Genomic DNA, 72,089 nt, shown 5'->3' with positions numbered 1-72,089 from the left:
CATTTCATTTGTTATTCCCCTTCTTGGTTTCACGGCCAACATCCCCCTAACCCCTCACCCTCTCATTCTGTATGGGTGTTCCCCTCCCCCATTACCATCTTCCCCCCAACAATTATGTTCACTGGGGGTTCAATCTTGGCAGGACCAAGGACTTCCCCTTCCACTGGTGCTCTTACTAGGCTATTCATGGCTACCTTTGAGGTTGGAGCCCAGGGTCAGTCCAAATATAGTCTTTGGATAGTGGCATAGTCCTGGACGCTGTGGTTGGTTGGCATTGTTGTTCATATGGGGTGTCAAGCCCCTTCAAGTTCTTCCAGTCCTTTCCAAGATTCCTTCAACAGGGGTCCCGTTCTTAGTTCAGTGGTTTGTTGCTGGCATGCCTATGTATTTGTTGTATTCTGGCTGTGTCTCTCAGGAGAGATCTACATCCAGTTCCTGTTGGCCTGCACTTCTTTGCTTCATCCATCTTGTCTAATTGGGTGGCTGTATATATACGGGCCACATATGAGTCAGGCTCTGAATGGGTGTTCCTTCTGTCTCTGTTCTAAACTTTGCCTCCCTATTTCCTCCCAAGGGTATTCTTGTTACCCTTTTAAATGAGTGAAGCTGAACCCCATTTTTAAAAATTGTTTTTATTAACTTGAGTATTTCTTATTTACATTTTGAGTGTTATTCCCTTTCCTCGTTTCCGGGCCAACATCCCCCTAACTCCTCACCCTTCCCTTCTTTATGTGAACCCCATTTTTAATAGGGTTATTTGTCTTCATGAAGTCTGACTTTGTGAGTTGTAGGATTAGTAAAGATCTTTTCCCAATCTGTTGGTTGCTGTTGTGCCCTAACAGCAGTGTCCTTTGCCTTATGAGAAGCTTTGCCATTTTATGAGATCCCATTTGTCGATTCTTGATCTTAGAGCATAAGACATTGGTGTTTTGTTCAGGAAATTTTCTCCAGTGCCCATGTGTTTGAGATTCATTCTTTTCCACTTTTTCTTCTATTTGTTTGAGTGTATCTGATTTGATGTGGAGGTCCTTGACCCACTTGGACTTAAACTTTGTACAGGGTGATAAGAATGGATTGATCTGCATTCTTCTACATGCTGATCTCCAGTTGAACTAGGACCATTTGCTGAAAATGCTATCTTTTTTCCATTGAATGGTTTTGGCTCCTTTGTAAAAAATCAAGTGACCATAGGTTGTGGGTTCATTTCTGGGTCTTCAATTCTATTCCATTGGTCTATTTGTCTGTCTCTGTACCAATACCATGCAGTTTTTATCACTATTGCTCTGTAATACTGCTTGAGTTCAGGGATAGTGATTCCCCCTGAAGTCTTTATTATTGAGGATAGTTTTAGCTATCCTGGGTTTTTTGTTATTCCAGATGAATTTGCAAATTGTTCTTTCTAACTCTTTGAAGAATTGGATTGGTATTTTGATGGAGATTGCATTGAATTCATAGATCACTTTTGGTAAAATGGCCATTTTTACTATATTAATCCTACCAATCCATGAACATGGGAGATCTTTCCATCTTCTGAGGTATTCTTCAATTTCTTTCTTCAGAGGCTTGAAGTTCTTATACTAAAGATTTTTTATTTGCTTGGTTAAAGTCACACCGAGGTATTTTATATTATTTGGGACTATTATGAAGGGTTTTGTTTACCTAATTTCTTTCTTGGCTTGTTTCTCTTTTGTGTAGAGGAAGGCTACTCATTTATTTGAGTTAATTTTATACCCAGCCACTTTGCTGAAGTTGTTTATCAGCTTTAGTAGTTCTCTGGTGGAACTTTTGGGATCACTTAAATATACTATCATATCATCTGCAAATAGTGATATTTTGACTTCTTCTTTTCCAATCTGTATCCCCTTGATCTCCTTTTGTTCTCTGATTGCTCTGGCTAGAACTTCAAGAACTATATTGAATAAGTAGGGAGAGAGTGGGCAGCCTTGTCTAGTCCCTGATTTTAGTGGTATTGCTTCAAGTTTCTCTCCATTTAGTTTAATGTTAGCTACTGGGTTTTTGTATATGGCTTTTACTATGTTTAGGTATGGCCTTGAATTCCTATTCTTTCCAGGACTTTTATCATGAAGGGGTGTTGAATTTTGTCAAATGCTTTCTCAGCATCTAATGAAATGATCATGTGGTTTTGATCTTTCTGTTTGTTTATATAATGGATCACGTTGATGGTTTTCCTTATATTAAACCATCCCTGCATGCCTGGGATGAAGCTTACTTGATCATGGTGGATAATTGTTTTGATGTGCTCTTGGATTCGGTTTGCCAGAATTCTATTGAGTATTTTTGCGTCGATATTCATAAGGGAATTGGTCTGAAGTTCTCTTTCTTTGTTGGGTCTTTGTGTGGTTTAGGTATAAGAGTAATTGTGGCTTCATAGAAGGAATTCGGTAGTGCTCCATCTGTTTCAATTTTGTGGAATAGTTTGGATAGTATTGGTATGAGGTCTTCTATGAAGGTCTGGTAGAATTCTGTGCTAAACCTGTCTGGATCTGGGCTCTTTTTGGTTGGGAGACCTTTAATGACTGCTTCTATTTCCTTAGGAGTTATGGGGTTGTTTAACTGATTTATCGGTTCCTGATTTAACTTCGGCCTGGTATCTGTCTAGGAAATTGTCCATTTCCTGCAGATTTTCAAGTTTTGTTGAATATAGGATTTTGTAGTAAGATCTGATGATTTTTTTAATTTCCTCTGAATCTGTAGTTATGTCTCCCTTTTCATTTCTGATTTTGTTAATTTGGACACACTCTCTGTGTCCTCTCGTTAGTCTGGCTAAGGGTTTATCTATCTTGTTGATTTTCTCAAAGAACCAACTTTTGGTTCTGTTGATTCTTTCTATGGTCCTTTTCGTTTCTACTTGGTTGTTTTCAGCCTTCTAGTCCTCCTGGGTGTATTTGCTTCTTTTTGTTCTAGAGCTTTTAGGTGTTCTCTCAAGCTGGTGACATATGCTCTCTCCTGTTTCTTTCTGCAGGCACTCAGAGCTATGAGTTTTCCTCTTAGCACAGCTTTCATTGTGTCCCATAAGTTTGGGTATGTTGTACCTTCATTTTCATTAAATTCTAAGAAGTCTTTAATTTCTTTCTTTATTTCTTCCTTGACCAGGTTATCGTTGAGTAGAGCATTGTTCAACTTCCATGTATATGTGGGCGTTCCTCCTTTATTGTTATTGAAGACCAGCTTTAGGCTGTGGTGGTCTGATAGAATGCATGGGATTATTTTTATCTTTCTCCATCTGTTGAGGCCCGTTTTTTGACGAATTATATGGTCACTTTTGGAGAAAGTACCATGAGGTGCTGAGAAGAATGTTTATCCTTTTGCTTTAGGATAGAATGTTCTATAAATATCTGTTAAGTCCATTTTCACCTCACAATTATAACCCACTCTCAATGATTCTAACTCCGGGTCCACAAACTGATGCCCTCTTCTGGTTTCCAATAGCATAAGCATACATATAGTACACAAATATACATGAAGCAAAAACACCCATGCACATAAAAATCTAAACCAATATTAATTTCATTACATTTTCATCTTCAAGTTTAATATGCCGGTCTCTGACACATTTGAGTTAAATTTTGTGTATATCTAAATAGTGAGACTATGACTTTTTACTTTTTAAAATTTTGTCAATGTACTGGAAAGTTATTTTTAGTCCATTGTGGGAGGAAAGTCATCAAGGGATTGCCCAACTGTTATATGTGTATTGAAAACACCAAACCTGCTGGGGAAAGTATACATATTGGTGAAAGAGGGGCACTACTTTCTTGTGTGTGGGGGGAATGAACTGCTTTCCGATTAGAATGGAAGCTTGTTCCCCAGAAAGGAATCTATGAGTTTGACTCTAATCTGGTCAAACCCACATGTCTTTGGAGATCATAGTCCTAAGGATGGGGGATATACTGTTGTTGTCTTCCTAAGTGTATATTTGATCTAATTGCCTTTCAAGTATTAGGGAATATAAACATAGATTAATTTTGCATTCTACACAGGACAAAAAGCCTCTTTCTGTAGTTAATATAATGACTAACAAGTGGGCAGATGACTGCTGAGTTCTCTCTGTTAACTGAGACTGCTTTGTCAACCTGCCCAAGGTCAGGGACACTGTGGAAGAAGAGAAGAATGTAAGAGCCAAGGAGGAGTGTGGAGGACTGGGAAGCACTGTCATCTGGCCCTGGCATGGCCATGGCTCTCATGAACTTATGGCATCTGTGATTACATATGTGGGAAGGAAGATCACTCAGGGACTCTCAGGAGAAGTGGAAGGGGCAGATGTGATTAACGGCCTCAAGACACATTGCATGTATGAAGGAAAATCAAAGAACAAATTAAACATATTTTAAAAATAAATAAAATTTACTGCTTTGCACACCTATTGCCATTTCTCATATAGAAAGATGGTTGGTTTTGGTTTGTTTGTTTGTTTTAAGTTTCCATTTTGTTCTCATTATTGTATCAATCAGTTCTATTCATTTTCAAATGATTTTTTGCCAGTACAGAATTCAGTGTGTGACATAAATTTCTCTGTCAATTTCTTTCTTTTAAATTAAATTAAATTTTGTTATGTATTCACTTTATATCCTGCTCACTATGCTCCTCCTGGTCATTCTCTCAAACATTCCTTCCCCCACCCACCCACTCACCCACCAACCCCTTCACTTCTGAGCAGTTGCAAGGCCCTTGGATATCCCCCCTACTCTGGCACTTCAATTCTCTTCAAGACATGGCACTTTTTGTCCGACTGAGGCCAGACAAGGCATCCGATAGAAGAACATATCCCATATATAGGCAAGTGCTTTTAGGATATTTCCAGCTCTAGTTGTTTAGGACCCACATGCGGTCAAGCTGCACATCTGCTACATATGAGCAGGGAGGTCTAAGTCCAGTCCGTGTATGTTCTTTGGTTAGTGGTTCAGACTCAGAGCCCGAAGGGTATAGGCTAGAGTTGCCAGTGTGCTAAATCCTTCATTACTCTAGGCTGATATTTGCTTGCTTCAGGACTCCAGGAACTAGGTAGTTATGAGGCTGAGCCCTGGGTGAGAAAATGGGGCAAGGCTGAAACCCCAAATTGTTTATTGGGTGTTGTTTTGTGTTCTAGGACAATGATAGGGCAAGTTGGAGAGGGGGTAAGTTATGATCTATAGGAGGAGAGGCCATGGATTTTTTTCTGACCAGAGGATTTTAAAACCACTGTTATGTGCAATTCAGCAGGCCAGCAGCCATCTTTGCCCAATCTGTATTCCAGACTCCTTCTGCAGAATTGTGTATTAAGAACTGCTACATTGAATTAAAAATATCACTATTTGCAGATGATATGATAGTATATTTAAGTGATCCCAAAAGTTCCACCAGAGAACTACTAAAGCTGATAAACAACTTCAGGAAAGTGACTGAGTATAAAATTAACTCAAATAAATCAGTAGCCTACCTCTACACAAAAGAGAAACAAGCCGAGAAAGAAATTAGGGAAACGACACCCTTCATAATAGTCCCAAATAATATAAAATACCTCGATGTGACTTTAACCAAGCAAGTAAGAGATCTGTACAATAAGAACTTCAAGCCCCTGAAGAAAGAAATTGAAGAAGACCTCAGAAGATGGAAAGATCTCCCATGTTCATGGATTGGCAGGATTAATATAGTAAAAATGGCCATTCTACCAAAAGCGATCTACAGATTCAATGCAATCCCCATCAAAATACCAATGCAATTCTTCAAAGAGTTAGAACAATTTGCAAATTCGTCTGGAATAACAAAAAACCCAGGATAGCTAAAACTATCCTCAACAATAAAAGGACTTCAGGGGGAATCACTATCCCTGAACTCAAGCAGTATTACAGAGCAATAGTGATAAAAACTACATGGTATTGGTACAGAGACAGACAGATAGACCAATGGAATAGAATTGAAGACACAGAAATGAACCCACACACCTAAGGGCACTTGATTTTTGACCAAGGAGCCAAAACCATTCAATGGAAAAAAGATAGCATTTTCAGCAAATGGTGCTGGTTCAACTAGAGGTCAGCATGTAGAAGAATGCAGATCGATCCATGCTTATCACCCTGTACAAAGCTTAAGTCCAAGTGGATCAAGGATCTCCACATCAAACCAGATACACTCAAACTAATAGAAGAAAAACTAGGGAAGCATCTGGAACACATGGGCACTGGAAAAAATTTCCTGAACAAAACACCAATGGCTTATGCTCTAAGATCAAGAATCGATAAATGGGATCTCATAAAACTGCAAAGCTTCTATAAGGCAAAGGACACTGTTGTTAGGACCAAATGGCAACCATCAGATTGGGAAAAGATTTTTACCAATCCTACAACAGATAGAGGGCTTATATCCAAAATATACCAAAAACTCAAGAATTTAGACCACAGGGAGACAAATAACTGTATTAAAAATGGGGTTCAGAACTAAACAAAGAATTCACAGCTCAGAAATGCCGAATGGCTGAGAAGCACCTAAAGAAATGTTCAACATCTTTAGTCATAAGGGAAATGCAAATCAAAACAACTCGGAGATTTCACCTCACACCAGTGAGAATGGCTAAGATCAAAAACTCAGGTGACAGCAAATGCTGGCGAGGATGTGGAGAAAGAGGAACTCCTCCATTGTTGGTGGGATTGCAGACTGGTACAACCATTCTGGAAATCAGTCTGGAGGTTCCTCAGAAAATTGGACATTGAACTACCTGAGGATCCAGCTATACCTCTCTTGGGCATATACCCAAAAGATGCCCCAACATATAAAAAAGACACATGCTCCACTATGTTCATAGCAGCCTTATTTATAATAGCAAGAAGCTGGAAAGACCCCAGATGCCCTTCAACAGAGGAATGGATACAGAAAATGTGGTGTATCTACACAATGGAATATTACTCAGCTATCAAAAACAATGACTTTATGAAATTCATAGGCAAATGGTTGGAACTGGAAAACATCATCCTGAGTGAGGTAACCCAATCACAGAAAAACACACATGGTGTGCACTCATTGATAAGTGACTATTAGCCCAAATGCTTGAATTACCCTAGATGCACAGAACACATGAAACTCAAGAAGGATGATCAAAATGTGAATGCTTCACTCCTTCTTTAAAAGGGGAACAAGAATACCCTTGGCAGGGAATAGCAAGGCAAAGATTAAAAGAGAGGCAGAAGGAACACCCATTCAGAGCCTGCCCCACATGTGGCCCAGGCATATACAGCCACCCAATTAGACAAGATGGATGAAGCAAAGAAGTGCAGGCCGACAGGAACCAGATGTAGATCTCTCCTGAGAGACACAGCCAGAATACAGCAAATACAGAGGCGAATGCCAGCAGCAAACCACTGAACTGAGAACGGGACCCCTGTTGAAGGAATCAGAGAAAGGACTGGAAGAGCTTGAAGGGGCTCGAGACCCCATATGAACAACAATGCCAAGCAACTAGAGCTTCCAGGGACTAAGCCACTACCCAAAGACTATACATGGACTGACCCTGGGTTCCAACTGCATACCTAGCAATGAATAGCCTAGTAAGAGCACCAGTTGAAGGGGAAGCCCTTGGTCCTGCCAAGACTGAACTCCCAGTGAATGTGATTGTTGGGGGGAGGACGGTAATGGGAGGAGGATGGGGAGGGGAACACCCATAGAGAAGGGGAGGGGAAGAGGTTAGGGGGATGTTAGCCTGGAACCCGGGAAAGGGAATAACATTCGAAATGTAAATAAGAACTACTCAAGTTAATAAAAAAATAAAAAAACAAAAAACTGCTTCATTTATTTTATTCTTTTGAATTTTTATTTGGGACTTCCAACAATTGTATATATCTTCAAAGCTTCCCTTACTAACACTCTACATGGAAAAGAGCTCATATATTTGACTCTACATACTCTAGAAACAAGGTGATCTAGTTTTGTGTGTTTATTTTTTATTTTATTTTTTTTTATTAACTTGAGTATTTCTTATATACATTTCAAGTGTTATTCCCTTTCCCGGTTTCCGGGCAAACATCCCCCTCCCCCCTCCCCTTCCTTATGGGTGTTCCCCTCCCAACCCTACCCCATTGCCGCCCTCCCCCCATAGTCTAGTTCACTGGGGGTTCAGTCTTAGCAGGACCCAGGGCTTCCCCTTCCACTGGTATTCTTACTAGGATATTCATTGCTACCTATGGGGTCAGAGTCCAGGGTCAGTCCATGTATAGTCTTTAGGTAGTGGCTTAGTCCCTGGAAGCTCTGGTTGCTTGGCATTGTTGTACTTTTGGGGTCTCGAGCCCCTTCAAGCTCTTCCAGTTCTTTCTCTGATTCCGTCAATGGGGGACCTATTCTCAGTTCAGTGGTTTGCTGCTGGCATTCGCCTCTGTATTTGCTGTATTCTGGCTGTGTCTCTCAGGAGCGATCTACATCCGGCTCCTGTCGGTCTGCACTTCTTTGCTTCATCCATCTTGTCTAATTGGGTGGCTGTATATGTATGGGCCACCTGTGGGGCAGGCTCTGAATGGGTGTTCCTTCAGTCTCTGTTTTAATCTTTGCCTCTCCCTTCCCTGCCAAGGGTACTCTTTTTTCTCATTTAAAGAAGGGGTGAAGCATTCACATTTTGATCATCCGTCTTGAGTATCGTTTGTTCTAGGGATCTAGGGTAATTCAAGCATTTGGGCTAATAGCCACTTATCAATGAGTGCATACCATGTATGTCTTTCTGTGAATGGGTTAGCTCACTCAGGATGATATTTTCCAGTTCCAACCATTTGCCTACGAATTTCATAAAGTCGTTGTTTTTGATAGCTGAGTAATATTCCATTGTGTAGATGTACCACATTTTCTGTATCCATTCCTCTGTTGAAGGGCATCTGGGTTCTTTCCAGCTTCTGGCTATTATAAATAAGGCTGCGATGAACATAGTGGAGCACGTGTCTCTTTCGTATGTTGAGGAATCTTTTGGGTATATGCCCAAGAGAGGTATGGCTGGATCCTCAGGCAGTTCAATGTCCAATTTTCTGAGGAACCTCCAGACTGATTTCCAGAATGGTTTAACCAGTCTGCAATCCCACCAACAATGGAGGAGTGTTCCTCTTTCTCCACATCCTCGCCAGCATCTGCTGTCACCTGAGTTTTTGATCTTAGCCATTCTCACTGGTGTGAGGTGAAATCTCTGGGTTGTTTTGATTTGCATTTCCCTTATGAATAAAGATGTTGAACATTTCTTTAGGTGTTTCTCAGCCATTCGGCATTCCTCAGCTGTGAATTCTTTGTTTAGCTCTGAACCCCATTTTTTTTTTTTCTTTCTTTTTTTTTTTCATTCTTTTTTTTTTTTTTTGGTTCTTTTTTTCGGAGCTGGGGACCGAACCCAGGGCCTTGCGCTTCCTAGGCAAGCGCTCTACCACTGAGCTAAATCCCCAACCCCGAAACATTTCATTCTTAAAAAATTTTCCCTCTTCTTCCTGTTATCAGTAGTTCTGAATGTTAGATATTTTTTCCATGGGGTCAAAGGCACCTAAGTATATGATTGCGAGTGGAAACCTAGGGGACAGAATCAGGCAGGTATTGGCAGTTTCTCCACGTTCATTTGTGTGTGCATTTTTAATATAAATGCAAGCAAAATGTTTCAGTGAACACATTTCAACAGTTCAAGTTCATAACAATTATAAATAAACCTGTCAAATTTTTCTGGACAATGCTAGCATTTGGATTTTTTAGAAATAAATTTCTTTTTTTTAATTTTATTTTATTTTATTTTTTTATTATCTTGAGTATTTCTTATATACATTTCAAGTGTTATTCCCTTTCCCGGTTTCCGGACAGACATCACCCTCCCCCCTCCCCTCCTTGTGGGTGTTCCCCTCCCAAACCTCCCCCCATTGCCACCCTCCCCGCATAGTCTAGTTCACTGGGGGTTCAGTCTTAGCAGGACCCAGGGCTTCCCCTTCCACTGGTGCTCTTACTAGGATATTCATTGCTACCTATGGGGACAGAGTCCAGGGTCAGTCCATGTATAGTCTTTAGGTAGTGGCTTAGTCCCTGGAAGCTCTGGTTGCTTTACATTGTTGTACTTTTGGGGTCTCGAGCACCTTCAAGCTCTTCCAGTTCTTTCTCTGATTCCTTCAACGGGGGACCTATTCTCAGTTCAGTGGTTTGCTGCTGGCATTCGCCTCTGTATTTGCTGTATTCTGGCTGTGTCTCTCAGGAGCGATCTACATCCGGCTCCTGTCAGTCTGCACTTCTTTGCTTCATCCATCTTGTCTAATTGGGTGGCTGTATATGTATGGGCCACATGTGGGGCAGGCTCTGAATGGGTGTTCCTTCAGTCTCTGTTTTAATCTTTGCCTCTCCCTTCCCTGCCAAGGGTATTCTTTTTCCTCATTTAAAGAAGGAGTGAAGCATTCACATTTTGATCATCCGTCTTGAGTTTCGTTTGTTCTAGGGATCTAGGGTAATTCAAGCATTTGGACTAATAGCCACTTATCAATGAGTGCATACCATGTATGTCTTTCTGTGAGTGGGTTAGCTCACTCAGGATGATATTTTCCAGTTCCAACCATTTGCCTACAAATTTCATAAACTCGTTGTTTTTGATAGCTGAGTAATATTCCATTGTGTAGATGTACCACATTTTCTGTATCCATTCCTCTGTTAAAGGGCATCTGGGTTCTTTCCAGTTTCTGGCTATTATAAATAAGGCTGCGATGAACATAGTGGAGCACGTGTCTCTTTTATATGTTGAGGCATCTTTTGGGTATATGCCCAAGAGAGGTATGGCTGGATCCTCAGGCAGTTCAATGTCCAATTTTCTGAGGAACCTCCAGACTGATTTCCAGAATGGTTTTACCAGTCTGCAATCCCACCAACAATGGAGGAGTGTTCCTCTTTCTCCACATCCTCGCCAGCATCTGCTGTCACCTGAGTTTTTGATCTTAGCCATTCTCACTGGTGTGAGGTGAAATCTCAGGGTTGTTTTGATTTGCATTTCCCTTATGACTAAAGATGTTGAACATTTCTTTAGGTGTTTCTCAGCCATTCGGCATTCCTCAGCTGTGAATTCTTTGTTCAGCTCTGAACCCCATTTTTTAATAGGGTTATTTGTTTCCCTGCGGTCTAACTTCTTGAGTTCTTTGTATATTTTGGATATAAGGCCTCTATCTGTTATAGGATTGGTAAAGATCTTTTCCCAATCTGTTGGTTGTCGTTTTGTTCTAACCACAGTGTCCTTTGCCTTACAGAAGCTTTGCAGTTTTATGAGATCCCATTTGTCGATTCTTGATCTTAGAGCATAAGCCATTGGTGTTTTGTTCAGGAAATTTTTTCCAGTGCCCATGTGTTCCAGATGCTTCCCTAGTTTTTCTTCTATTAGTTTGAGTGTGTCTGGTTTGATGTGGAGGTCCTTGATCCACTTGGACTTAAGCTTTGTACAGGGTGATAAGCATGGATCGATCTGCATTCTTCTGCATGTTGCCCTCCAGTTGAACCAGCACCATTTGCTGAAAATACTATCTTTTTTCCATTGGATGGTTTTGGCTCCTTTGTCAAAAATCAAGTGACCATAGGTGTGTGGGTTCATGTCTGGGTCTTCAATTCTATTCCATTGGTCTATCTGTCTGTCTCTGTACCAATACCATGTAGTTTTTATCACTATTGCTCTGTAATACTGCTTGAGTTCAGGGATAGTGATTCCCCCTGAAGTCCTCTTATTGTTGAGGATAGCTTTAGCTATCCTGGGTTTTTTGTTATTCCAGATGAATTTGCAAATTGTTCTGTCTAACTCTTTGAAGAATTGGATTGGTATTTTGATGGGGATTGCATTGAATCTGTAGATTGCTTTTGGTAAAATGGCCATTTTTACTATATTAATCCTGCCAATCCATGAGCATGGGAGATCTTTCCATCTTCTGAGGTCTTCTTCAATTTCTTTCCTCAGTGTCTTGAAGTTCTTATTGTACAGATCTTTTACTTGCTTGGTTAAAGTCACACCGAGGTACTTTATATTATTTGGGTCTATTATGAAGGGTGTCGTTTCCCTAATTTCTTTCTCGGCTTGTTTCTCTTTTGTATAGAGGAAGGCAACTGATTTATTTGAGTTAATTTTATACCCAGCCACTTTGCTGAAGTTGTTTATCAGCTTTAGTAGTTCTCTGGTGGAACTTTTGGGATCACTTAAATATACTATCATGTCGTCTGCAAATAGTGATATTTTGACCTCTTCTTTTCCGATCTGTATCCCCTTGATCTCCTTTTGTTGTCTGATTGCTCTGGCTAGAACTTCAAGAACTATATTGAATAAGTAGGGAGAGAGTGGGCAGCCTTGTCTAGTCCCTGATTTTAGTGGGATTGCTTCAAGTTTCTCTCCATTTAGTTTAATGTTAGCAACTGGTTTGCTGTATATGGCTTTTACTATGTTTAGGTATGGGCCTTGAATACCTATTCTTTCCAGGACTTTTATCATGAAGGGGTGTTGAATTTTGTCAAATGCTTTCTCAGCATCTAATGAAATGATCATGTGGTTCTGTTCTTTCAGTTTGTTTATATGATGGATCACGTAGATGGTTTTCCTTATATTAAACCATCCCTGCATGCCTGGGATGAAGCCTACTTGATCATGGTGGATGACTGTTTTGATGTGCTCTTGAATTCGGTTTGCCAGAATTTTATTGAGTATTTTTGCGTCGATATTCATAAGGGAAATTGGTCTGAAGTCCTCTTTCTTTGTTGGGTCTTTGTGTGGTTTAGGTATAAGAGTAATTGTGGCTTCATAGAAGGAATTCGGTAGGGCTCCATCTGTTTCAATTTTGTGGAATAGTTTGGATAATATTGGTATAAGGTCTTCTATGAAGGTTTGATAGAATTCTGCACTAAACCTGTCTGGACCTGGGCTCTTTTTGGTTGCGAGACCTTTAATGACTGCTTCTATTTCCTTAGGAGTTATGGGGTTGTTTAACTGGTTTATCTGTTCCTGATTTAACTTCGATACCTGGTATCTGTCTAGGAAATTGTCCATTTCCTGAAGATTTTCAAGTTTTGTTGAATATAGGTTTTTATAGTAAGATCTGATGATTTTTTGAATTTCCTCTGAATCTGTAGTTATGTCTCCCTTTTCATTTCTGATTTTGTTCATTTGGACGCACTCTCTGTGTCCTCTCGTTAGTCTGGCTAAGGGTTTATCTATCTTGTTGATTTTCTCAAAGAACCAACTTTTGGTTCTGTTGATTCTTTCTATGGTCCTTTTTGTTTCTACTGGGTTGATTTCAGCTCTGAGTTTGATTATTTCCTGCCTTCTCCTCCTCCTGGGTGTATTTGCTTCTTTTTGTTCTAGAGCTTTTAGGTGTGCTGTCAAGCTGCTGACATATGCTCTTTCCTGTTTCTTTCTGCAGGCACTCAGCGCTATGAGTTTTCCTCTTAGCACAGCTTTCATTGTGTCCCATAAGTTTGGGTATGTTGTACCTTCATTTTCATTAAATTCTAAAAAGTTTTTAATTTCTTTCTTTATTTCTTCCTTGACCAGGTTATCATTGAGTAGAGCATTGTTCAATTTCCACGTATATGTGGGCATTCTTCCCTTATTGTTATTGAAGACCAGTTTTAGGCCGTGGTGGTCCGATAGCACGCATGGGATTATTTCTATCTTTCTGTACCTGTTGAGGCCCGTTTTTTGACCAATTATATGGTCAATTTTGGAGAAAGTACCATGAGGAGCTGAGAAGAAGGTATATCCTTTTGCTTTAGGATAGAATGTTCTATAAATATCCGTCAGGTCCATTTGGCTCATGACTTCTCTTAGTCTGTCTACATCTCTGTTTAATTTCTGTTTCCATGATCTGTCCATTGATGAGAGTGGGGTGTTGAAATCTCCCACTATTATTGTGTGAGGTGCAATGTGTGTTTTGAGCTTTAGTAATGTTTCTTTTACATATGTAGGTGCCCTTGTATTTGGGGCATAGATATTTAGGATTGAGAGTTCATCTTGGTGGATTTTTCCTTTGATGAATATGAAGTGTCCTTCCTTATCTTTTTTGATGACTTTTAGTTGAAAATTGATTTTATTTGATATTAGAATGGCTACTCCAGCTTGCTTCTTCTGACCATTTGCTTGGAAAATTGTTTTCCAGCCTTTCACTCTGAGGTAATGTCTGTCTTTGTCTCTGAGGTGTGTTTCCTGTAGGCAGCAGAATGCAGGGTCCTCGTTGCGTATCCAGTTTGTTTATCTATGTCTTTTTATTGGGGAGTTGAGGCCATTGATATTGAGAGATATTAAGGAATAGTGATTATTGCTTCCCGTTATATTCATATTTGGAAGTGAGGTTATGTTTGTGTGCTTTCATTCTCTTTTTTGTTGCCAAGATGATTAGTTTCTTGCTTCTAGGGTATAGCTTGCCTTCTTATGTTGGGCTTTACCCTTTATTATCCTTTGTAGTGCTGGACTTGTAGAAAGATATTGTGTAAATTTGGTTTTGTCATGGAATATCTTGGTTTCTCCATCTATGTTAATTGAGAGTTTTGCAGGATACAGTAACCTGGGCTGGCATTTGTGTTCTCTTAGGGTCTGTTTGACATCTGTCCAGGATCTTCTGGCCTTCATAGTTTCTGGTGAAAAGTCTGGTGTGATTCTGATAAGTCTGCCTTTATATGTTACTTGACCTTTTTCCCTTACTGCTTTTAATATTCTTTCTTTATTTTGTGCGTTTGGTGTTTTGACAATTATGTGACGGGAGGTGTTTCTTTTCTGGTCCAATCTATTTGGAGTTCTGTAGGCTTCTTGTATGCCTATGGGTATCTCTTTTTTTAGGTTAGGGAAGTTTTCTTCTATGATTTTGTTGAAGATATTTACTGGTCCTTTGAGCTGGGAGTCTTCACTCTCTTCTATACCTATTATCCTTAGGTTTGATCTTCTCATTGAGTCCTGGATTTCCTGTATGTTTTGGACCAGTAGCTTTTTCCGCTTTACATTATCTTTGACAGTTGAGTCAATGATTTCTATGGAATCTTCTGCTCCCGAGATTCTCTCTTCCATCTCTTGAATTCTGTTGGTGAAGCTTGTATCTACAGCTCCTTGTCTTTTCTTTTGATTTTCTATGTCCATGGTTGTTTCCATGTGTTCTTTCTTCATTGCTTCTATTTCCAACTTTAATTCCTTCAACTGTTTGATTGTGTTTTCCTGGAATTCTTTCAGGGATTTTTGCGATTCCTCTCTGTAGGCTTCTACTTGTTCTCTAAGGGAGTTCTTTATGTCTTTCTTGAAGTCCTCCAGCATCATGATCAAATATGATTTTGAAACTAGGTCTTGCTTTTCTGGTGTGTTTGGATATTCCATGTTTGCTTTGGTGGGAGAATTCGGCTCCGATGATGCCATGTAGTCTTGGTTTCTGTTGCTTGGGTTCCTGTGCTTGCCTCTCGCCATCAGATTATCTCTAGTTACTTTGTTCTGCTATTTCTGACAGTGGCTAGACTGTCCTATAAGCCTGTGTGTCAGGAGTGCTGTAGACCTGTTTTCCTGTTTTCTTTCAGCCAGTTATGGGGACAGAGTGTTCTGCTTTCGGGCGTGTAGTTTTTCCTCTCTACAGGTCTTCAGCTCTTCCTGTGGGCCTGTGTCTTGAGTTCACCAGGCAGGTTTCTTGCAGGGGAAAAGTTGGTCCTACCTGTGGTTCCAAGGCTGAAGTTTGCTCGTGGGGTACTGCCTAAGTCCTCTCCGCTGTGGCAGCAACCGGGAAAATCTGTGCCGCTCCTTCCGGGAGCCTCCGTGCACCAGGGTTTCAGATGACGTTTGGTGTTTTCCTCTGGCGCCTGGATGTGCACAGAGTGCAGTCTCTTATGGTTTCCCAGGCGTGTCCGCCTGTCTGAAGGTTCAGCTCTCCCTCCCACGGGATTTGGTTGCAGAGAACTGTTTATCCGGTCTGTTTCCTTCAGGTTCCGGCAGTGTCTCAGGCGCAGGGGTCCTGCCGCTCCCGGGCCCTCCCCTATGGGAACCCAGAGGCCTTATACAGTTGCCTCTTGGGCATGGGATGTGGGCAGGGGTGGGCAGTGTTGGTGGTCTCCTCCGCTCTGCAGCCTCAGGAGTGCCCACCTGATCAGGCGGTGAGGTCTCTCTCCCACGGGGTTTGGGAGCAGAGAGCTGCTGCAGTCTGGGATCCGCCGGTGTGGGACTTCCGGTAAACACAGGAAGTGCCCGGCCTTAGAGGAATTTTGCCTCTGTGTGTCCTGAGTTCACCAGGCAGGTTTCTTGCAGGGGAAAAGTTGGTCCTACCTGCAGTTCCAAGGCTCAAGTTTGCTCGTGGGGTACTGCCTAAGTCCTCTCCGCTGTGGCAGCAACCGGGAAGATCTGCGCCGCTCTTTCCAGGAGCCTCCGTGCACCAGGGTTCCAGATGGCGTTTGGTGTTTTCCTCTGGCGCCTGGATGTGCACAGAGTGCAGTCTCTTATGGTTTCCCAGGTGTGTCTGCCTCTCTGAAGGTTCAGCTCTCCCTCCCACGGGATTTGGGTGCAGAGAACTGTTTATCCGGTCTGTTTCCTTCAGGTTCCGGCAGTGTCTCAGGCGCAGGGGTCCTGCCGCTCCCGGGCCCTCCCCTACGGGAACCCAGAGGCCTTATACAGTTGCCTCTTGGGCCAGGGATGTGGGCAGGGGTGGGCAGTGTTGGTGGTCTCCTCTGCTCTGCAGCCTCAGGAGTGCCCACTTGATCAGGCGGTGAGGTCTCTCTCCCACTGGGTTTGGGAGCAGAGAGCTGCTGCGGTCCGGGATCTGAACCCCATTTTTTACAACTTCTTTTTTTTTATTTTATTTTATTTTATTTTTTTTTATTATCTTGAGTATTTCTTATATATATTTCAAGTGTTATTCCCTTTCCCGGTTTCCGGACAGACATCACCCTCCCCCCTCCCCTTCCTTGTGGGTGTTCCCCTCCCAAACCTCCCCCCATTGCCACCCTCCCCCCAACAGTCTAGTTCACTGTGGGTTCAGTCTTAGCAGGACCCAGGGCTTCCCCTTCCACTGGTGCTCTTACTAGGATATTCATTGCTACCTATGGGGACAGAGTCCAGGGTCAGTCCATGTATAGTCTTTAGGTAGTGGCTTAGTCCCTGGAAGCTCTGGTTGCTTGACATTGTTGTACTTTTGGGGTCTCGAGCACCTTCAAGCTCTTCCAGTTCTTTCTCTGATTCCTTCAATGGGGGACCTATTCTCAGTTCAGTGGTTTGCTGCTGGCATTCGCCTCTGTATTTGCTGTATTCTGGCTGTGTCTCTCAGGAGCGATCTACATCCGGCTCCTGTCGGTCTGCACTTCTTTGCTTCATCCATCTTGTCTAATTGGGTGGCTGTATATGTATGGGCCACCTGTGGCTGAACCCCATTTTTTAATAGGGTTATTTGTTTCCCTGCGGTCTAACTTCTTGAGTTCTTTGTATATTTTGGATATAAGGCCTCTATCTGTTGTAGGATTGGTAAAGATCTTTTCCCAATCTGTTGGTTGCCGTTTTGTCCTAACCACAGTGTCCTTTGCCTTACAGAAGCTTTGCAGTTTTATGAGATCCCATTTGTCGATTCTTGATCTTAGAGCATAAGCCATTGGTGTTTTGTTCAGGAAATTTTTTCCAGTGCCCATGTGTTCCAGATGCTTCCCTAGTTTTTCTTCTATTAGTTTGAGTGTGTCTGGTTTGATGTGGAGGTCCTTGATCCACTTGGACTTAAGCTTTGTACAGGGTGATAAGCATGGATCGATCTGCATTCTTCTACATGTTGCCCTCCAGTTGAACCAGCACCATTTGCTGAAAATGCTATCTTTTTTTCCATTGAATGGTTTTGGCTCCTTGGTCAAAAATCAAGTGACCATAGGTGTGTGGGTTCATTTCTGGGTCTTCAATTCTATTCCATTGGTTTATCTGTCTGTCTCTGTACCAATACTATGCAGTTTTTATCACTATTGCTCTGTAATACTGCTTGAGTTCAGGGATAGTGATTCCCCCTGAAGTCCTTTTATTGTTGAGGATAGTTTTAGCTATCCTGGGTTTTTTGTTATTCCAGATGAATTTGCAAATTGTTCTGTCTAACTCTTTGAAGAATTGGATTGGTATTTTGATGGGGATTGCATTGAATCTGTAGATTGCTTTTGGTAAAATGGCCATTTTTACTATATTAATCCTGCCAATCCATGAGCATGGGAGATCTTTCCATCTTCTGAGGTCTTCTTCAATTTCTTTCCTCAGTGTCTTGAAGTTCTTATTGTACAGATCTTTTACTTGCTTGGTTAAAGTCACACCGAGGTACTTTATATTATTTGGGTCTATTATGAAGGGTGTCGTTTCCCTAATTTCTTTCTCGGCTTGTTTCTCTTTTGTATAGAGGAAGGCAACTGATTTATTTGAGTTAATTTTATACGCAGCCACTTTGCTGAAGTTGTTTATCAGCTTTAGTAGTTCTCTGGTGGAACTTTTGGGATCACTTAAATATACTATCATGTCGTCTGCAAATAGTGATATTTTTGACCTCTTCTTTTCCTATCTGTATCCCCTTGATCTCCTTTTGTTGTCTGATTGCTCTGGCTAGAATTTCAAGAACTATATTGAATAAGTAGGGAGAGAGTGGGCAGCCTGTCTAGTCCCTGATTTTAGTGGGATTGCTTCAAGTTTCTCTCCATTTAGTTTAATGTTAGCAACTGGTTTGCTGTATATGGCTTTTACTATGTTTACGTATGGGCCTTGAATTCCTATTCTTTCCAGGACTTTTATCATGAAGGGGTGTTGAATTTTGTCAAATGCTTTCTCAGCATCTAATGAAATGATCATGTGGTTCTGTTCTTTCACTTAGTTTATATAATGGATCACATTGATGGTTTTCCGTACATTAAACCGTCCCTGCATGCCTGGGATGAAGCCTACTTGATCATGGTGGATGATTGTTTTGATGTGCTCTTGAATTCGTTTTTCCAGAATTTTATTGAGTATTTTTGCGTCGATATTCATACGGGAAATTGGTCTGAAATTCTCTTTCTTTGTTGTGTCTTTGTGTGGTTTAGGTATAAGAGTAATTGTGGCTTCGTAGAAGGATTTTGGTAGTGCTCCATCTGTTTCAATTTTGTGGAATAGTTTGGATAATATTGGTATGAGGTCTTCTATGAATGTTTGATAGAATTCTGCACCAAACCCGTCTGGACCTGGGCTCTTTTTGGTTGGGAGACCTTTAATGACTGCTTCTATTTCCTTAGGAGTTATGGGGTTGTTAAACTGGTTTATCTGTTCCTGATTTAACTTCGATACCTGGTATCTGTCTAGGAAATTGTCCATTTCCTGAAGATTTTCAAGTTTTGTTGAATATACGTTTTATAGTAAGATCTGATGATTTTTTGAATTTCCTCTGAATCTGTAGTTATGTCTCCCTTTTCATTTCTGATTTTGTTAACCTGGACGCACTCTCTGTGTCCTCTCGTTAGTCTGGCTAAAGGTTTATCTATCTTTTTGATTTTCTCAAAGAACCAACTTTTGGTTCTGTTGATTCTTTCTATGGTCCTTTTTGTTTCTACTTGGTTGATTTCAGCTCTGAGTTTGATTATTTCCTGCCTTCTACTCCTCCTGGGTGTATTTGCTTCTTTTTGTTCTAGAGCTTTTAGGTGTGCTGTCAAGCTGCTGACATATGCTCTTTCCTGTTTCTTTCTGCAGGCACTCAGCGCTATGAGTTTTGCTCTTAGCACAGCTTTCATTGTGTCCCATAAGTTTGGGTATGTTTTACCTTCATTTTCATTAAATTCTAAAAAGTTTTTAATTTCTTTCTTTATTTCTTCCTTGACCAGGTTATCATTGAGTAGAGCATTGTTCAATTTCCACGTATATGTGGGCATTCTTCCCTTATTGTTATTGAAGACCAGTTTTAGGCCGTTGTGGTCCGATAGCACGCATGGGATTATTTCTATCTTTCTGTACCTGTTGAGGCCCGTTTTTTGACCAATTATATGGTCAATTTTGGAGAAAGTACCATGAGGAGCTGAGAAGAAGGTATATCCTTTTGCTTTAGGATAGAATGTTCTATAAATATCCGTTAAGTCCATTTGGCTCATGACTTCTCTTAGTCTGTCGACATCACTGTTTAATTTCTATTTCCATGATCTGTCCATTGATGAGAGTGGGGTGTTGAAATCTCCCACTATTATTGTGTGAGGTGCAATGTGTGTTTTGAGCTTTAGTAAGGTTTCTTTTACGTATGTAGGTGCCCTTGTATTTGGGGCATAGATATTTAGGATTGAGAGTTCATCTTGGTGGATTTTTCCTTTGATGAATATGAAGTGTCCTTCCTTATCTTTTTTGATGACTTTTAGTTGGAAATTGATTTTATTTGATATTAGAATGGCTACTCCAGCTTGCTTCTTCTGACCATTTGCTTGGAAAATTGTTTTCCAGCCTTTCACTCTGAGGTAGTGTCTGTCTTTGTCTCTGAGGTGTGTTTCCTGTAGGCAGCAGAATGCAGGGTCCTCATTGCGTATCCAGTTTGTTAATCTATGTCTTTTCATTGGGGAGTTGAGGCCATTGATATTGAGAGATATTAAGGAATAGTGATTATTGCTTCCCGTTATATTCATATTTGGATGTGAGGTTATGTTTGTGTGCTTTCATTCTCTTTGTTTTGTTGCCAAGACGATTAGTTTCTTGCTTCTTCTAGGGTATAGCTTGCCTCCTTATGTTGGGCTTTACCATTTATTATCCTTTGTAGTGCTGGATTTGTAGAAAGATATTGTGTAAATTTGGTTTTGTCATGGAATATCTTGGTTTCTCCATCAATGTTAATTGAGAGTATTGCTGGATACAGTAACCTGGGCTGGCATTTGTGTTCTCTTAGGGTCTGTATGACATCAGTCCAGGATCTTCTGGCCTTCATAGTTTCTGGCGAGAAGTCTGGTGTGATTCTGATAGGTCTGCCTTTATATGTTACTTGACCTTTTTCCCTTACTGCTTTTAATATTCTTTCTTTATTTTGTGCGTTTGGTGTTTTGACAATTATGTGACGGGAGGTGTTTCTTTTCTGGTCCAATCTATTTGGAGTTCTGTAGGCTTCCTGTATGTCTATGGGCATCTCTTTTTTTAGGTTAGGGAAGTTTTCTTCTATGAGTTTGTTGAAGATATTTACTGGTCCTTTGAGCTTGGAGTCTTCACTCTCTTGTATACCTATTTTCCTTAGGTTTGATCTTTTCATTGAGTCCTGGATTTCCTGTATGTTTTGGACCAGTAGCTTTTTCCACTTTACATTATCTTTGACAGTTGAGTCAATGATTTCTATGGAATCTTCTGCTCCTGAGATTCTCTCTTCCATCTCTTGTATTCTGTTGGTGAAGCTCGTATCTAGAGCTCCTTGTCTCTTCTTTTGGTTTTCTATATCCAGGGTTGTTTCCATGTGTTCTTTCTTGATTGCTTCTATTTCCATTTTTAATTCTTTCAACTGTTTGATTGTGTTTTCCTGGAATTCTTTCAGGGATTTTTGTGTCCCCTCTTTATGGGCTTCTACTTGTTTATTTATGTTTTCCTGGAATTCTTTCAGGCATTTTTTTCGATTCCTCTCTGTAGGCTTCTACTTGTTCTCTAAGGGAGTTCTTCACGTCTTTCTTGAAGTCCTCCAGCATCATGATCAAATATGATTTTGAAACTAGATCTTGCTTTTCTGGTGTGTTTGGATATTCCATGTTTGTTTTGATGGGAGAATTGGGCTCCGATGATGGCATGTAGTCTTGGTTTCTGTTGCTTGGGTTCCTGTGCTTGCCTCTCGCCATCAGATTATCTCTAGTGTTACTTTGTTCTGCTATTTCTGACAGTGGCTAGACTGTCCTATAAGCCTGTGTGTCAGGAGTGCTGTAGACCTGTTTTCCTCTCTTTCAGTCAGTTATGGGGACAGAGTGTTCTGCTTTCGGGTGTGTAGTTTTTCCTCTCTACAGGTCTTCAGCTGTTCCTGTGGGCCTGTGTTTTGAGTTCACCAGGCAGCTTTCTTGCAGCAGAAAATTTGGTCTTACCTGTGGTCCCGAGGCTTAAGTTCGCTCGTGGGGTGCTGCCCACGGGCTCTCTGCAGCAGCAGCAACCAGGAAGACCTGTGCCGCCCCTTCCGGGAGCTTCAGTGTACCAGGGTTCCAGATGGTCTTTGGCTTTTTCCTTGGCGTCCGAGATGTGTGTGCAGGGAGCAGTCTCTTCTGGTTTCCCAGGCTTGTCTGCCTCTCTGAAGGTTTAGCTCTCCCTCCCACGGGATTTGGGTGCAGAGAACTGTTTATCCGGTCTGTTTCCTTCAGGTTCCGGCAGTGTCTCAGGCAGGGGTCCTGCCGCTCCTGGGCCCTCCCCCACGGGAGCCCAGAGGCCTTATACAGTTTCCTCTTGGGCCAGGGATGTGGGCAGGGGTGAGCAGTGTTGGTGGTCTCTTCCGCTCTGCAGCCTCAGGAGTGCCCACCTGACCAGGCGGTTGGGTCTCTCTCTCACGGGGTCTGGGAGCAGAGAGCTGCTGCGGGCCGGGATCCATGGGTGTGGGACTTCAGGTAAACACAGAACGTGCCGGGTCCTAGAGGAATTCTGCTTCCGTGTGTCTCAAGCTCACCAGGCAGCTTTCTTGCAGCAGAAAAGTTGGTCTTACCTGTGGTCCCGAGGCTCAAGTTCGCTCGTGGGGTGCTGCCCTCGGGCTCTCTGCAGCGGCAGCAACCAGGAAGACCTGTGCCACCGTTTCCGGGAGCTTCAGTGCACCAGGGTTCCAGATGGTCTTTGGCTTTTTCCTCTGGCGTCTGAGATGTGTGTGCAGAGAGCAGTCTCTTCTGGTTTCCCAGGCTTGTCTGCCTCTCTGAAGGTTTATCTCTCCCTCCCACGGGATTTGGGTGCAGAGAACTGTTTATCCGGTCTGTTTCCTTCAGGTTCCGGTGGTGTCTCAGGCAGGGGTCCTGCCGCTCCTGGGCCTTGTGTGTTTATTTTACCAACCTTTGTGAACGCAATAAATCTTTAAATAGAAATGATGATTTTTAAAGTGTTAAGACATTCTTAGAATCTTTTTAGGTTTATATTCTATGAACAAATTGTCTATGAAAATCCCTAGTTCCTTCAGTTCTATATGGTGTCAGAAGGGTATGGCAGACTGAACTATTGGGGAGAGATATTTTGGTAGAGTGATTCATGCAATAAAGAGACAGATAGATACCAATATTGCAAGGACTGTGGTGAATATCAAGGCATACATGACAGAAAGCAAGGAGTTGTTCTATGTTTCTAAGACTCAGGGAAGTTCAGAGACATGTGAGTGATGAGTAGGGGAGAGTGCTGGCTGTAGTCAAACTGTCCGTAATGCCTGTAGGGAAACGATTAAGTTTGTCAGCCTGGATTCTGTGTGCAGAGTCATCTATGAGGGTCAGAGAGACAGAGCTGTAGACACACATGACTTGAGCAGCAGCTGATCTAAATCATGTGGGATCTAACCAACAGATGTCTCTAGATATCTTGGTAGGAAATCAGGTAACAGTATGCAGTGAGCCCAGTGCTTTGATCGTCTCAGGGAGTCTGTGACCCTCTATCTGACCAGAGCTTTGCACAAGGGAACATATCCAGAGAGTATTATTGGTTCCCAGTCTGGGAAGGTGTACCCATAGAATTTAGGAAATTCATTCTGGGTCTCAAAGACTGTTATGAGAGCTGATTCTTTTGAAAAAGTACATTAAGGCTAGCTGCATTCAGAATACACACTTCATAAGTGGGTAGGGAATGGTACCTCTGTATGGAGCTCTAGGGACAAAGGAATACCACAAACACTTAGAGGACAAATTTTCCATGGAAGAAAAAAATAGAAACTAAAGTTTCTTGGGGAGATGGTTAGCCATCGCCTTCACAGAAGATGGAGTACATTTGAAGTATCTCTGAGTAGCAGAACTTGGAAGGATCTGTCCTTAGGTCTGTATGATGTCTGCTATTGTAGTAGAAACAGTGGGACACGTTTCAGTGGTAAAAGTCTTTATCAGACACAAATTTATAGATACTTTAAGATAAAAGATAAGTACTGTAGGAAGACCAGATCAACACAACACACCACACATACACACATACACACGCACGCACACACACATACACACACACACACACACACACACACACAAACACGCACACACACACACCACAGAGAGGGGCAGAGAAACAGAGACAAAGACGGAGATAGAGAGAGACAGAGGGTCAGAGAGACAGAGAGTCAGAGACAGAGACAGAGAGAATTGGTCACTTAGTCTCATCTCAATTGCTTATTCTGTGGTATTGTATTTGAACATATAAGGAGTTAGAATCTCACTGGTTTCTTCTGTCATACATGTTGTAGCATTACATGCAACTCTCTGAGTCTTCTCATTTGGAGAACAGCATTTATGAGCATTAGGAATTAGGTTCCAATTATTCAGAGGATGAATCACAAGTAACAATGTCAGGCTCCCAGCTGTCTGAGTCAGAGTTTGATTGTTAGACAATGGTCATATAGTCTTTTATTTTTAGTCTTTATTGTCTCTGCCTTTCCTCTTATGAGGTCGATGGGATAAAGGTCTCATTTATTCTGGTATTGTGTTCCAGCTGAGAAGGGATATTTGAGGGCTTTGGTTGGCATTGACCTGCCATAGGGTCACAAGCCAAAAAGCCTTGAGGTATATTTTTTAAAGGAAGGGAGTATGTGTCAGTGGTTGTGGAAAGTGAGCAGGTTAAACAAGCATGAGCTGAAGACACAAAGCAGAATGAAAAACACGAACAAAAGGACTATGGGGACTAAAAGAGCTCAAACTAATCTGAAAAAGCTTCCTACGGATGGTGCCGGCCATGAGGTTTATAATTGTCAGGGTTCTCTGGAGATATTGACCTTGTGGAACTTATAGAATGGAAACTTAGTACAGTGGATTACTGGATGGTGTACTTCTAGTTAAACGATGGCTATCTGTCTCATCCTGCAGGACAGTCAACGAGGGTGCAGAGGGTACCTGGAAGAGAATGGGGGACAAGAGACATGAAGAAGGACACCAAGACAAGAGTCTGATCAAGGAGACAATTTTATTTTTTCCCAAGGCTGAATTTATACCATAACAGGGGGAAGGGGGAAGTGTGAAACATTTATGCAGGCCAAGGACACAGTTCTTGTGGTCGGGCAATTAGCTGATGTTAACAGGATGTGAGGAAGGTCACATTTATCATATCTATTAGTCAGCAGGATGTTGGTTTTTCAGAAAGGTTACAGGTCATCACATTGGGCGTCTGGACATCAGATGTATTTCTCAGCAAGGTCACAACTTTATCATATTATTATTCATTCTGACCACCAGATTTGTATTAGTCTTCTGCAGCTGGCTGGGGATTTTCCATGAACCCAGTCATACTTAACTCTAACTATACTATTAACATCAATAATGGAGGGTTTTAAGGGCATCGCTCCCAACAGCTATCTACCAATGAAAGGCCTGACAGTCCAGTAGCTGTTCAGTTCACAAGTCTAGATGTCTCAGCTGGTTTTCAATGTACACCAGAATCCCAAAGAAGTAGGCCGTAATGCCAGTGAAAAAATGGACTTGCCGGTGAGAGTGAGGGCAAGTAGGAAAAGAGCAAAATCTTCATTCTTTTATGTCTTTTATGTAGGCTGCCCCAGAAGTTGGGGCCTATATTAAAGATCTTCCCACCTCCAAAGATTCAGATTAAAAGTAGATCTTCCTACTCCAAATATTTGAATTATGAAAAACCCTTCACAGGCTTACCCAGCCACTTGGGATTTAGTTAATTTCATATGAAGTTAAGTTGGTAACCAAGAATAGCTATCAAAAGTTCTATATGAAAATTTGATTTAACCCCTTGAATATTTTGATATTCTCTGAGTTTTTGGAAAATTTTCCTCAACTTCTCTTGAGGTTGTGGCCTTGAAATACGAGGTCTAACGTAGGAAGGCATGTGAAAGAATGTATAGGTTTGAAGGACCATTTCTGTCAGGGAGTTGAGGCATTGCTGACAGTTAACTTTAGTAGATTCTGTAGCCTTCCTAACAGATGCATGCTGAGACAGTTCTAATATCTATATAAGTGTAATTACACTTGTCCAAATGAGTCCTCTAAGAATAAGTATCACCAAATATGTCAACTGTTTTTTATTGTCTGTTTGTGAATTTTACATCATGCACTCCAATCCCACTCAGCTCCGTGTTTCTTCATATCTGCCCTTTGCCCTCGCAACCTCCTCCACAAAAGAGAATAAAATATGATATAATTAATTTAAAAATCTTGTTTTAGAAGCTGCAGTATGTCACACATCTTTTTTGTTCACACACACCTTTTTTTCTACACATCTTTACTTGCAAATGTTCATTGCAATGAGACCAGAGGTCTGATTCAACACCTGTGGCTTCTGCTATATTATCTATACTGGATTCTTACAGGGAATCATCTTGTATATTCTAATGTTACCCTGGGTCATACAGATACTGCAGTTTTGGATCTGTCAAACAGGCCACCATATTTTTGGCAGATCATAGATTGGGTAGATGTTGGGGTGGGCCAACTAAAAGCACTGGATCTTGGTTTGAGGTCATCTATTTCTTATCAGGTTGGGATGACTGCTGCAAAATCCCTGAGATTTTGTGTTTGTTATATTTTCAGCTAGGATGTGAAGGATAAAATTATTTTTTATGAAAAGACCCTATTTTGGGAAAAACAGAAAAAGATGAGAAATCTAACATGCCCACAATCTGTTTGTCAGAAATGGCAGTCATCAGTATGTTAGCAGTGGTAACTAAAACATGGTCTCAGAATCCAAACATGTAAGAGGTTGATCCTACATTTAAGATGTTGTAGTTGGGTATGGAGATGAACCACTCTCACAGCTCTCTGTACCCAAATCCTATGGGAGAGATAGCTGGTCTCTCAGAAGTGCAGACAATCCTGAGAGCTCAGAAGAGACCATCACTCTGCTCATATTCCTGGCCAAAGAGGAACATGCCTAGAGCCCTCTGGATACAGGAACCTAGGAGCAGTGAGGGATAGGACTCTTCTGGTTTCTGCCTGCACCCAGAGCTGTAAGCTAGTCGCCAGGAGCACTGACACACCTAAGAGCAGAGGTAAGACCAACTATTCTGCTCTAAGTGACCTGACTGGAGACTGCAGGATACACAAACCCAAGAGCAGCCCTCTGTTCCCAGATCTGGCTGAAAAAAACAGCAGGTCTACAGGAGTGCTGACACAGAGGCTTACAGGAAGGTCAAACCACTTCCAGAAACAGCAAGACAAGCTAACAACAGAGACAACCTGATGGTGAGAGGCAAGATCAGGAACCTAAGCAACAGAAACAAAGACTACATGGCATCATCAGAACCAAGTTCTCCCAGAAAAGCAAATACTGGGTACCCAAATACACCAGAAAAGCAAGATTTAGATTGAAAATCACATTTTTTTTAGATAATGATGGAGGACTTCAAGAAAGACATAAAGAACTCCCCTAAAGAAATGCAAGAAAACACAAGTATACAAGTAGAGAGGAGTATACAAGTGTACAAGTATACAAGCCCTTAGAGAGGAAATACAAAAATCCCTGAAAGAATTACAGGAAAACAAAACCAAACAGGTGAAGAAATTGAAAAAAACCATACAGAACTTAAAAATAAAAATAGAAACAGGCAGATATCCTGAGACCACAGGACAGACTGCCACCTCTGCACACCTCTGTCCACATCCCTTGTCCAAGGGGAAACTGCACAGTGCCCCTGGACACAGGGATATAGGAATAGACAGCTGCTGGTATCCACAGTTCTGGTCTGCGCCCAGGACCAAACTGAACCAGCCAAACAGCTCCCTGCACCCAAACCCTGTGGGGGAAAGAGCTGGATCCTCAGAAGTATGTATACTCCTGAGAAATCAGAGGAGACTACCCTCTGCCCACAGTCCAGACCCAAGAGAAAATCGCATAGTGCCAACTGTGCCTGCTGGGTGCAAGGACCTAAGAGCAATCAGGGGCAGGACCCTTTGATTCCTACCCATGCCTAGAGCTGGAAGACAGTCTCCAGAAATGCTAACATACCTGAGAGCAGAGGTAAGACCCACTTTTCTGCTACAAAGTGCCCTGTCTAGTGGATTCAGGATACACAGAAGCAGAAGTCCTCTGGGTCAGGGCACTTCCTGTTTCTGGCTCTGGCCAGAAGTAAATGGACACCGTCTCATAGTTTCATGCACCCAAATCCCGTGGGGAAGAGAGCTGAACACCCAGGAATGCAGTCATCCTGAGACCGCAGGACAGACTGCCACCTCTGCACACCTCTGCCCACATCCCTGGTACAAGGGTAAACTGCACAGTGCCTCTAGACACAGGGATATAGGAACAGACAGCCACCAGTACTCATGTGTTTTGCTCTGTGCCCAGGACCGAACTGAACTGGCCAAACAGTTCCCTGCATCCAAATCCCATGGGGAGAGAAGCCAGAGAAGAATACCCTCTGCCTATAGTCCAAACCCAAAAGGGAATCACATAGTGCCAACTGTTCCCACTGGGTGCAAGGTCCTAGGAGCAATCAGGGACAGGACCATTTGATACCTGCCTGTGCCTAAAGGGGGAAGACAGTTTCTGGGGGTGCTAACACACCTAAAAGCAGAGCACCTGTTCTCAGAAAAGGCTGACAGAAAACAGGAAAACAGTTCTACAGGAGTGCTGACACAGAGGCCTACAGCAGGGTAAAGTCACTCTCAGAAACAACAAGACAAGCAAACACCAGAAAAACCCAAAGGCTAGAGGCAAGCACAGGAACCTAAGCAACAGAAACCAAGACTACTTGGCATCATCAGAGCCCAGTTCTCCCACCAAAGAAAATCCTGGATACCCAAACACATCAGAAAAGCAAGATTTAGATTTAAAATTACATTTTTTGATAATGATGGAGGACTTCAAGAAAGACATAAAGAACTCTCTTAAAGAAATGCAGGAAAACACAAGTAAACAAGTAGAAACCTTAGAGAGGAGACACAAAAATCCCTGAAAGAATTATAGGAAAACACAACCAAACAGGTGAACAAATTGAAAATGGAAATAGAAACAATAAGGAAAGCACAAAGGGAGACAACCCTGGATATAGAAAACCTAAGGAAGAAATAAAAAGCCATAGATACAAGCATCACCGACAGAATACAAGAGATAGAGAAGAGAATCTCAGGGGCAGAAGATACCATAGAAAACATTGACACAACTGTCAAAGATAATGTAAAACGCAAAAATCTCCTAGCCCAAAACATACAGGAAATCCAGGACACAATGAGAAGATCAAACCTAAGGATAATAGGTATAGAAGAAAATGAAGACTCCCAACTTAAAGGGCCAGTAATTATATTCAAAAAAATTATAGAAGAAAACTTCCTAACCTAAAGAAAGAGATGCCCATAAACATACAAGAAGCCGACAGAACTCCAAATAGATTGGACCAGAAGAGAAATTCCTCCTGTCACATAATAGATAAAACACCAAGTACATGAAAAAACGACAGAATATTAAAAGTAGTAAAGGAAAAAGATCAAGTAACATATAAAGGCAGACCTATAAGAATTACACCAGACTTCTCACCAGAGACTATTAAAGCCAGATGATCCTGAACAGATGTCATACAGACTCTAAGGGAACACAAGTGCCAGCCCAAGTTACTATATCCAGCAAAACTCTCAATTAACATAGATGGAGAAACCAAGATATTCCATGAAAAAACTGAATTTACACAATATCTTTCTACAAATCCATCCCTAAATAAGATAATAGATGGAAAACTCCAACACAAGGAGAGAAACTACACCATACAGAAAGCAATAAAGTCCTTGCAAGGAAACCAAAAGAGAGACAAACATAATTCCACCTCTAATAATGAAAATAACAGGTAGCGACCATCACTATTCCTTAATATCTTTCAACATCAACAGACCCAATTCCCCAATAAAAAGACATAGACTAACAGACTGAATACATAAAGAGGACCCAGCATTTTGCTGCATGCAGGAAACACACCTCAGAGACAAAGACAGACACTACCTCAGAGTAAAAGGCTGGAAAACAACTTTTCAAGCAAATGGCCCAAAGAAACAAGCTGGAGTTGTCATTCTAATATCAAATAAAATTGACTTTCAACCAAAAGTCATTATAAAAGATAAGAAAGGACACTTCATATTAATCAAAGGAAAAATCCACCAAGATGAACTCTCAATTCTGAATATCTATACACCTATGTTCATAAAAGAAACCTTACTAAAGTTCAAATCACACATTGCACCTCACAAAATAATAGTAGGAGATTTCAATACCCCACTCTCATCAATGCACAGATATTGGAAACAGAAATTAAACAGAGTCATAGAGAAACTAACAGAAGTTATGAAACAAATGGATTTAACAGATATTTATAGAACATTCCATCCTAAAAAAAAAGGACATACCTTCTTCTCAGCATCTCATGGTACCTTCTCTAACACTGACAGTCACAACAGGCCTCAACAGATACAGGAAGGTAGAAATGATCCCATGTATCAGATCAGATCAGATCACCACTGACTAAGGCTGGCCTTCAATAACAACAATAACGACAGAAAGCACACATATACATGGAAGTTGAACAATGGCCTACTAAATGACAACTTTATGAAGGAAGAAATAAAAAGGAAATTAAAGACTTCTTAATGAAAATGAAGATACAACATACCCAAACTCATGGGACACAATGAAAGCAGTGCTAAGAGGAAAACACATAAGGAAGAGGAGGGAGGAGGGGGATGTTTGCCTGGATACCGGGAAAGGGAATAACACTCGAAATATATATAAGAAATACTCACGTTAATAAAAAAAATTTAAAAAAAGAGGAAAACACATAGATCTGCGTGTCTGCAAAAAGAAACAAGAGAGCATATGTCAGCAGCTTGACAGCACTCCTAAAAGCTCTAGAACAAAAAGAAACAAATACATCCAATAGGAGTAGAAGGCAGGAAATAACCAAACTAAACGCTGAAATCAACCAAGTAGAAATGAAAAGGACCTCTGTTGAAGGAATCAGAGAAAGGACTGAAAGAGCTTGAAGGGGCTTGAGACCCCATATGAACAACAATGCCAACCAACCAGAGCTTCCAGGGACTAAGCCACTACCCAAAGACTATACATGGACTGACCCTGGACTCCAACCTCATAGGTAGCAATGAATAGCCTAGTAAGAGCACCAGTGGAAGGGGAAGCCCGTGGTCCTGTCAAGATTGAACCCCCATTGAACGTGATTGTTGGGCGGAGGGCGGTAATGGGGGGAGGATAGAGAGGGGAACACCCATAGAGAAGGGGAGGGGAGGGGTTAGGGGGATGTTGGCCTGGAAACCCGCAAGGGGAATAACAATCGAAATGCAAATAAGAAATACTCAAGTAAATAAAGATGAAAAGAAAAAAAGAAAAAGAAATCCATCAACATAATCCACTATGTAAGCCAACTCAATGAAATAAAAACAAAATATCATCTCATTAGTTGCTGAGAAAGCATTTGACAAAATTCCACAATCCTTCATATTAAAAGTCTTGGAAAGGTCAGGAATTCAAGACCTATACCTAAACATAGCAAAAGCAATATACAGCAAACCAGTATCCAACATCAAAATAAACAGAGAAAAAAATTGCAGCAATCCCACTAAAATCAGGGACTAGACAAGGCTGCTGGCTCTCTTCCTACTTATTCAATACAGTACTCAAAGTCCTAGACAGAGCAATCAAACAGTGAAAAGAGGTCAAAGGGATACAAATTGGAAAGGAAGAAGTCAAAATATCACTACTTGCAGATGATATGATAGTATACTTAAGTGACCCCAAAATTCCACCAGAGAGCTACTCAGCCTGAGTAAAATTAACTCAAACAAATCAGTAACCTTCATCTACTCAAAGGATAAACAGTCTGAGAAAGAAATTAGGGAAATCACATCCTTCACAATAGCCACAAGTAACATAAAATATCTTGGTGTGACTCTAACCAAGCAAGTGAAGGATCTATATGACAAGAAATTCAAGTCTCTGAAGAAAGAAATTGAAGAAGAATGCAGAAGATGGAAAGACCTCCTATGCTCATGAATTGGCAAGATTAATATGGTAAAAGTGGCCAAAAGCAATCTACAGATTCAATGCAATCACCATCAAAATTCCAACCCAATTCTTCATAGAGTTAGAAAGAGCAGTTTGCAAATCCATTTGGAATAGCAAAAAACCCAGGATAGTGAAAACTATACTCAACAATAAAAGAACTTCTGGGGGAATCACCATTCCTGACCCCAAGCAGTATTGCAGAGCAATAGTGATAAATACTGTATGTTATTAGTACAGAGACAGGCAGGAATATCAAAGTAATAGAATTGAAGACCCAGAAATGAACCCACACACCTGTGGTCACTTGATCTTTGACAAAGGAGCTAAAACCATCCAATGGAAGAAAGATAGCATTTTCAACAAATGGTGCTGGTTCAACTGGAGACCAACATTTAGAAGAATGCCACTTGATCCATGCTTATTGCCCTGTACAAAGCTTAAGTCCAAGGTGATGAAAGACCTCCACATAAAATCAGATATACTCAAACTTATAGAAAAAAGTGGGGATGAGTCTGAAACACAAAGACACTGGGGAAAATTTTTTTGAACAAAACACCAATGGCTTATTCTCTAAGATCAAGAATCAACAAATGGAGACACCGCCCGGATCTGAAGGGACCTGGTCAACAGCTCCCTGCACCCAAATCCTGTGGGAGGGAGAGCTAAACCTTCAGAGGGGCAGATACACCTGGAAAGCCAGAAGAGACTACACTCTGCCCACATTTCTGACTCCAGAGGAAAAAACCTAACACCATTTGGGACCCTAGTGTACCAGGGCTCCAGGAAAAGGCAGGGCGGGGCCTTCTGGTTGCCGCCCTCATGGAGAGCTCAAAAACAGGCCTTAGGAGCAACTTCAGCGCCGGGACCTGATGTAAGACCAACTTTTCTGCTCCAAGTGACCTCCCTGGTGGACTCAGGACACACGCCCACAGGAACAGCTAAAGACCAGTAGACAGGAACAACTACACACCTGAAAGCAGAACACTCTGTTCCCATAACTGGCTGAAAGAAAACAGGAAAACAGGTCTACATAACTCCTGACACACAGGACTATAGGACAGTCTAGCCACTGTCAGAAATAGCAGAACAAGGTAAGACCAGAGACAACATGACAGTGAGAGGCAAGCGCAGGAACCTAAGCAACAGATACCAAGACTACATGGCATCATCGGAGCCCAATTCTCCCACCAAAGCACACACTGAAAGTGGTGAAGCATCTCAAACACATGGGCACTGGAGAAAATTTCCTGAACTAAACACGAATGGCTTATGCTCTAAGATCAAGAATCAACAAATGGGATCTCATAAAACTGCAAAGCTTCTGTAAGACAAAGGACACTGTGGTTAGGACAAAATGACAACCAACAGATTGGGAAAAGATCTTTACCAATCCTACAACTGATAGAGGACTTATATCCAAAATATACCAAAAAACTCAAGAAGTTAGACTGCAGGGAGACAAATAACCCTATTAAAAAAGGGGGGTTCAGAGCTAAAGAAAGAATTCACAGCTGAGAAATGCTGAATGGCTGAGAAGCACCTAAAGAAATGTTCAACATCTTTAGTCATAAGGGAAATGCAAATCAAAGCAACCCTGAGATTTCACCTCAAACCAGTGAGAATGGCTGAGATCAAAAACTCAGGTGACAGCAAATGCTGGCGAGGATGTGGAGAAAGAGGAACACTCCTCCATTGTTGGTGGGATTGCAGACTGGTACAACCATTCTGGAAATCAGTCTGGAGGTTCCTCAGAAAATTGGACATTGAACTACCTGAGGACCCAGCTATACCTCTCTTAGGCATATACCCAAAAGATGCCCCAACATATAACAAAGACACATGCTCCACTATTTTGATAGCAGCCTTATTTATAATAGCCAGAAACTGGAAAGAAACCAGATGCCCTTCAAGAGAGGAATAGATACAGAAAATGTGGTACATGTACACAATGGAATATTACTCAGCTATTAAAAACAATGACTTTATGAAATTCATAGATAAATGGATGGAACTGGAAAATATCATCCTGAGTGAGGTAACCCAATCATAAAAAAACACACATGGTGTGCACTCATTGATAAGTGGCTATTAGCCCAAATTCTTGAATTACCATAGATGCACCGAACACATGAAACTCAAGAAGGATGACCAAAATGAGAATGCTTCACTCCTTCTTTAAAAGAGGAACAAGAATACCCTTGGGATGGAATAGGGAGGCAAAGTTTAGAACAGAGGCAGAAGCCTGCCCCTCATGTGGCCCATACATATACAGGCACCAGACTAGATAAGATGGATGAAGCAAAGAAGTGCAGGCCGACAGGAACCAGATGTAGATCTCTCCTAAGAGACACACCCAGAATACAGCAAATACATAGGTGAATGCCAGCAATAAACCACTGAACTGAGAACGGGACCCCCGTTGAAGAAATAAGAGAAAGGACTGGAAGAGCTTGAAGGGGCCCGAGACCCCATATGAAAAACAATGGCAACCAACCAGAGCTTCCAGGGACTAAGCCATTACCCAAAGACTATACATGGACTGACCCTGGGCTCCAACCTCATAGGTAGCAATGAATAGCCTAGTAAGAGTACCAGTGGAAGGGGAAGCCCTTGGTCCTGACAAGACTGAACCCCCAGTGAATGTGATTGTTATGAGGGAGAGTGGTAATAGGGGGAGAATGGGGAGGGGAACACCCATACAGAAGGGGAGGGGAAGTCGTTAGGGGGATGTTGGCCTGGAAACTGGGAAAGGTACTAACAATTGAAATGTAAATAAGAAATACCCAATTTAATAAAGATGAAGAAAAAAAAAGAATTGACAAATGGGATCTCATAAAGCTGAAAAGCTTCTGTAAGGCAAAGGACACCGTCATTAGGACAAAATGGCAACCAACAGATTGGGAAAAGATCTTTACCAATCCTACAACTGATAGAGTGCAAATATCCAAATAATACAAAGAACTCACAAAGTTAGACTCCAGAGAGCCAAATAACCCTATTAGAAATGGGGTACAGAACTAAACAAAGAATTCACAGCTGAGGAATATAGAATGACTGAGAAGAACCTAAAGAATAGTTCAAGTCCTTAGTCATAAGGGAAATGCAAATCAAAACAATCCTGAGATTGCACCTCACACAAGTCAGAATGGCTAAGACCAAAAACTCACGTGACAGCAGATGCTGACAAGGATGTGGAGAAAGAGGAACACTCCTCCATTGTTGGTGGGATTGCAAACTGGTACAACCTCTCTGGAAATCAGTCTGGAGGTTCCTCAGAAAATTGGACATTGTACTACCTGAGGACCCAGCTATTCCTCTCCTGGGCATAGACCCAAAAGATACTCCAACATACAACAAAGACACACTTGGTATGCACTCATTGATAAGTGAATATTAGCCCAAATGCTTGAACTACCCAAGATGCACAGACCACATGAAACTCAAGAAGGAAGGCCAAAATGTATATGCTTAAAAGGGGAACAAAAATGACCATAGAGGAGATAGAGAGGCAAAGTTTAGGCCAGAGACTGAAGGAATGGCCATTCAGAGCCTGCCCCACATGTGGCCCATATATATACAGCCACCAAAACTAGATAAGATGGATGAAGCTAAGAAGTGCATGCTGACAGGAACTGGAGATAGATCTCCCCTGAGAGACACAGCCAGAATATGTCAAATACAGAGTTGAATGCCAGAAGCAAAACACTGAACTGATAACAGGACCCCCATTGGAGGCATTAGAGAAAGGACTGGAGGAGCTGAATGGGCTTGTGACCCCACGAGAACAACAATGCCAACCAACCAGAGCTTCTAGGGACTAAACCATTCCACTTCCAAAGATTATACATGGACTGACCCTGGGCTCCAACTTCATATGTAGCAGTAAGTAGCCTTGTTGGGGCACCAGTGGAAGGGGAAGCCCTTGGTTGTGCCAAGGCTGGACCCCTAGTGTAGGGGATTGTTGGGGGTGCGGTAATGGGGAATGGATGTGGAGGGGAACACTCATATAGAAGGGGAGGGGTAGGGATTAGGGGGCTGATGGACAGGAAACTGGGAAAGGAAATAATATTCTAAATGTAAATAAAAAATATCCAATTAAATAAAATGGAAGAAAAAAGAAAACTTAAAAAAAGTACATCTAAGAAAAATTTTTCTTAGAAATGTGCTTAATTCTACCTATAACATGTGTGTGTGTGTGTGTGTGTGTGTGTGTGTGTGTGTGTGTGTGTGTGTGTGTGCGCGCGCGTGTTCCAGCATCTTGTGAAGTCCAGGTACTTACTACACCTGGGACAGCTCCAGAGAAGTGACCTCCAGATGTTCAATCTCCTCTCGCAGACACGGACACTTCTATTGGACATATTCCTTCTGACCTATCCTTAGATGGTTCCACAGACCCTGAACAACAAGGAAACAGACAACTCTAAGACTGGACAAACATCCCCTACCCACTTTTTTAGGTTCCCTAGAGACATGTCACCCCAAATAAGCATGAAGTAGTCAGAGATCACAATGACCCTATTCCTGCTCCACCATCGCCTTTCTAATTTTTCTTTTTCAATTAAACCAAAATGGAAAAATGTTAGCATTCTGTCTAAGCTCCACCCCCACAGTTGCCTGACAGCAACCAGATATTCCTGACACTATGAAAGGGGCTGCTTGCCCCCTCCTCACTCTCTTGCTCTTGTTCTCTTGCTCTCACCCTCTTTCCCCTTTCTCCCTTTTCTCCCTATTCCCCTTGCCCTTTCTCTCTACATGCTCATGGCTGGCTTGTACTCTACTCTCCTTCTCTACTCTCTTCTCCTCTTTCTTCTCTCTTGTCCTTCTCCCTTGTCTTGTCCTTTCATTAAATCTCTCCATGTGGAAAAATTGAAAAAAAAAAACCCAATGGGGGGAAAACCGAGGCATGGAACTAATCAGAGAATTCTCAAAAGATTAAATACGAATGACTTAAAAAAATACCTTTTTAATTTACATTATCCTAGCCATCAGGAAACTGCCTTGCAATTTCATCTTACTCCGATCAGAATGGTGTTGAGTGGTTTGTTTTCAAGTTTTACTAGAGAGCAATGGTGATTTTTTTTTAAAAAAACTGCATGATATTGGTACAGAAATAGACACATCGACCAATGAAATCAAATGGAAGACCCAGAAATAAACTCACACACCTATGGACGCTTGATTCTTGATAAAGAAGCCAAAACTATACAGTAGAAAAATGAAAGCATCTTCAACAAATGGTGCTAGACTAACTGTATATCAACATGTAGAAGAATGAAAATAGTCCATACTTACAACCCTGCGCAAAGCTCAAACCCAAGTGGATCAAGGGCCTCAACATAAAACTGGATACACTAAATCTAGTAGAAGAGAAAGTGGAAAATACCCTTGAATGTGTTGGTATAGGAGAGAAGTTCCTGAACAGAACACCAATGGCTCAAGCTCTAAGATCAGCAATTGGTAAATGGAACGTCATGAAACTGCAAAGCTTCTGTAAGGCAAAGGACATTGTCAACAGGATAAAACACAGTCCACAGGTTAGGAAAATACCTTAACCAATCCTACAACGAACAGAGGGCTCATATCCAAAATTTACAAAGAACTAAAGAAGTTAGACACCAACAACCCAAAAATCTAATTGGGTATAGAACTAAGCAGAATTCACAACAGAGGAATCTTGAACAGCCAAGAAGCACTTAAAGCAATGTTCGGAGTTCTTAGTCACCAGGGAAATGCAGACCAAAACAACTCTAATGTTCTATCAGACACTTACCAGAATGGCTAAGATCAAAAACTTAAGAGATAGCACATGCTGGCCAGTATATAGAGCAAGAGGAACACTCATCAATCACTGGTGGGAGTGTAAACTTATACAACCACTTTAGAAACCAATTTGGAGTTTTCTCAGAAAACTTGGAATAGCTCTACCTCAAGGCCCAGCCATGCCACTCCTGGGTCTACACCCAAAAGATGCCCCAACATCTCACAAAGGCACTTGCTCAACTATATTATAGCAGCTTTATTCATAATAGCCAGAAACCGGAAACAACCTAGATATCCCTCAACTGAAGAATGGATAAAGAAAATGTGGTATATCTACACAATGTAATACTATTCGGCTTTTAAAAGCCAAGACATCACTAACTTTTTAGGCAAATGAATGGAACTTAAGAATATCATTCTGAGGGTTGGGGATTTAGCTCAGTGGTAGAGCACTTGCCTAGGAAGCACAAGGCCCTGGGTTCGGTCCCCAGCTCCGAAAAAAAGAAAAGAAAAAAAAAAGAATATCATCCTGAGTAAAGTAACTCAAACCGAAAAACACATGCATAGTATATACTCACATCTAAGTGGATATTAGCCATAAAATACAGGCACCATGTTACACTCCATAGACCCAAAGAGAGGGTGTAAAGAAGGAAGGCCCAAGCAAGGAAGCTTGAATCTCATTCAGAAGAGGGAATAAAATAATCATAAGATGTAGATGAAGAGAGAGAATTGGGAGGGATGATGATGGGGAGATGAATGGAGGATTTGGTATCAGATGTAGGGAAATCAGGAGAGATGGCTAGATGAACATGAAAAGAAATGGAAATCTGCAACTGACAGGGGTGAGGAGGTGGTGGGCATCTCCAGGATGAGATGTGGACTGGGACAAGGGAGGCACCCAACAATTAATGAGGGTGGCCTTAGCTGTGACTCACTTCACTGGGGATAATGGAACCTAAAGAGGTCACCTCCTGTATCCAGACAGGAACTCCAGTGGAGCAATGGAGACACCAACCCATCTACAAAACGTTCAACCTAAAATTTACCCTATCTACAAGTAATACAGACATGGGGGAGGGAGCAGAGACTGAGAGAATGGCCAACCAATCACCACCCAACTTGAGACCCATCCCACGGACAAGCACTGATTGCTAACACTATTAATGATACTCTGTTAGGCTTGCAGACAAGAGTCTAGTATGGCTATCCTCTTAGAGCCTCCACACAGCAACTGAAGCAGACAGATATAGACACCCACAACCAAACAGTGGTTGGAGCTTGGGGATTCTTAGGGAAGAATAGGAGGAAGGATTGTGTATCCCAAATGGGATAGGAACTCCACAAGAAGACCAACAGCATCAAATAACCTAGACCCTTGGGGCTCTCAGAGTCTGAACCAACAACCAAAGAATATACTCCTCCCTGCACATATGTAGCAGAGGTGTAGCTTGATCTTCATGTGGGTTCTGAACAACTGGAGCAGAGACTACCCCAAAAGCTGTTGCCTATACATGTGATGTGTTCTACTAGCTGGGTTGCCTTGTCTGGCCTCAGTTGGAAAGAAAATGCCTAGCTTTGAAAAGACTTGAAGTGCCAGGGAGGGGAGAGATGCCCAAGGCCTGCCACCTGCCTAGAGGAGGAGGAGGAGGAGAGGGGAGGGGGAAAAGGACTATGTGAGGGGTGACATGAATAAGTAAAGACAATTTAATTAATAAATTTTAAAAAATTTAAGCGGTTCGTTTCAAGAGTACACATGAAGCCAGCCACATATGTAGCAGAGGATGGCCTTCTTGGGCATCAATGGGAGGAGATGCCCTTGGTTCTGTGAAGGCTTGATGCCCCAGTGTAGGGTGATGCTAGGTCTGGGAGGTGTGAAGGAGGGGGTGGGGGAGCACCCTCATAGAAACAGGGGGAGAGGAGGTGGGATAGGGGGATTCCAGAGGGGAACCTGGGAAAGGGGGTAACATTTGAAATGTAAATAACATCCAATTTTTTAATGCAAAAAAGAGAAAAATATGATTTGTTTCCAAGTTAGATTTCTTTGACAAAATAATTGTTAATTTACAAGTGGCTATCAATTGCAGATAGTGTCTAGTTTAAGGATGAGGACATATGTCCATTTCTTTCATCTCCAGGACCCATTTTGGTGAGGACCTATGAGGCCCTGTCCATACTGCCAGAATTGTGAGTTCTATTGTGCATAGATCCTCTTGAGGGTCTTGTTTTTTTTTTTGGTGTCCTCTCTCCCCTCTGGCTCTTACACTATTACTACATCCTCTTCCATAGAGTGCCTGTGCCCTGGGGAGAAGAAATTGATAGAAACATCCCACTTAGGACTGAGTGCTTCATGGTCTCTCGCTCTTTGAATGTTATCTACTTGCATATCTCTGTTTGTGTTCCCATCTGCTGCAGAAATAATGGTCTCTGGTGGTAGAATGCCTTTACTTATTTTACTGCTGTGTCCTTTGCAGCACAGTAGTATTTGGGATTCCCCTAGGCCTCTAGCACATCTGATCTCAGATTCTTGGCCACCCAAGCAACATTGGATATGGATTCTATCTCATGAAGTAGGCCTTAAATCCAATCAGATTTTGGTTGGTTACTGTACTCGCTGGTTATATGTCAAGGTAACACAAGTTAAAGTCATTGGAGAGGAAGAAGCATCAATTGAGAAAACACCTCAAAAGATCCAGTTGTAGGGCATTTTCTTAATTTGTTATCAGTGGAGGAGGGCCCAGTGCCATCCTTGGGTTTGTGGTCTAGGTTCTATAAGAACAACAGTCTAAGCAAGCAAGCCAATAAGCAGGACTCCTCTATGGCTTCTGCATCAGCTCCTACCTAAACAGATTCAGAAGTTTAATCCAGTATCATCATGGTGGGAAGCATGGCAGTGTAAAGGTAGATATGATGCCAGAGAAGGCAGTGGTCCTACATTCGGATTGGCAGACAGCAGGAAGAAAGAGTGATTCTGGGACTGCCTTAAGCATTTGAAACCTCACAGCCCATCCCCAGTGACATGCTTTCTCCAACAAGGCCATAACTACTCTAACAACTGCACACCTCCTAAAAGTGCCACTCCATATGAGCCTATAGGGACCATTTTCATTAAGATCACCACACCATTGGAGCCCTTTGTCTAACAACGCAATTGTATAACCTACTCCCAGTACTGGAAGCTTTATTTGGTGATGAGAGATGTCCACTTGAAGCTGTCTCCCCCAGTATTTGGCAATTTCATGTAGCTCACTTCCATATATGTATATATTATAGGAAATTTCTACTATAACAGGTTTCCACGTGACCTCTCAGAGGGCCCTTAGTTTAGCTATCTCTCCCAGTATTCCCTCCCTTGCCAACTCTGACTTCCCCCTCCTAATTTGATCTTCACATTCTAGAAGTACATCTTCTTGTTCATTAAAAACTATCTATTCTATTTCCCATTCCTAGTGAAATTTATCACTGCCACCTAGTCTGGAGCACTTTAAAAAATAATTACTAGCCATTTCCATTTCTTTTTTTCTTTCCTCCTCCTCCTTATCTTCCTTTTTTATTCTCCTCCTCCTCCTCTTTTCCTCTTCCTCCTCCTCATCACTTTTGAAAACTATTCATTGCAGTTACCCATTTATGAATGGCATTTTTATTTCCTTGGTATTTATTTTCTCTCATTGGGGGGTGAGCTTTGATTCTTCAGACATGTTTAGTCTGCTTGGAATACCTACAACTATCAAGAAATTAGTAAAGCGTCATGGGAAAAGGATATTCCAGGAGGAAAATTAGAATACAAGTTAAATGAGGAGGAGAATGGAAGGGTAGGGTAGAGGAAGGAATGTGGCGAGGGATAAAGAATGCTGTAGTTGTATTTTTTTACTACATTAATTGTGTATCTGTCTGTTTCAATGGTGAGTGGGGGGGTGTATACACATCCTGCAATGTTCTTTACATGGAGGTCAGAGAAAAACATGAATAGATCCGTTTACTCCTTCTACCATGTGGGTCTGAGGAACTGAAATCAGATCACCAGGCTTAGTGACAAATAACTGTACCCATTGACACCCCCCCACCACCACTTGTATGAATACCACTAAGTCTGACTACTGAGTTCAACCTACAGAACTAACATGGTAGAAAAATGGTACTGAGTCATAAAGGTTCATCTTGGACTTCAACATGTGTCATGGAATGACAATATAGAAAGACACACAAAATAAATAAATGCAAATATTATGTAATAGAAAGTAATCTAGACAACTCTGAAGGATTGATGAAAAACTTTAAAGGTATACAATGAATGCAAGAGCATCAAATACAATGGAGTAAGTTAAATGTAGACTACAAAAGACATCTAAGCCATACGATGGAAAGACAAGGTATCGGCTTCAAGACAAGTCAATAGTAGAATGCTCGCTGACATGCTCCATTGCCAGGATTCAAGGAACAGCACTGAAAAGCGAAGTTACAATGATTTTAATATTTGTATATACATAGTCACATGTAAATACATATAAATATACATCATAATTTATTAATGATTTTAAAGTTTTGAAATTTATTAATGATGTAAAGCTTTGGAATTTATTAATGATTTTAAAGCCTGAACAGGTAAACAAGCTATGTCTCGGCAGTGTGGGATGGGATTACTAGTCATGTTTCCTGTGGACAGTATTATCTGTATTTTGTCAGTTGAGTAAGCATGTGCTGGAAAAAATATAAAAGTAATGGTGCCAACGACATCAACTTCAAATTATGTATTTACTAGGAAAAGCTAAACTGGACAGTCTTTCAATGCATACACAAAATAGAATTAGATGCTGTGATGCTGAAGTGACCTCAGCCCATGTAATGGCTAATATTAACTGTAAACTTTATTGTATCAGGATGTTCAAGGCATTCCTCAAACACCTCTCTGGATGTGTCTGTGACATATCTAGACTTATTAGGATATGATGTTTCTGACCCAATTAAATATTAAAGCCATGGGTTCTTTCAAATTTTGTATAGATTGTTAAGTGTTGTAGGCTGGGTTGAAGAAAGCAGTCACTGGCTAACTAATTAGTAAGTAATAAGTCAGGATTAACTGAATGGAGGTTAGGCAGTGGCCCGGCTATTGTGCTCTTTAAGGCATATTGAAATATAAAAGCTTGTGCACTTGTGCATGTGCCTTTCATTTGGAAACATAACCCACTGAAGTGGGAAGTAACCTGCACTGGGCTTTATTTATTAATATTTAATATGACAGATATGTACTGGAACTAAAAATATTGGCTTGCAACCTTGGCAAAAGAGGCATCAATAATCTGAAGGTTCATAAAGGGCAGGTGTGAGATCTGTCTTATTCACTAGGATAAAAACCAGTGTTGATAAAGGTGATGAATGTCACTTATTGATGGAACTATGGAGGAAGCAAAGGAAGGAAGAAGTATCTAGAAGAGGGAAGCACTGGGCAGTGGGAAGCAGAGATCAGCTCTCTGTCCCTACCTGAACTGCTGACACATCAGCAATGGATGCTGACTACAGGCAGGTGTCAGGACTTGGTCAGTTCAGGGAACAGATGTTGTGAGGTTATGAGAGCACAAGGAAGGGGGAAGGGCTCACCTGCAGCAGAATTGAGCAAGAAGTAGCCTGGCCTCTAAAACTCATTGCAGAGTGATTGGTCGTGGCAACATGTAAAATCCAGTGTTAGATTATAATGGTGGAAAGTCTTATTTAAGCAGTGAGAAGAACAATCTTGCATCCCAAAGAGGATATCAACACCTGTATATGAAGGAAAGCAACAGAGAAACACAAACAGTTGTGAAATCGGAATCTCAATAATTGAGGAGAGTCATGCTCCCCAGTGTAATCTATGCCAGCTACATTGAAGTTACTGTAGTTACCGTCAATCAACCTGTAATTCGGCCAGCAGGAATGTTTCCCATCCCCAAAACTGCTGAATAGAATTTTACAATTCAAATGCTCTCATCCCAAGAGAACTTCTCAAGACCATGCAGAGACTCCCCCCTCAAAAATGTGTCTTCATCTGGCCAAGAACAGAAGACAACCAGTACCAAGTACAAAAGAGCCTTGCCCTGAGTTTACACAGAAACACAGTCCCCCACAGTTTCTGCTTTGTCCCAGGAGTGCAGCAAGTGCTACTTCATTTGTCAGCAGCAAACAGGATCACCCTGAAGTCTCCCAGACTTGACCCACCTTGAGAAACTACCAGTATGCCACATTCCTGGTCCTCTTTAGCCTCACAGGTGGAGTTTCCTTTCTCACAAATTCCATCCGAGTTTAACATATCGCACTCCAAACATCTCAGAGCTACAAGGCAAAAATCAAGAGTAAGAGTTTCACTCATTAACCAGATTGAAGCCAGCTTATCTTATGGCTATAGTCAATGAATAATCAACAGTGACCAAACAAAGATCTGTGTGTATGCTGAGCTGAGCCCTACAGGGTGATCCATGATCTTGAAGCCTAGGAAAGGTTTAAGAAGAGCCAGATTTTCCCACACTCAAATGTGAATGGACAGGGATGTAGGGAGGAAGATCAGAGCTCTGCTGTAGGAGCTTGAGCTTACCACCTATGACCAGACAGGTGCTCCCCATCACATCATTATCTGCATCCTGTCAAGGACCTTCCAGCATTATTTTCAATGCAAATATAGACCTGTGCACACGTCAGCTGGAGGAATTGAGAATATTAGTTTCTTAAAACCTGAGGAGGAAAGCTGAAGTACTAGGAGAAAGGACACCAGGACCAGAGCTGTGACAAAGAAGAAGAGGGACTGGAGAGGTCCCTACTGTGTACAAGAAAGGGCAGGGAAGGAAGGTGGTGTGAGAACACAGAAATGAAGGGTGAAGTCACTTATAAAAGTAGTCCAGTCTAGTATCTTACTCCTCACCTCCCAAAACCCAATACCCTTTGACAGATTGTCTGCTTGATGGCACCATCTGCCATGATCTCACCTTGCAGGAAGCCTATCACAAATGAGAGGCCCAGCAGAAGGAGCAGGATATTCTTCCCCATGGCAGTGATCTCCTAGGTATGAAGAGTAGCTGAGATAGGACTGAGTACTCAAGGCCTCAACTATGCATGTTTATATATGAACTCAGGCTAGCAGGAAAAGCCAATGGGATCCCAAGCCAGTGGGCTGAGCAGATAGCCTAGAGGAAGCACAGATCCTACGTGCTTCACCATGTCTGCTCACATCTACACCACTACGCAATGGTTCAAGTTCTTCTGGATTCGTGTCTACATATTTATTTCACTAACTTTCCAATAGGGGTTAATTGCTGTGAGATTTTTTGAAACTGGGGACCTGAGGAGCCTAGAGGGTGCTACACACTAGGCTATGGCTCACACACAGAAGCCAATAGCCTCAGCCTCTGCATCCAGATATTTAAATTCCTGGACTCTGTGTGAATGAGATATACATCTAAGAATACATTTAATTGCTCAATAAACCACTGAAACCCAAATTGCACACTCTTGTTCATCTTCCATGCAGACTACAGTCATCTTCCTTGGGGCTAGATAGAAAGACAAGGAAACTACAGGGCCATGTAAGGAGAACATGGTAGAGAAACAGAACTTTCGTTCTGGATCTGGTTTCCTGGTCCTACTGATGGAGTCAGGAAGCTTAAAGCACCACTGATAAAACCAAAATTATACAGAGACCACATCTGCTTTCTAGAAACCTCTCAAACAGGTACAAAGACGAAAATAAACTCTGTTTACATAGTACCAAAAGTATGTAAAACATCTCCTATCTTTTCCTTTCTAAAACTGCTTTTGGAGCTGCCCAAATAGTAAATAAACTGGTTGCAAAGACAGAGAAGACTCTCCCTTGGGAAGCCCACAACCATATTTGGGTATTGTTAGTACACGGGCCATCAGATGATGTCCTCCTCTCCCACTGTGCTGCTCTAGACTGTCTTCACACCAGAAATCCCTAGATGTGCTTCAGCTTTTCGGCCATTACAAACAAACTACACTGATGCACACCTCCCCCAGAAACGACTGCTTGTTTTTAAGACTTGTTTCTTGTGTCAGTTGGTTTTGGTTTGGTTCTGTTGTGTTTTGTTTGTTTGTTTTTAAGACAGGTCGATGGTAGCTATCTCTCCTACTCTTTGAGTTGACTCTTGTAGCAATTTCATGATATCTTTAATCCCCCAAACTTACAGCCCCATCATGCTGCCTCTGGCATGATGTGATGCTCTCTGACGTCAAGGTCTAGTGATTGCCCCACTCCTTGTGGATATGGATCACCTCTCTCTGAACAAAGCTTATTTCTTGAGTAGTTTTGTGTCAGTTCCTTTCCACATATCGGTTCTCTGTTTCTTGACAGATATGTCTTATTATTTGGTCCAGCATCTCTTTAAGCCCCTGTTCAATGGTTTCAGCTGAACTAGATGGGAACAACAGAAATAGAGGATTTTAAAAAGAACTAAAATTTAAAATCTGCATGTACGAAGCTTTGAAGAATAAAAATTAAACTACAAATCAATTTATTAACTTTGAAAAATGTCAGAGCCAGGTTTGGTGTCCCACTCTAGTTTAGTACATTATTATTAATGAGACTTCAGAGGTCACCTAATTCATTAAGTTGCTACTCAAGTTCACTTTCAAGACTCTCACCAGAGCTGGAATGATAGCTTAGTCAGTAAAGTATCTGTTACACAAACTCAAGATCCAGATTGAGCTCAGCGTGCCAGCAAGCACAGCAAGTGCAGGGTATGCCTATGGGATTGCAAGCCATCACTCAGAAGTAGAGGTGAGAGAATCTCTGGCTTACAAGCAAGCTAGGGCTAGGCAGTCAAGGAGCTCCAGGTTGGAAGAGAGATGTTTTCTAAACAATAATGTGCCATTTACTAGAATAATAGAGCCTTAAGAGCAGAGGTGGACCTTGAGAAAGGAGGGAGGACATTATCTAAAACAATACAAAATATGGAGGAAGACAAATGATGTAGTCTATGATCTCTCTAACATACATTCACACATCTGTATATGCATACCTTTCTATACAATATGTACCCATGTATATACCATATACATACAAAAGAGAACACAAATCCAATAAATTACCTGTATTTTATACCTAATGTTCCATCCTTGTATTCCATGAATGAATGCATACACACACACACACACACACACACACACTCACACACACACAAACTTCACAATTACACACACACTCTGCATATGCACACACAAGCACACCAGTGATATAGCTGATTATGTAGTCATTCTCTTTTGAGAACATTCACAATGATTTCCATATTGTCTGAGTAAATTTACATTCACACCAATATTCTGTAAGTGTCCTTTTCCTCTTCTGCTACTTCTCTAACCTAACAAACTACAGCATCTTTTTTTTTACAGCATCTTTTTTAATGGTGTTTTCTTTTCTTTATTTTTTTAGCTACATTTCAAATGTTATTCGTTTCCCGGTTTTGAGTCCATAAGCTTCCTATCTCATCCCCCTCCCCTTCTTATATTCGAGTTCCCCTCCACAAACATCCCCGCTTCCCACCTCTCCACCCTGACATTCCCCTACACTGGGCGGGGGGCAGCTTTGGCAGGAACAAGGCCTTCTCCCATTGGTGCCCAACAAGGCCATCCTCTGCTACATATGCAGCTGGAGTCATTGGTCTGTCCATGTGTACTCTTTGGGTAGTAGTTCAGTCCCTGGGACCTCTGGATGGTTGGTATTGTTGTTCTTATGGGGATGTGAACCCCTTCGGCTCCTTCAATCCTTTCTCTAACTTCTTCAATGAGGACCCTTTCTCAGTTAATGTTTGCTGCTAACATTCACCTTTACATTTGTCATGCTCTGGCTCAACCTCTCAGGAGATGCCTATATCAGGCTCCTGTCAGCATGCACTTTTGGCTTCAACAATATTGTCTAGTTTTGGTCGCTGTACATATATGGGCTGGATCCACAGGTAGGGCAGGCTCTGATTAGCCATTCCTTCAGTCTCTGATCCAAACTTTGCCTCTATATCTTTTCCTCCTATGAAAATTTTTGTTTCCCCTTTTAAAAAGGACTGAAGCATCCTCACTTTTGTCATCCTTCTTCTTGAGCTTCATGTGGTGTGTGGATTGTATCTTGGGTATTCAAGCTTTTGGGCTAATATCCACTTATCAGTGAGTACATACCATGTATGTTTTCTGTGATTGGGTTAAATCACTAAGGATGATATTTGCTATTTCCATCCATTCGCCTATGAGTTTCATGAAGTCATTGTTTTTGATACCTGAGTTGTACTCAATTGTGTAGATGTACCACATCCTCTGTATTCATTCCCCTGTTGAAGGGCATCTGGGTTCTTTCCAGGTTCTGGCTATTATAAAAAAAAGCTTTTAAGAACATAATGGAACATGGGCTTTTGTTGTATGTTAGAGCAACATTTGGGTATATGTCCAGGAATAGTATAGTTGGGTCTTCAGGTAGTACAATGACCAATTTTTTGAGGAAATTCCAGATTTCTTTCCAGAGTGGTTATACCAGCTTACAATCCCATGAACAATAAAAAGTGTTCCTCTTTCTCCACATCCTCACCAGTATCTGTTGTCACATGAGTGTCTGATCTTAGCCATTCTGACTGGTGTAAGATACAGTCTCAGGGTTTTTTGATGTGCATTTCCTTCATGACTAAGGAGGTTGAACATTTCTTTAGGTTCTCAGCCATTTGATATTTCTCAAGTGAGAATTCTTTGTTTACCTCTGTACCCCATTTTAATAGGGCTATTTGGTGCTCTGGAGTCTAAGTTTTTGAGTTCCTTACATATATTGGATAATAGCCTTCTACCAGAATATGGATTGTTAAAGATCTTTCCCCAATCTGTTTGTTGCTGTTTTGTCCTATTGTCAGTATCCTTTGCCTTACAGAAGCTTTGCAATTTTATGAGGTCCCATTTGTCAGTTCTTGATCTTAGAGCATAAGCCATTGGTGTTTTGTTCCAGAAATTTTCTCCAGTGCCCATGTGTTCAAGACTCTTCCCCACTTTTTCTTTTATTAGTTTGAATATATCTGGTTTTATGTGGAGGTCCTTCATCACCTTGGACTTAATCTTTGTATAAGCGTTAAGAGTGCATTGATTTGCATTCTTCTACATGCTGATCTCCAGTTAAACAAGCACCATTTGTTGAAAATGCTATCTTTTTTCCACTGGATGGTTTTAGCTCCTTTGTGAAAGATCAAGTGACCAGAGGTGTGTTGGTTCATTTATGGGTCTTCAATTCTATTCCATTGATCTACCTGCCTGTCTCTGTACCAATGCCATACAGTTTTTTTTATCATTATTGTTCTGTAATACAGCTTGAGGTCAGGGATGCTGAATCCCCAAGAAGTTCTTTTATTGTTAAGAATAGTGTTTGCTATCCTGGGCTATTGTAATTCCAAATGAATTTGCAAATTGCTCTTATTATCTATATGAAGAATTGAGTTGGAATTTTGATGGGAATTTCATTGAATCTGTAGATTGCTTTAGGCAAAATGCAAAAATGCATTTTTACTATATTAACCATGCCAATCCATGATCATGGGAAGTCTTTTCATCTTCTGAGATCTTCTTCAATTTCTTTCTTCAGAGACTTGAAGTTCTTGTCATACAGATATTTCACCTGCTCCATTAGAGTCACACCAAGGTGTTTTGTGTTATTTATGACTATTGTGAAGGGTGTAGTTTCCTAATTTCTTTCTCATCCTGTTTATCCTGTGAGTAAAGGAAGGGTACAGATTTGTTTGAGGTCATTTTATACTGAGACACTTTGCTCAAGTTGTTTATCAGGCTGAGTAGTTCCCTGGTGGAACTTTTGGAGTCACTTAAATATACTATCATATCATGTGCAAATAGTGAAATTTTGACTTCTTCTTTTCTGATTTGTATCCCTTTGACCTCCTTTTGTTTTCTGAGTGCTCTGCCTAGCATTTCAAGTACTATATTGAATAAGTAGGGACAGTGTGGGCAGCCTGTCTAGTCCCTGATTTTAGTGGGATTGCTTCAAGTATCTCTCCATTTAGTTTAGTGTTGGCTACTGGTTTGCTGTATATTGCTTTTACTGTGATTAAATATGGGCCTTGAATTCCTGATCTTTCCAAGGCTTTAAACACGAAGCGATGTTTGATGTTCTCAAATGCTTTCTCAGCATCTAATGACATGATCAAGTATTTTTTTCTTTGAGTTTGTTTACATACTGGATTACGTTGATGAATTTCCATATATTGAACCATCCTTACATCCCTTCAATGAAGCCTACTTGATCATGATGGATGATTGTTTTGATGTGTCCTTGGATTTCGCTTGTTAGAATTTTATTGAGTGTGTTTGCCTCAATATTCATAAGGGAAATTGGTCTAAAGTTCTCTTTCTTTGTTGAGAATTTGTGTGGTTTAAGTATAATTGTAATTGTGGCTTCATAGAAGGAATTGGTTAGTGCTCCTTCTGCTACTATTTTGTGAAGTAATTTGGACAGTATTTGTAGGAGGTCTTCTATAAAGTTCTGATAGAATTCTACACTAAACCCATCTGGTCCTGGGCTTTTTTTGGTTGGGAGATTTTAATAAAAGCTTCTATTTCTCTAGGAGTTATGGGACTGTTTTGATGGATTATCTAATCCTGATTTAATTTTCGAACCTGGTATCTGTCTAGAAAAGTTTCCGTTTCCTCCAGATTTTCCAGTTTTGTTGAATGCAGGCTTTTGTCATACAATCAGATGCTTGTTTTAATTTCTTCAGTTTCTGTTGTTATGTCTCACTTTTCATTTCTGATTTTCTTGATTAGGTTACACTCTCTGTGTCCTCTTCTTAGTGTGGCTAAGGGTTTATCTATCTTGATAATTATGTCAATGAATGAGCTCCTGGTTTTGTTGATTCTTTGTATACTTCTTTTTGTTTCTACTTGGTTGATTTCAGCCCACAGTTGGATTATTTCCTGCCTTCTACTCCACTTGGGTATATTTGTTTCTTTTTGTTCTAGAGCTTTTAGGTGTACTGTCAAGCTCCTAATGTATGCTTTCTGCAGTTTCTTTTTGGAGGCACTCATAGCTTTGAGTTTTCCTCATAGCACTGTTTTCATTGTCTCACATAAGTTTGGGTATGCTGTGCCTTCATTTTCATTAAATTCTAAAAAGTATTTAATTTCTTTCTTTATTTCTTCCTTGACCAAGTTATCATTGAGTAGAATGTTATTCAACTTCCATGTATATGAGGGCTTTCTGTCGTTTTTGTTGTTATTGAAGACCAGCCTTATTCCATGGTGGTCTGATAGGATGCATGTGATTACTTCACTCCTCTTGTACCTGTTGCGACCTGTTTTTTGACCACTTATGTGACAATTTTGGAGAACGTACAATGAGGTGCTGAAAATAAGGTATATCTTTTTGTTTTAGGATGACAAATTCTTTAAATATCTGTTAAATCCATTTGGTGCATGACTTCTGTTAGGTTCTCTATGTCTCTGCTTAGTTTCTGTTACCATGGTCTGTCCATTGATGAGAGTGGGGTGTTGAAACATCCTACTATTATTGTGTGAGGTCCATGTGTGTTTTGAGCTTTAGTAAGTTTTCTTTTATGAATGCACTTGGAGCATAGATATTTAGGATTGAGAGTTCATCTTGTTGGATTTTTCCTTTGATGTATGAACTGTCCTTCCTTATATTTTTGATAACTTTGGGTTGAAAGTCAATTTTATTCCATAATTGTATGGCTACTCCATCTTATTTCTTTGGATCATTTGCTTGGAAAATTGTTTTCTAGCCTTTTACACTGAGGTACTGTCTTTGTCACTGAGGTGTGTTTCCTTTATGCAGCAAAATGTGGGGTTCTCTTTATGTATCCAATCTGTGTCTATGCCATTTTATTGGGGAATTGAGTCCATTCATGTTAAGAGTTATTAAGGAATAGTGATTGTTGTTTCCTGTTATTTTTGTTGTTAGAGGTGAAGTTATGTTTGTGAGACTCTCTTACTTTGGTTCCCTTGCAAGGAGATTACTTTCTTCCATTTTCTAGGGTACGGTTTCCCTCCTTGTGGTGGAGCTTTCTATTATCCTTTGTAGGGCTAGATTTGTGGAAAGATATTGTGTAAATTTTGTTTTGTTATGGAATATCTTGGTTTCTCCATCTATGTTAATAGAGAGTTTTGCTGGATATAGTAGCCTAGGCTGGGATTGGTGCTCTCTTAGGGTCTGTATGACATCTGCGCAGGATCTTCTAGCTTTCATAGTCTCTGGTGAGAAGACTGGTGTAATTCTGATTCATCTGCCATTATATGTTACTTGACCTTTTTCCCTTACTGCTTTTAATATTTTTTGTGCATTTGGTGTTTTGTCTGTTATGTGATAGGAGGAATTTCTTTTCTGGCCCAATCTATTTGAAGTTCTGGAGGCTTCTTGTATGTGTATAAGCATCTCTTTTTTTAGGGAAGTTTTCTTCAGTAATTTTGTAGAAGATATTTACTAGCCCTTTAAGAAGAGAGTCTTTGCTCTACTCTATATCTATTATCCTTAGATTTGATCATCTCATTGTGTCCTGATTTCCTGGATGTTTTGGGTTAGGAGCTTTTGGAGTTTTACATTATCTGTGATGTTTGTGTCCATGTTTTCTATGGCATCTTCTGCCCCTGAGATTCTCTTTTCCATATCTCATCTATTCTCTTCGTGATGCTGTGTCTATGACTCTTGATCTCTTTCCTAGGTTTTCTATCTCCAGGGTTGTCTCCCTTTGTGATTTCTTTATTGTTTCTATTTTCATTTTTAAATCCTGATTGGTTCTTTTTCAATTCCTTCACCTGTTTGGTTGTGTTTTCCTGTAATTCTTTAAGGGAGTTTTATGTGCTCTCTTTAAGGCCTTCTACTTGTTTACCTGTGTTATTCTGGGTTTCTTTAAGGGAGTAATTTATGTCCTTCTTAAAGTCCTCTACATCACCATGAGATGTGATTTTTCAATCCAAATCTTGCTTTTCTGGTGTGCTTGGATATCCATTATTTGGTTTGGTGGGAGAGCATGGCTCTGATGATGTCAATTAGTCATGGTTTCTGTTGCTTGGGTTCCTGTACTTTCCCCACCCCTCAGGTATGTCTCTGGTGGTAACTTGTCTTGCTCTCTCTGATGGTGACATCACAGATAATGACACACTGTAAGCCTGTGTGTCAGCACTCCTATAGAACTGTTTTCTTTCAGTCAGGTCTGGGAACAGAGAGGTACTCCTGGGTTTTTGTGTCTTGAAGCCTCCAGATGGGTCACTTAGAGCAGAAGGGTTGGTCTTACATCTACCCTCAGGTTTGGCACTGCTCCCAGTAACTGACTTTCAGCTCTGGAATTAGGCAGAGACTCAAAGGGTCCTGCCCCTGACTGCTTCTAGGTTACTGTATCCAGAGGGTAGTAGGCAGGTTCCTCTTGGGCCAGGAATGTGAGCAGAACTGGAAGTCTCCCCTGAGCTCTCAGTATTTTCTACACTTCTGAGAGTACAGCTCTCTCTCTCCCACAGGATTTGGGTACATAGAGCTATGGGAGCAGTTCATCTCTGGGCCAAACTACAACATCTGAAAGACCAACCTCTTCTATGTTTGGATTCTGGGATCATGTGGTAGTTAGCACTGCTAATACACTATGACAGCAATCTCTAATAAGCAGATTGTGAGCATGTTAGCTTTCTCATCTTTTTATGCTCTTCCCAACATAGGGTCCTTTCATATAAAAGAATTTTATCTGTCACACCCTAGATGAAAATATAACAAAAACAAAATCTCACGGATTTTGCAGCAGTCATCCCAACTTGGTAAGAAATAGGTGTCCTCAGGCCCAGATCCAGGGCTGTGAGTTGGCCCACCCCAACATCTACCCAATCTATGATCTGCCAAAGGGATGACAGAGCCTGTCAGACAGATCCAAAACTGCAGTACGTGCATGACACATGGCGAACAACAGGATATCCTGTGAGAATCCAGTATAGATAAAGTAGCAGAAGTCAGAGGTCTTGAACTAGACCAATGACTCATTGCAATGGACGTTTGTAAGTAAAGATGTATGGACAAAAGGTTATGTGTGGACAAAAAAGATGTGTGACATACTGCAGCTTCTAAAACAAGATTTTGTTTTTAATTCTATCTTATTTTATTTTCTTTTGTCGAGGAAGTTGCAAACACAAAGGGCAGATACAAAGAAACAGGGAGATCAGTAGGATTGGAATGCATGATGTGAAATTCACAAACAGACAATAAAAAAGAAAGAAATAGATGACCTATTCAGTGCTACGTATTCTTAGAGGACTCATTTGGACAAGTGTAACTTCACCTATATAGTTATTAGAACTGTCTCATCATGCATCTTTCAGGAAGGCTACAATATCTACTAAAGTGAACAGTCAGCAATGCCTCAACTCCATGACAGAAATGGTCCTTCAAACCTCTACATTTCTTCATGTACTTTCCTACATGAGACTTGGTATTTCAAGGCCACAACCTCAGGAGAAGTACAGGAAATTTCTCCAAAAAGTCAGAGAATATCAAACTATTCAAGGTGTTAAATCAAATTTTCATATAGAATTGTGATAGCTATTCTTGGGTGCTAACTTGACTTCATAAGAAATTCATTAAATCCCAGGTTGCTGGGTAAACCTGTAAAGGGTTTTTCATAATTCAAATATTTGGAGTGGGCAGACCGATTTTAATCTGTATCTTTGGAGGTGGGAAGATCTTTAATATAGGCCACACCTTCTGGGACAGCCTATATAAAAGACATAAAAGAATGAAGCTTTTGCTCTTTGCCTGCTTGGCCTCACTCTCACTGGCAAGTCCATTACTTCAGTGGCATTATAGCCTACTGCTTTGGGATTCTGGTGTACAATGAAAAGCAACTGAGACATCTAGACTTCCAGACTGAATAGCTACGGGACTCTTAGAATATTCATTGGTAGATAGCCATTGTTTAACTAGATGGACAATATCCTATAAGCCACTCTACTAAATCTCCATTTGGTAAGTTATACAAGGTCAATATCTTGAGAGAACCCCGACTACTATAGACCTAGACTGCATGGCCAGCATCATCTCTAGGAAGCTTTTTCAAGTCAGTTTGAGCTCATTTATCCCCATATTCCCTTTGTTCTTGTATTTAATTCTGCTGTGTGTTCAGCTCATGTTTGTTTAACCTGCTGGCTTTCCACACCCACTGAAACATATTCCTTTCCTTTAAAAAATATACATCAAGGCTTTTTGGCTTGTGATCCTATAGCACGTCAATGCCAACCAAAGCTCTCAAATATCTCTTCATAGCTGGAACACAATATCAGAATAAGTGAGACCTTTGTATCATCAACCTCATAATGGGAAAGGTAAAGGTAAAAAAAAGGATAAAAATAAAAGTCTATATGCCCATTGTCTAACAATCAAACTTTGATCCAGACAGCTTGGAGCCTGACATGGTGACGCATGATTCATCCTTTGAATAATTGGGATCTAATTTCTATTGCCTACAAATGCTGCTCTCCAAATGAGCAGATTCAGAAAGTAGCATACAATGGTATAACATGTATGACAGAAGAAACCAGTGAGATTCTAACTCCTTATCTGTTCAAATACCATAATAAGCACAGAATAAGCAATTGAGATGAGACTAGGTGACACTCTGAGAGAGAGAGAGAGAGAGAGAGAGAGAGAGAGAGAGAGAGAGAGAGAGAGAGATGTTGATCTGGTTTTCCCAGTACATATATTTTATTAAAATATCTATAAATTTGTGTCTGATAAAGACTTTTAACATTGAAACTTGTCTCATTGTTTCTAGTACAATAGCAGACATCACACAGACATAAGGACAGATCTTTTCCCATGCTGCTACCCAGAGATGCCTCAAATGTACTCTCTCCTTTGTAAAGGCAATGGCAAACAAGCTGCCCAAGAGACCAAGGTTTCTATTTTCCCTTCCATGTAAAATTTATCCTCTAAGAGTTTGTGCTATTCCTTTGTCCCTAGAGCTCCATACAAAGGTACCATTACCTTCCCACTTATGAAGTGTGTGCTCTGAAAGCAGCTAACCTTAATGTTTCTTTTTCAAAAGAATCAGCTCCCATAACAGTCCTTGAGGCCCAGAATGAATTTCCTCGATTTCATGGGTACATCTCCCCAGACTGGGAACCAATAATGTTCTCTGGTTATGTTCTCTTGTACAAAGTTGTGGTCAGAGAGAGGGTCACATATCTCCCTGAGATGATGAAAGCATTGGGCTCACTGCATCTGGTTACCTGATTTCCTACCAAGATATGTAGACACATCGGTTGGTTAGATACCTCATGACTTAAATCAGCTGCTGCTCAAGTCATGTGGTCTACAGCTCTGTCTCTCTGACCCTCATAGATGACTCTGCACACAGAATCCAGGCTGACAGACTTAATGTTACCCCTACAGGCATAAGAGACAGCCTGACTACATCAGGCACTCTCCGCTACTCATCACTCACATGTCTCAGAACCTCCCTCATTCTTAGAAACTTAGAACAACAACTCCTTGCTTTCTGTCATGTATGCCTGGACATTCTTTACATTCTTTGCAATATTGGTATCTATCTGTCCATTTATTGCATTAATCACTCTACTAAAATATCTCTTCCCAATAGTTCAGTCTGCCATACACTTCTGACACCATATAGATCTGAGGGAACTAGAGATTTCATAAACAATTTGTTCATAGAAAATAAAACTTTAAAAAAGAGTCTATCAATGTCGTAACAATTTAAAAATGGCCATTTCCAATTAAAGATCAATTGCTTTCACAAAGGTTGGTAAGATAAACACACAAAACTAGATCATCTTGTTTCCAGAGTACTTAGAGTCAAATATATGAGTGTTTTTCCATGTAGAGTGCTATGACATTCCTTTAAGGGAGGTTTTGAAGATATATACAATTGTTGGAAGTCCCAAATAACAAATTCAAGAGAATAAAATAAATGAAGCAGTGTTTTCTATACAATTCTGCAGAAGGACCTTGGCATACAGATTGGGCAAAGATGGCTGATGGCATGTTGCTTTGGCACATAAAATCCTCTGGTCAGAAGAAATCCATGACCTCTCCTCCTACAGAACTTTCACCCTCTCCAACTTGCCCTATCATTGTCCTAGAACACAAAACAATACTCAATAAACAATTCGGGGCTTGATAATTGCCCCATTTTTCTGAGCCCGGACTTCACCACATAACTTCCTAATTCCTGGAGTCCTGAGGCAAGCAAATACCAGCCTAGAGTAAGGAAGGATTTAGCACCTCTGGCTACTCTAACCTGCACCCTTGGGGCTCTGAATCTGAACCACCAAACCAAAGAACATACACAGGGTGAACCTAGGCCTCCCTGCTCATATGTAGCATATGTGCAGCTTGACCTTCATGTGGGTCCCAAACAACTAGAACAGGAGATATCCTAAAAGCTGTTGTCTATATGTCGGATATGTTCTTCTATTTGGGCTGCCTTGTCTGGCCTCAGTGGGACAGGAAGCACCTGTCCTTACAGAGACTTGAAGTGCTAGAGTGTGGGGATATCCAAAGGACTCACAACTGCTCAGAAGAGAAGGGGTGGGTGGGTGGGTTGGGGAAGGAATGTTTGAGAGAATGACCAGGAGGAGGGTAGTGAGCAGGATATAAAATTTTAATTTAATTTAAAAGAAAGAAAATGGACAGAGAAATCTATATTATATACAGTGATCCCTGTACTTGAGGAAAAATATCATTTGGAAAATGAATAAAACTAATTAACACAATAATGAGAACAAAATGGAAACATAAAATGTTTACAATTAGACCCCGTGAGAGAGAGAGACCTCACCGCCTGGTCAGGTGGGCACTCCTGAGGCTGCAGATCGGAAGAGACCACCAACACTGCCCACCCCTGCCCACATCCCTGGCCCAAGAGAAAATTGTATAAGGCCTCTGGACTCCCGTGGGGGAGGGCCAAGGAGCGGCAGGACCCCTGCCTGAGACACCGCAGGAACCTGAAGGAAACAGACCGGATAAACAGTTCTCTGCACCCAAATCCCGTGGGAGGGAGAGCTAAACCTTCAGAGAATCAGACAAGCCTGGGAAACCAGAAGAGACTGCTCTCTGCACACACATCTCGGACGCCAGAGGAAAACACCAAAGGCCATCTGGAACCCTGGTGCACTGAAGCTCCCAGAAGGGGCGGCGCAGATCTTCCTGGTTGCTGCCGCCGCAGAGAGCCCGTGGGCAGCACCCCGCGAGTGAACTTGAGCCTCGGGACCACAGGTAAGACCAACTTTTCTGCTGCAAGAAAGCTGCCTGGTGAGCTCGGGACACACGGAGGCAGAATTCCTCTAGGACCGGGCATGTCCTGTGTTTACCGGAAGTCCCACACCCGTGGATCCCGGCCTGTAGCAGCTCTCTGCTCCCAGACCCCGTGAGAGAGAGAGACCTCACCGCCTGGTCAGGTGGGCACTCCTGAGGCTGCAGATCGGAAGAGACCACCAACACTGCCCACCCCTGCCCACATCCCTGGCCCAAGAGGAAACTGTATAAGGCCTCTGGACTCCCGTGGGGGAGGGCCCAGGAGCGGCAGGACCCCTGCCTGAGACACCACCGGAACCTGAAGGAAACAGACCGGATAAACAGTTCTCTGCACCCAAATCCCGTGGGAGGGAGAGCTGAACCTTCAGAGAGGCAGACAAGCCTGGGAAACCAGAAGAAACTGCTCTCTGCACATACATCTCGGACGCCAGAGAAAAACACCAAAGGCCATCTGGAACCCTGATGCACTGAAGTTCCCGGAAAGGGCGGCGCAGAGCTTCCTGGTTGCTGCCGCCACAGAGAGCCCTAGGGCAGCACCCCGCGAGCGAACTTGAGCCTCAGGACCACAGGTAAGACCAACTTTTTTGCTGCAAGTGACCTGCCTGGTGAATTCAAGACACAGGCCCACAGGAACAGCTGAGGACCTGTAGAGAGTAAAAACTACACGCCCGAAAGCGGAACACTCTGTCCCCATAACTGACTGAAAGAGAGGAAAACAGGTCTACAGCACTCCTGACACACAGGCTTATAGGACAGTCTAGCCACTGTCAGAAATAGCAGAACAAAGTAACAGTAGAGATAATCTGATGGTGAGAGGCAAGCGCAGGAACCCAAGCAACAGAAACAAGACTACATGGCATCATTGGAGCCCAATTCTCCCACCAAAACAAACATGGAATATCCAAACACACCAGAAAAGCAAGATCTAGTTTCAAAATCATATTTGATCATGATGCTGGAGGACTTCAAGAAAGACGTGAAGAACTCCCTTAGAGAAACACAGGAAAACATTAATAAACAAGTAGAAGCCTACAGAAAGGAATCGCAAAAATCCCTGAAAGAATTCCAGGAAAACATAAATAAACAAGTAGAAGCCCATAGAGAGGAGACACAAAAATCCCTGAAAGAATTCCAGGAAAACACAATCAAACAATTGAAGGAATTAAAACTGGAAATAGAAGCAATCAAGAAAGAACACATGGAAACAACGCTGGATATAGAAAACCAAAAGAAGGGACAAGGAGCTCTAGATACAAGCTTCACCAACAGAATACAAGAGATGGAAGAGAGAATCTCAGGAGCAGAAGATTCCATAGAAATCATTGACTCAACTGTCAAAGATAATGCAAAGCGGAAAAAGCTACTGGTCCAAAACATACAGGAAATCCAGGACTCAATGAGAAGATCAAACCTAAGGATAATAGGTATAGAAGAGAGTGAAGACTCCCAGCTCAAAGGACCAGTAAATATCTTCAACAAAATCATAGAAGAAAACTTACCTAACCTAAAAAAAGAGATACCCATAGGCATACAAGAAGCCTACAGAACTCCAAATAGATTGGACCAGAAAAGAAACACCTCCTGTCACATAATAGTCAAAACACCAAACGCACAAAATAAAGAAAGAATATTAAAAGCAGTAAGGGAAAAAGGTCAAGTAACATATAAAGGCAGACCTATCAGAATCACACCAGACTTCTCGCCAGAAACTATGAAGGCCAGAAGATCCTGGACTGATGTCATACAGACCCTAAGAGAACACAAATGCCAGCCCAGGTTACTGTATCCTGCAAAACTCTCAATTAACATAGATGGAGAAACCAAGATATTCCATGACAAAACCAAATTTACACAATATCTTTCTACAAATCCAGCACTACAAAGGATAATAAATGGTAAAGCCCAACATAAGGAGGCAAGCTATACCCTAGAAGAAGCAAGAAACTAATCGTCTTGGCAACAAAACAAAGAGAATGAAAGCGCACAAACATAACCTCACATCCAAATATGAATATAACGGGAAGCAATAATCACTATTACTTAATATCTCTCAACATCAATGGCCTCAACTCCCCAATAAAAAGAAATAGATTAACAAACTGGATACGTAACGAGGACCCTGCATTCTGCTGCCTACAGGAAACACACCTCAGAGACAAAGAAACACTACCTCAGAGTGAAAGGCTGGAAAACAACTTTCCAAGCAAATGGTCAGAAGAAGCAAGCTGGAGTAGCCATTCTAATATCAAATAAAATCAATTTTCAACTAAAAGTCATCAAAAAAGATAAGGAAGGACACTTCATATTCATCAAAGGAAAAATCCACCAAGATGAACTCTCAATCCTAAATATCTATGCCCTAAATACAAGGGCACCTACATATGTAAAAGAAACCTTACAAAAGCTCAAAACACACACTGGACCTCACACATAATAGTGGGAGATTTCAACACCCCACTCTCATCAATGGACAGATCATGGAAACAGAAATTAAACAGACATGTAGACAGACTAAGAGAAGTCATGAGCCAAATGGACCTAACGGATATTTATAGAACATTCTATCCTAAAGCAAAAGGATATACCTTCTTCTCAGCTCCTCATGGTACTTTCTCCAAAATTGACCATATAATTGGTCAAAAAACGGGCCTCAACAGGTACAGAAAGATAGAAATAATCCCATGCGTGCTATCGGACCACCACGGCCTAAAACTGGTCTTCAATAACAATCAAGGAAGAATGTCCACATATACTTGGAAATTGAACAATGCTCTACTCAATGATAACCTGGTCAAGGAAGAAATAAAGAAAGAAATAAAAAACTTTTTAGAATTTAATGAAAATGAAGGTACAACATACCCAAACTTATGGGACACAATGAAAGCTGTGCTAAGAGGAAAACTCATAGTGCTGAGTGCCTGCAGAAAGAAACAGGAAAGAGCATATGTCAGCAGTTTGACAGCACACCTAAAAGCTCTAGAACAAAAAGAAGCAAATACACCCAGGAGGACTAGACGGCAGGAAATAATCAAACTCAGAGCTGAAATCAACCAAGTAGAAACAAACAGGACCATAGAAAGAATCAACAGAACCAAAAGTTGGTTCTTTGAGAAAATCAACAAGATAGATAAACCCTTAGCCAGACTAACGAGAGGACACAGAGAGTGCGTCCAAATTAACAAAATCAGAAATGAAAAGGGAGACATAACAACAGATTCAGAGGAAATTCAAAAAATCATCAGATCTTACTATAAAAACCTATATTCAACAAAACTTGAAAATCTTCAGGAAATGGACAATTTCCTAGACAGATACCAGGTACCGAAGTTAAATCAGGAACAGATAAACCAGTTAAACAACCCCATAACTCCTAAGGAAATAGAAGCAGTCATTAAAGGTCTCCCAACCAAAAAGAGCCCAGGTCCAGACGGGTTTAGTGCAGAATTCTATCAAACCTTCATAGAAGACCTCATACCAATATTATCCAAACTATTCCACAAAATTGAAACAGATGGATCACTACCGAATACCTTCTACGAGGCCACAAATACTCTTATACCTAAACCACACAAAGACACAACAAAGAAAGAGAACTTCAGACCAATTTCCCTTATGAATATCGACGCAAAAATACTCAACAAAATTCTGGCAAACTGAATCCAAGAGCACATCAAAACAATCATCCACCATGAACAAGTAGGCTTCATCCCAGGCATGCATGGATGGTTTAATATATGGAAAACCATCAACGTGATCCATTATATAAACAAACTGAAAGAACAAAACCACATGATCATTTCATTAGACGCTGAGAAAGCATTTGACAAAATTCAACACCCCTTCATGATAAAAGTCCTGGAAAGAATAGGAATACAAGGCCCATACCTGAACATGGTAATAGCCATATACAGCAAACCAGTTGCTAACATTAAACTAAATGGAGAGAAACTTGAAGCAATCCCACTAAAATCAGGGACTAGACAAGGCTGCCCACTCTCTCCCTACTTATTCAATATAGTTCTTGAAGTTCTAGCCAGAGCAATCAGACAACAAAAGGAGGTCAAGGGGATACAGATCGGAAAAGAAGAAGTCAAAATATCACTATTTGTAGATGATATGATAGTATATTTAAGTGATCCCAAAAGTTCCACCAGAGAACTACTAAAGCTGATAAACAACTTCAGCAAAGTGGCTGCGTATAAAATTAACTCAAATAAATCAGTTGCCTTCCTCTATACAAAAGAGAAACAAGCCGAGAAAGAAATTAGGGAAACGACACCCTTCATAATAGACCCAAATAATATAAAGTACCTCGGAGTGACTTTAACAAAGCAAGTAAAAGATCTGTACAATAAGAACTTCAAGACACTGAAGAAGGAAATTGAAGAAGACCTCAGAAGATGGAAAGACCTCCCATGCTCATGGATTGGCAGGATTAATATAGTAAAAATGGCCATTTTACCAAAAGCGATCTACAGATTCAATGCAATCCCCATCAAAATACCAATCCAATTCTTCAAAGAGTTAGACAGAACAATTTGCAAATTCATCTGGAATAACAAAAAACCCAGGATAGCTAAAGCTATCCTCAACAATAAAAGGACTTCAGGGGGAATCACTATCCCTGAACTCATACAGTATTACAGAGCAATAGTGATAAAAACTGCATGGTATTGGTACAGAGACAGACAGATAGACCAATGGAATAGAATTGAAGACCCAGAAATGAACCCACACACCTATGGTCACTTGATTTTTGACAAAGGAGCCAAAACCATCCAATGGAAAAAAGATAGCATTTTCAGCAAATAGTGCTGGTTCAACTGGAGGTCAACATGTAGAAGAATGCAGATCGATCCATGCTTATCACCCTGTACAAAGCTTAAGTCCAAGTGGATCAAGGACCTCCACATCAAAGCAGACACACTCAAACTAATAGAAGAAAAACTAGGGAAGCATCTGGAACACATGGGCACTGGAAAAAATTTCCTGAACAAAACACCAATGGCTTACGCTCTAAGATCAAGAATTGACAAATGGGATCTCATAAAACTGCAAAGTTTCTGTAAGGCAAAGGACACTGTGGTTAGGACAAAACGGCAGCCAACAGATTGGGAAAAGATCTTTACCAATCCTACAACAGATAGAGGCCTTATATCCAAAATATACAAAGAACTCAAGAAGTTAGACCGCAGGGAAACAAATAACCCTATTAAAAAATGGGGCTCAGAGCTAAACAAAGAGTTCACAGCTGAGGAATGCCGAATGGCTGAGAAACACCTAAAGAAATGTTCAACATCTTTAGTCATAAGGGAAATGCAAATCAAAACAACCCTGAGATTTCACCTCACACCAGTGAGAATGGCTAAGATCAAAAACTCAGGGGACAACAGATGCTGGCGAGGATGTGGAGAAAGAGGAACACTCCTCCAGTGTTGGTGGGATTGCAAACTGGTACAACCATTCTGGAAATCAGTCTGGAGGATCCTCAGAAAATTGGACATCGAACTGCCTGAGGATCCAGCTATACCTCTCTTGGGCATATACCCAAAAGATGCCCCAACATATAAAAAAGACACGTGCTCCACTATGTTCATTGCAGCCTTATTTATAATAGCCAGAAGCTGGAAAGAACCCAGATGCCCTTCAACAGAGGAATGGATACAGAAAATGTGGTACATCTACACAATGGAATATTACTCAGCTATCAAAAACAACGAGTTTATGAAATTCGTAGGCAAATGGCTGGAACTGGAAAATATCATCCTGAGTGAGCTAACCCAATCACAGAAAGACATACATGGTATGCACTCACTGATAAGTGGCTATTAGCCCAAATGCTTGAATTACCCTAGATGCCTAGAACAAATGAAACTCAAGACAGATGATCAAAATGTGAATGCTTCACTCCTTCTTTAAAAGGGGAACAATAATACCCTTGGCAGGGAATAGAGAGGCAAAGATTAAAACAGACACAGAAGGAACACCATTCAGAGCCTCCCCACATGTGGCCCATACATATACAGCCATCCAATTAGACAAGATGAATGCAGCAAAAAAGTGCAGGCCGACAGGAGCCGGAGGTATGCCGCTCCTGAGAGACACAGCCAGAATACAGCAAATACAGGGGCTAATGCCAGCAGCAAACCCCTGAACTGAGAACGGGACCCCTGTTGAAGGAATCAGAGAAAGAACTCGAAGAGCTTGAAGGAGCTCGATACCCCTTATGAACAACAATGCCAATCAACCAGAGCTTCCAGGGACTAAGCCACTACCTAAAGACTATACATGGACTGACCCTGGACTCTGACCTCATAGGTAGCAATGAATATTCTAGTAAGATCACCAGTGGAAGGGGAAGCCCTTGGTCCTGCTAAGACTGAACCCCCAGTGAACGTGAGTGTTGGGGGGAGGGCAGTAATGGGGGGAGGGTGGGGAGGGGAACACCCATAAAGAAGGGGAGGGGGAGGGAATAGGGGGATGTTTGCCTGGAAACCGGGGAAAGGGAATAACACTCGAAATGTAAATAACAAACACTCAAGTTAATAAAAAGCTCTCTTTGTTAAAAAAAAAAAAGAATCTTCTACTTAATAATAAGCATGAAACAAATTAAGAAAGAATCGCCAGAAAAGTAAAGTTTTACTTCATAATCTTTGCCTCATTGTTCCTTAATCACAAGGATAGAGAATAAACCCTGCCTTGTGCATACCTACAGAGCTGGAAGAACAAATTCTAGCTGCTGACATTTTAAAGAACACTTTATGAGCCTTCCCCACAGCTCACTTCCTGCCCTTTCTTCTATTCTTGTTCCCAGCATTAACACCCACACTGCCCATTTACCTGCACTGCACCTCACAACAGCTCTCCTTGGTGAGGGTAACTCACTCCCAATGTTCCTGTCTTCCAGTCCTGCTCTGGCAGAACACTTATTATTAATACTAACAAAAAGCATTAATTTTACAAAATGTCCATATAATTGATTGAAATTGGCTTGTTACAAATGATTCTTTCAAAAGGACAAAGCAATTGACTGACTGTTACTTTTCTCCCAATTGCATTCTTGCATAAATAAGGCTTTCTTTGATAGCTCTGATTACAATGCAGATCATGATCCATATTTCCTACGGCTTGTGGACTTTTGTTTCAGGTGCTTCTTAGGAAATACATTTGTCTCCAATTACCAAAATGTTAAGTAATGGCATAAAAGTGTCGGAAAAGGGCATCAAAATCAAAGCACAGTTGAACACAACTAGAGAGGAACACAGAGCACACTCAATATTTAACAATATAACTCAAGATTCCAACATAAAAGCCACTGTTACTGGCAATAATTGGCTGATATTGCAAATAATTTTTTGTTCCATATTTGTATTACAGACATTTTAGTACTTTGACAATTTTAAGTATTAATGTGGTAATACTCTGTGTATGTCTGTGTTTCTCTCTGTGTGTCTCTTGATGTGTCTCCCTTTCTGTCCACCTCTCTCCCTCTCTCCATTTTTCCCCTTTCTGTCTCTCTATCTCACTGTCTCTCTCTATCTCTCCCTGTGTCTCTCTGTGTCTCTCTCCCTCTCTTTCCCTCTCTGTCTCTCTTTTCCCCTCTCTGTCTCTCTCTCTCTCTCCCCTCTCTCTCTCTCTCTCTCTCTCTCTCTCTCTCTCTCTCTCTCTCTCGTGCACGTACACGTGCATGAATGCTACCCTATTCCCATTTCCTCTTTTCTGCTCTTCCTTTGTAAGTTCTATCAACTTCTCGCTTACATTTGTCAGGGCATAGTATAAAATTAAATAAACATATATTTAATATATATTCCTTGTTTGTATTAGAAATATGCCACTGAAGGTAGTAAAATATAAAGACTTTTCCTTTAAAATGTTATCACTTAAATATTCAGATAGTGATGCATTAGAAACCCATAAATTTACAAATCTCAAAAATATTTTTACTTTGAAATAGAGCATTATTTTTCATTTGTTAACTGTTTACTAAATAAAATACCTTTATCAAGAAAAAAAAAGAAATAGATTAACAAACTGGATACGCAACGAGGACCCTGCATTCTGCTGCCTACAGGAAACACACCTCAGAGACAAAGACAGACACTACCTCAGAGTGAAAGGCTGGAAAACAACTTTCCAAGCAAATGGTCAAAAGAAGCAAGGTGGAGTAGCCATTCTAATATCAAATAAAATCAATTTTCAACTAAAAGTCATCAAAAAGGATAAGGAAGGACACGTCATAATCATCAAAGGAAAAATCCACCAAGATGAACTCTCAATCCTAAATATCTATGCCCCAAAAACAAGGGCACCTACATATGTAAAAGAAACATTACTAAAGCTCAAAACACACATTGCACCTCACACAATAATAGTGGGAGATTTCAACACCCCACTCTCATCAATGGACAGATCATGGAAACAGAAATTAAACAGACATGTAGACAGACTAAGAGAAGTCATGAGCCAAATGGACTTAACGGATATTTATAGAACATTCTATCCTAAAGCAAAAGGATATACCTTCTTCTCAGCTCCTCATGGTACTTTCTCCAAAATTGACCATATAATTGGTCAAAAAACGGGCCTCAACAGGTACAGAAAGATAGAAATAATCCCATGCGTGCTATCAGACCACCACGGCCTAAAACTGGTCTTCAATAACAATAAGGGAAGAATGCCCACATATACGTGGAAATTGAACAATGCTCTACCCAATGATAACCTGGTCAAGGAAGAAATAAAGAAAGAAATTAAAGACTTCTTAGAATTTAATGAAAATGAAGGTACAACATACCCAAACTTATGGGACACAATGAAAGCTGTGCTAAGAGGAAAACTCATAGTGCTGAGTGCCTGCAGAAAGAAACAGGAAAGAGCATATGTCAGCAGCTTGACAGCACACCTAAAAGCTCTAGAACAAAAAGAAGCAAATACACCCAGGAGGACTAGAAGGCAGGAAATAATCAAACTCAGAGCTGAAATCAACCAAGTAGAAACAAACAGGACCATAGAAAGAATCAACAGAACCAAAAGTTGGTTCTTTGAGAAAATCAACAAGATAGATAAACCCTTAGCCAGACTAATGAGAGGACACAGAGAGTGCGTCCAAATTAACAAAATCAGAAATGAAAAGGGAGACATAACTACAGATTCAGAGGAAATTCAAAAAATCATCAGATCTTACTATAAAAACCTATATTCAACAAAACTTGAAAATCTTCAGGAAATGGACAATTTCCTAGACAGATACCAGGTACCGAAGTTAAATCAGGAACAGATAAGCCAGTTAAACAACCCCATAACTCCTAAGGAAATAGAAGCAGTCATTAAAGGTCTCCCAACCAAAAAGAGCCCAGGTCCAGACGGGTTTAGTGCAGAATTCTATCAAACCTTCATAGAAGACCTCATACCAATATTATCCAAACTATTCCACAAAATTGAAACAGATGGCTCACTACCAAATACCTTCTACGAAGCCACAATTACTCTTATACCTAAACCACACAAAGACACAACAAAGAAAGAGAACTTCAGACCAATTTCCCTTATGAATATCGACGCAAAAATACTCAATAAAATTCTGGCAAACCGAATCCAAGAGCACATCAAAACAATCATCCACCATGATCCAGTAGGCTTCATCCCAGGCATGCAGGGATGGTTTAATATACGGAAAACCATCAACGTGATCCATTATATAAACAAACGGAAAGAATAAAACCACATGATTATTTCAATAGATGCTGAGAAAGCATTTGACAAAATTCAACACCCCTTCATGATAAAAGTCCTGGAAAGAATAGGAATTCAAGGCCCATACCTAAACATAGTAAAAGCCATATACAGCAAACCAGTTGCTAACATTAAACTAAATGGAGAGAAACTTGAAGCAATCCCACTAAAATCAGGGACTAGACAAGGCTGCCCACTCTCTCCCTACTTATTCAATATAGTTCTTGAAGTTCTAGCCAGAGCAATCAGACAACAAAAGGAGATCAAGGGGATACAAATCGGAAAAGAAGAGGTCAAAATATCACTATTTGCAGATGATATGATAGTATATTTAAGTGAACCCAAAAGTTCCACCGGAGAACTACTAAAGCTGATAAACAACTTCAGCAAAGTGGCTGGGTATAAAATTAACTCAAATAAATCAGTTGCCTTCCTCTATACAAAAGAGAAACAAGCCGAGAAAGAAATTAGGGAAACGACACCCTTCATAATAGACCCAAATAATATAAAGTACCTCGGTGTGACTTTAACAAAGCAAGTAAAAGATCTGTAAAATAAGAACTTCAAGACACTGAAGAAAGACATTGAAGAAGACCTCAGAAGATGGAAAGATCTCCCATGCTCATGGATTGGCAGGATTAATATAGTAAAAATGGCCATTTTACCAAAAGCGATCTACAGATTCAATGCAATCCCCATCAAAATACCAATCCAATTCTTCAAAGAGTGAGACAGAACAATTTGCAAATTCATTTGGAATAACAAAAAACCCAGGATAGCTAAAGCTATCCTCAACAATAAAAGGACTTCAGGGGGAATCACTATCCCTGAACTCAAGCAGTATTACAGAGCAATAGTGATAAAAACTGCATGGTATTGGTACAGAGACAGACAGATAGACCAATGGAATAGAATTGAAGACCCAGAAATGAACCCACACACCTATGGTCACTTGATTTTTGACAAAGGAGCCAAAACCATCCAATGGAAAAAAGATAGCATTTTCAGCAAATAGTGCTGGTTCAACTGGAGGTCAACATGTAGAAGAATGCAGATCGATCCATGCTTATCACCCTGTACAAAGCTTAAGTCCAAGTGGATCAAGGACCTCCACATCAAAGCAGACACACTCAAACTAATAGAAGAAAAACTAGGGAAGCATCTGGAACACATGGGCACTGGAAAAAATTTCCTGAACAAAACACCAATGGCTTACGCTCTAAGATCAAGAATCGACAAATGGGATCTCATAAAACCGCAAAGCTTCTGTAAGGCAAAGGACACTGTGGTTAGGACAAAACGGCAACCAACAGATTGGGAAAAGATCTTTACCAATCCTACAACAGATAGAGGCCTTATATCCAAAATATATAAAGAACTCAAGAAGTTAGACCGCAGGGAAACAAATAACCCTATTAAAAAATGGGGTTCAGAGGTAAACAAAGAATTCACAGCTGAGGAATGCCGAATGGCTGAGAAACACCTAAAGAAATGTTCAACATCTTTAGTCATAAGGGAAATGCAAATCAAAACAACCCTGAGATTTCACCTCACACCAGTGAGAATGGCTAAGATCAAAAACTCAGGTGACAGCAGATGCTGGCGAGGATGTGGAGAAAGAGGAACACTCCTCCATTGTTGGTGGGATTGCAGACTGGTAAAACCATTCTGGAAATCAGTCTGGAGGTTCCTCAGAAAATTGGACATTGAACTGCCTGAGGATCCAGCTATACCTCTCTTGGGCATATACCCAAAAGATGCCTCAACATATAAAAGAGACACATGCTCCACTAGGTTCATCACAGCCTTATTTATAATAGCCAGAATCTGGAAAGAACCCAGATGCCCTTCAACAGAGGAATGGATACAGAAAATGTGGTACATCTACACAATGGAATATTACTCAGCTATCAAAAACAACGAGTTTATGAAATTCGTAGGCAAATGGTTGGAACTGGAAAATATCATCCTGAGTGAGCTAACCCAATCACAGAAAGACATACATGGTATGCACTCATTGATAAGTGGCTATTAGCCCAAATGCTTGAATTACCCTAGATCCCTAGAACAAATGAAACTCAAGACGGATGATCAAAATGTGAATGCTTCACTCCTTCTTTAAATGAGGAAAAAGAATACACTTGGCAGGGAAGGGACAGGCAAAGATTAAAACAGAGACTGAAGGAACACCCATTCAGAGCCTGCCCCACATGTGGCCCATACATATACAGCCACCCAATTAGACAAGATGGATGAAGCAAAGAAGTGCAGACCAACAGGAGCCGGATGTAGATCGCTCCTGAGAGACACAGCCAGAATACAGCAAATACAGAGGCGAATGCCAGCAGCAAACCACTGAACTGAGAATAGGACCCCCGTTGAAGGAATCAGAGAAAGAACTGGAAGAGCTTGAAGGGGCTCCAGACCCCATATGTACAACAATGCCAAGCAACCAGAGCTTCCAGGGACTAAGCCACTACCTAAAGACTATACATGGACTGACCCTGGACTCTGACCTCATAGGTAGCAATGAATGTCCTAGTAAGAGCACCAGTGGAAGGGGAAGCCCTGGGTCCTGCTAAGACTGAACCCCCAGTGAACTAGACTGTGGGGGGGAGGGCGGCAATGGGGGGAGGGTTGGGAGGGGAACACCCATAAGGAAGGGGAGAGGGGAGGGGGATGTTTGCCCGGAAACCGGGAAAGGGAATAACACTCGAAATCTATATAAGAAATACTCAAGTTAATAAAAAAAGTGTTTACAATTAATATGAAATGTGGCAAAAAAGAAAAGAAAAGAAAAGAAAAACAATGCCTGTATTTTGCTATGGGGGAAATGGCAAATCACGTGAGCAAAGCAGTAAATTTTATCTTATTTTTTAAATACTTTTAATTTACTCTTTGATATTTCCTTCATGTATACAATGTATCTTAATGCCATTAATCATATCTGCCTCTTCCTCTCCTCCTGAGAGTCCCCGAGTGACTTTCCTTCCCACATATGCAACTACAGATGCCATAAGTCCATGAGAGCCATGGCCATGCCAGGGGCAGATGACAGTGCTTCCCAGTCCTCCACACTCCTCCTTGGCTCTTACATTCTTCTCTTCTTCCACAGTGTCCCCTGGGCTTGTGGAGGTTGACACAGAAGTCTCAGTTAACACGGAGAACTCAGCAGTCACCTGCCCACTTGAGAGTCATTGTACTAACTACAGAAAGAGGCTTTTTGTCCAGCATAGAATGCAAAATTAATCTATGTTTATAATCACTAATAGTTGAAAGACAATTAGATCAAATGTACACTTAACAAGACAATGATAGTACATCCCCCATCCTTAGGCCTATGACCTCCTAAGACATGAGGTTTTGACCACGTTAGAGATAAAGTCATAGATTCCTTTCTGGGGAACAAGCTTCCATTCTAATCAGAAAGCAGTTCATTCCTGCCCTCCAAAAAAGTAGTGTCTCTTTTCACCAATATGTACACTTTTCCCAGCAGGTTTAGTGTTTTACATATGCATCTAACAGCTGGGCCATTCCTTGATGACTTTCCTCCCACAGTAGACTGAAAATTACCTCCCAGTACATTGGCAAAATTTAAATAAGTAAAAGATCATTGACCCACTATTTAGACAATAAACAAAATTTAACTCAAATATGTCAGAGACCAACATATTAAACTTGAAAATGAAAATGTAATAAAATTAACATCTATACGTTAAAAGTTGTTTAGTGAGCTGAAGGGGCTTGCAACCCCATAAGAAGAACAATGGCAGCCAACCAGAGCTCCCAGGGAGTAAACACTACCCCAAGACTATACATGGACTGACCCAGGGCTCCAGTTGCACATGTAGCAGAGGATGGTCTTGCTGGGCACCAAAGGAAGAAAAAGCCCTTGGTTCTGCCAAAGTTAGACCACCAGTGTAGCGGAATGTCAGGGGGGCAGGAAGGGGATGGATGGGGAGGGGAACAACCTTGTGGAAGAAGTGGAAGAGATAGGGCTTAAGTCTGGGAAAGTAGGAAAGGGAATAACATTTGAAATGTAAATTAAAAATTATTCAATAAAAAGAGAACAAAAAGGAAATTTTACTAGTCTTTATAAAAAATTATTTAGTTTTTTTATGGGCATGGATGTTTTTCCTTCATGTATGTCTGTATACCACATGTATGCTTATGCCATTAGAAGCCAGAAGAGAGCATCAGTTTACCAACCTGGAGATACAATAGTTGTGAGCAGGTTATAATTATGAGGTGAAATAAAGCCTCTCATTAACTTAGACATGT

General features: G+C 41.0%; 1 protein-coding gene across 1 annotated transcript; it reads right to left on the bottom strand.

Moving 5' to 3' along the window:
- Positions 1 to 40,633: 40,633 nt before the first annotated feature.
- Positions 40,634 to 44,858, bottom strand: Pate14l3 (prostate and testis expressed 14 like 3). The gene is made up of 4 exons (NM_001416642.1): positions 44,752 to 44,858; positions 43,991 to 44,104; positions 43,397 to 43,555; positions 40,634 to 42,244 (listed from the first exon to the last, which is right to left on the bottom strand). The coding sequence occupies exons 1-3, from the start codon at positions 44,810 to 44,812 to the stop codon at positions 43,431 to 43,433; spliced, it is 300 nt and encodes a 99-aa protein (NP_001403571.1). The 5' UTR covers positions 44,813 to 44,858; the 3' UTR covers positions 40,634 to 42,244; positions 43,397 to 43,430.
- Between the last annotated feature and the right edge of the window lie 27,231 nt (positions 44,859 to 72,089).

The sequence above is a fragment of the Rattus norvegicus genome, chromosome 8 (genome assembly GCF_036323735.1).
Source record: "Rattus norvegicus strain BN/NHsdMcwi chromosome 8, GRCr8, whole genome shotgun sequence".
In the NCBI taxonomy this organism is placed as follows: domain Eukaryota; kingdom Metazoa; phylum Chordata; class Mammalia; order Rodentia; family Muridae; genus Rattus; species Rattus norvegicus.
The sequence above is the reverse complement of the archived record's forward strand: the minus strand, read 5'-3'. Positions and strand labels throughout refer to the sequence as shown.

Bases quoted from the DNA above. Each gene is read 5' to 3' on its own strand.
- Pate14l3 (NM_001416642.1), bottom strand. From the start codon at position 44,812: ATGGGGAAGAATATCCTGCTCCTTCTGCTGGGCCTCTCATTTGTGATA. The intron at 44,105-44,751 runs GTGAGATCATGG...TTTGCCTTGTAG, and splicing joins TGTGATAGGCTTCCTGCAAG to CTCTGAGATGTTTGGAGTGC. The intron at 43,556-43,990 runs GTGGGTCAAGTC...CTTCATATACAG, and splicing joins CATACTGGTAGTTTCTCAAG to GTGTTGATATCCTCTTTGGG.